This window comes from Nycticebus coucang, chromosome 1, assembly GCF_027406575.1.
Source record: "Nycticebus coucang isolate mNycCou1 chromosome 1, mNycCou1.pri, whole genome shotgun sequence".
In the NCBI taxonomy this organism is placed as follows: Eukaryota; Metazoa; Chordata; class Mammalia; order Primates; family Lorisidae; genus Nycticebus; species Nycticebus coucang.
In genome coordinates, this window is record NC_069780.1 from 116369267 (window position 1) to 116441355 (window position 72089).

The following is a 72089-nucleotide window of genomic DNA, read 5'->3' on the forward strand; positions in this document are numbered from 1 at the left end:
AGTAACAGGATCAAAACTCTTGACCTCTCAGACATTGCCTTTTCCTCCTCTCTGACATCCAGCCTTTGTCAAGTTTAGTTTTATTCTTCCCTTCCTTTTTACTCCCCAAATCTCTACCCTGAATTATTTTCTCTTGTCCATTTTATTTCAGTTCTTCCCAAATTGGTCCCTATCTGTTAGGTTTCTATCTTAGTCATTAACCTTTGCATTTCTGCCCAGTGAATTTGTTTAAAGCATAGCCTTAAACCCTATTTGCCCCTCAAAAAACTTTCAAAGACCAATGTTAACAACTAAATAACCCCTCCCCCACTAAAATATTTATAAGAGGTGAAATAGAAATAAGTTAAGGAAAAAAAAAAACATTGAATGATGGCTCAGTTCCTCAGCCTGAGAATCAAATCTCCCAACTCTGGCCTCGACATCGTTTTGCAATATGATTTTCCTGCCCCCCTGCCTCCTCTGAGGGAAGTGATATGCTATGGTGAGGGAGTACCTTAATTTGCTTTGTGCTGTAGAACAGAATATTACCAACCAGGTAATTTATAATAAACAGAAATTAAAAAAATAAATAAATAAAAATAAATAAACAGAAATTTATTGGCTCACAGTTCTGGAGGCTGAGAAGTCTAAGGTCGAGGAACCAGCAGGTTGGGTGTCTGGTGAGACCATTCTCTTCTTCCAAGATGACACCATGTGGGCGGCGCCTGTGGCTCAGTCGGTAGGGCGCCAGCCCCATATACCGAGGGTGGCGGGTTCCCGGCTTAACTGTAACCATGTAGTCCCAGCTACTCAGAAGGCTGAGGCAATAGAATCGCTTAAGCCCAGGAGTTGGATGTTGCTGTGAGCTGGGTGATGCCATGGCACTCTACCGAGGGCCATAAAGTGAGACTCTGTCTCTACAGAAAGAAAAAAAAAAAAAAACAAGATGACGCCATGCAAGCTGCAGCCTGTGGAGGAGAGTGAGGTTGGATCCTTACATGGTAGAAGGTCGAAGGGACAAACTGGAGAGCCCACACCCCAAACCTACTAGTATAATGGCATTAATCCTTTCAGAAGGGCAGAGCCCTCACAACTTAAGCATCTCCCATTAGGCTCCACTTCCCAATACTGTCACAATAACAATTAAATTTAAACATGACCTTTGGAGGACAGCAGGGAATGTCATCTGGAGGAAAACAGTCATTTTGTCCATTGATCCAATCCTAGGCCTCGAGCTTTTAACAGTGTTCAAAAAATACTTGCTTGGTATTTCAATAAAAACTTTTCAATTAAAAAGATGGATTTGCCTCTCTTCCCTCCTCCCTCTCTGTCTCTCTCCCCATCTCTCCCCCCCTTTCCTCTTTCTCTTTCTCCCCTCTCTCTCTCTTCTTTTCTCTCCTCCTTGGTGCTGCTCTGCAGCATCCCTCCCTCGCCAATAAAAACCTTTCAAACAAACAAACAAACAAAAAAAAGATGGATTTGATTTGAATTCCAAACAATTAGGGGGCTTAAAAAAATCAGTGATGTTATCGTTCTTTTAAGCTTGATCCAATTTTCATTCTTTTTAGATAAGCAATGAGACAGGAATTTAGGGACGAGATGTAAAAAATAGTCAAAAGATTCACTTTTACCTTTATATATTCTGCTTCTAGAATAGAATGTTTTGATCACTTTTTTAATCTCTCAGGAAAAAAAATGAATGGCAACTTTAATGTTCAAGAGTCAGGCTGAAAATCAGGTCCTTCTTCCTCCTTTAATGGTAATACTACACAACAAGCTTGTGTAATACATACCTATTAGAAAGAATTCACACAGGATTGTATAAGCACTTCATGCCCTATATATTACAGTACATCTGAAATGTTCTTATGAGAAAGGTTCATACGGTCAGTGGAATTTATTTTAGCACAATAGACGTAATACACATTGTTAATCCCATTTTTGACTCAAGAAAAAGAAAAATTCAATATTACATTGTGTGTACTATATATATTAACGGCATATGACAAAGCTTATGGGTAAATTAGGACTATACAAGAGAATTTCTTTGACTTACTAGCTGTGTCACTAATTAGCTTTATGATCTCCAGATAAATCTCCAATGCGTGCACACACACACAAAATGAAGTCCTCCTCCTTTTATCCTTTAAATGGAGCTAATGCCACCAAATGTGAAGGGCTATTCTTACCATTAAAGGAAAATGGTATTTGAAAAATGTCTTCTCTAACACACAGTTCATTCCTTCTCTTCCTTCTACGTAGCCTATTCCCCAATTAAATTAAATTTGACTCTCTTCTATTATACATACACTTCATTTAAACAGATGGCGGTGTCCAGCATGACCTTCCCTCTGTTCCAACATGCCCAAATCCGGCCCATTCTTTAAGGATGAATTCAAATACATCTCTTTCATACTTTCTGGTTCCCACCAGAAATGTCAATAGTGACATTTCTAGTGAAATTTTATCTTTTCCACTTTGGGGACTTTATCCCCTCCCCATTGTTGTGGTCTAAGATTGATGGCAAATTCATACTTGACTCATTTTTTTAATGAGTCTCCTTTCCGTAACATCTAAGACTGTGCCCTATGAACAAGCATAGAAGTATTTAGTGAGTACAAATATTATCTGCACATAACTTATTGCCAACAAGAAAAATAAGAATCACATAATTTAATCAAAAAGTCAAAATACTCAAAGGTTTCATAGGGTATCTTCAGACTCAGCCTTACTTTCCTCCAACTTAAAACCTTCAAACCTACATTATGGTAACTCCATTATGAAGGAAACATTTGCCACTTTCTTTAATCTGAAATATATTTCCAGTTCCTAAAGGAGACACTGTATATCAAAGTAGAAAATTATTCTAATTGTCTGGGTAATTAAAGTTCAAATCACTTATAAATGGTTTATTAGAGAATGAAAAAGAGTCAAAGAGGGATTTTTTTTACATTGAATAATCCTCTAATTATCTTAATTATCCACATTCTTTTGTATACTATAGCAACAAAAACTCCACAATAAATTTTATATCTAGGATTATTATTATTATTAATATGCATTAAATATAGTTCCATTTTAAAGAAACCATTATAACTTCTTTGCTGAATTATACTAAATCTAAAGACCCTTGTCCATTCAAAACATTAATAAAGAGACATATTCAAAACATATTATGAAAATGTCAATTCCACATATGTAACTTGTTACTGCTTCTTTTCTGACAGATTCATCGTATGCTTCTCAACATAAGATGTCTTTGGCTCCTTTAAGAATCCAAGATGTCAGACTGGGAAAATGTCTATGCTGAGAAGCAGCCTGGAAATGTTGCTGAGTCTTGTTCAGTAAAGAAATGCAGTACATGGTTAGCTAAAGTATTTTTATTAGAAATAAAAATGCTATCAACCTACAATAGCAAGCGTATCTTAGTTTGGACTACTGTAACAAAATACCACAGATTGGGTGGCTTAAAGAACAGAAGTTTATTTTTTCATAGTCCAGACTGCCAATATGATGGGGTTCTTGTGAGGATGCTCTTCCCGGCTCCTAGATGACATCTATGCTCACACATCTTCTCCTTCTGCATGCCTGAAAAACAGCACTTGCTGATGACTCTTCTGATAAGGTCGATTATCTCACCATGAATGCCTAACCCTCATTGACCTCATCTAAACCTCATTACCTCCCCAAGAGCTCATCTCCAATTACCATCACATGAGGAGTTAGAGCTCCAGCATATGAATTCTGGGGAAGCCATGGCAAAGAAGGTATATTTATTACATAATTATAATTAATTTAGAATATAATCAATAACTGAGACCTAATTAGAAATTTAAGACATGGGGATTTAAAAAGAAATTAAGAGAATCAACACTATTAAAATGTTTATACTACCCAAAGCAATCTATAGATTCAATGCAAGCTCCATTAAAATACCAACATCATACTTTGAAGAACTGGAAAAAATAGTTCTTTTGTAATATGGAACAAAAAACCATACAGCCAAGGCAATTTTTAGTAATAAAAACAAAGCTAGAGGCATCTCTCTACCAGATTTTAGACTATATTACAAGTCCACAGTAATCAAAACTGCATGGTACTGGCACAAAAATAGACACATAAACATTTAGAACCAAAGAGAAAAACAAGAGATGAAACCAGTCTCTTATTAGCCACCCAAACTTTGATAAACCAAACAAAAGCATACACTTGGAAAAAGAATCCCTATTCAATAAATGGTGCTGGGAGAACTGGATAACTACATATAAAAGAGTGAAAATGGACCCATGCCTTTCACCACTTATAAAAATTGACTCGAGATGAATAAATAGTACTGCATTAATGTGAAAGTAGAAATATGAAACCTATCTAAATAAGCCCTACATCAAAAAATAGAATGAACTCTTAGAAATAGTCAGGAGTTCTAAACTAGACACTTACTCGATGTCTATTCTCTTATTTTTCCTTATTAATAAAACCTGAATTTGTTGAGGGTAGCAATGTGTCCAATTTTGGAAAAAATACATTTCCAAGCTTTTCTTGCAAATAAAGGTGTCAATATAACCAATTCTGTCAGGTAACATTTAAGCAGAAACAGAGTTGTGCTTTCAGTAAAAATCTTTAAAATCTAGGTTAAAAGGGGTGAAGTAGTGGGTACTGAGGTGAGGGATGGACCTAATACATCTACATGGGATTTTTATTTCTTGATCTTCTCTGCTTTCTGGAATTTGGGCATGGCTGAGGATATAACAACTGTCTTGTGACTAAAAGCCAATAAATGCATGCTAAGAATGCCTTGTTGGAAGAATGGAAAATACCTGAATCTCTTATGATATGGGCTCATCTATCAGAATGCGACTAAGCTTACAAATATTTGCTTCAAGAAATGCAAATGAAGACAATTTAAAAATAAGTTTAAGTAAGGCTGTATATTGTTTTTTGCCCTGCTGTGTGAATACAAGTCTTTCACTATTATCTTTACATTTCTCATCCTCAGAACAACATAAACCCATGCCTTGCTTCCATCTAGTTGAACTTCCCTGTTATCTGTTATATGCCGTCAAAAATCAGTATCTAGTTGATACATACCTTGATGCTTAGAAGTGGGATGCTACAAGTAAAAGAATCTAAAATGTGGAAATAAAAAACAGACATAAGCAACCAGGTATGGCATATCACCCTTGATATGCAGGAGCAAAAAAATTTCTGTCAGATTACAATCTGCTATACCTTAAAAAAAAATCCAAAAACTCTTTTCAGAGAAAGAGGAAATGGAAGAAATACTTCAGGATGTTGGTGCATGTAAGCACATTTCTGACGCTCTTTGAAAAGTTCTGTAAGGCAGACAAAGCAGTTGAACAGAATTAGTCTACAAGCAGAGGTGCTAAGATACACTTATTTTGCTATGAAGCTTCTTAGTCTGTTTGTGCTTCTATAACAAAATACTATAAACTGAGTATATTTTATAACAACAGAAATTTATTTCTCACAGTTCTGGAAGCTTGGAAGCCCATAAATCAAGGCATTGGCAGATATGGTGTCTGGTGAGGGCCCCTTTTCTGGTTCATAGATGTCATTTTTTTCACTGTATCCTCACATGGTAGAAGAATGAAGGGTTTTTTCTGGCCTCTTTTTTTTATCAATTTTTTAGAATTAATTTTTAATTAAAATAATAACTATATATTTATGGGGTACAATTTTATGATTCAATATACAATGTGTAATTCTTAAATCAAGGTGACTAACACAGCCATCACCTCACTTACATGTTTTTTGCGGTAAGACATTTAACATTTAGTTATTTTGAAATATACCCTTATATTGTGCACATTAGGTGAGATCCCACCAAATGCCCCCCACCTCCCACCAATCACCCTCCATTGTAAAAGCACTGATCCCATCCCTGAGAGCTCCACCTCCATAACCGAATAACCTCCCAAACCCCTCACTTCCTAATACCATCACCCTTGGGGTTAGGGTTTCAACATACAAATTTAAGGGAAACACAAACATTTAGACCATAGCAACTGGTCCTTTAGCATATCTGAATAGACTGAAAGCTTTTGTTGTTGTTGCTGTTTCATATTGGAGATATACAAGGTTAAAAAAGCAGTTGTTCCTATACTCCAAATGGAAGCAATTAAGAATGTCAGGCTCGGACTTCCAGTCAGTGACTTCTTAGACTCTTCAGAGAACTGAAGTTTCAGGAAAAATTGTCACTCCCAAATCTAGAGAAAAAAGAGAACCCAGAAAGTTACACAAGATCTGCCTATCTGCACCAGGGGTCCCTAGAGTACAAACCAGGAGGAACACTTACCTGGTGATTTTGATGAATCACTGGAGCCTGAGCATGAAGAGTCTTAGGAGACCTCCAGAGTTTCATGGGTTTTACCTCCAGAAATCTCATGGGATTTTCATGATGAAAATTCAAGAAAAATACTTTCATGGCTGTGGCAGGGGAAAGGAATGAGTAATTGTTTTGAAATATGCTCAAAAAATTCTGCATAACAAAGGCTACTTTTCTGGGAAAAGACTTTGCCTGAGCCTTATCACAGCTGGAAGAAAGAGCATTTCTTCCCTTCCACCTTCTGCTAGTCATCCTGTCTCCCTAAAGCAGTAACAAAAAAACTATACTTCGTGATTTAAAAATATATAATTTTCAAACTAGGAACAGATGGAAATTTCCTCATCTCCACATCTTGATTAAAGAACATCTGGGAAAAACTTACAGTTCATGTCATAGGGAATATGCAAAACTAGATTCCTTCCCAGTAAGGTCAAACAAAAGACTAGGATGGCACTCTCACTACTCCTATTCAACAGCATACTCAAAGTTCTCACTAATTAAATAAGACAATAAAAAAGAAATAAAAGTCATGCAGATTAAGAAGGAAGAAATAAACCTTCATTGTTCTCAGATGAAATGTTTGTCTCCATAGAAAATCAAAAATAATCAACAGAAAGACTCCTAGAACTAAATAAACGATTATAGTAAGATTGCAAGATATACGTTAAATGCTTTATTTGATACCAGCAATGAAAAATTGAAATATTACATTTAAAACATGATTCTATCACATTTGTACCAAAAAGGTATATTTATGAATAAATTAACAAAATACGTGCAGATCTGTATCAGGAAAACTACAAAAGTCTGACGAAAAGAATCAGAGAAGATATACATTTAAAAATACATAGCTCATAATAAGAAGGCTTATTATTATGATGTCAATTTTTCCAACTTGATCTATAGGTTCAAGGCAATCAAAACAAAAATCCAAGCAAGTTATTTTGTGTATATTAATAAAATGATTCTAAGGTGTCCATGGAAAGGCAAAAGACCTAGATAAGTCACACTACCTAATTTTAAGACTTACCTGAAAGCCACAATGACTAGGACATCATGGCATTAATGAAAAACTAGACAGATTAATACAACAGAATAGAGAGCCCAGAAATGACCAATACAAACATCCTCAACTGATTTTTGACAAAGAAGCAAAGGCAAGTCAGTGGAGAAAAGATAGTATTTTCAACATGATGGTGCTAGAAAAATTATACATCCATCTGCAAAAATAAAGAAGCAATAAACAACACTAGACGTAAATCTTACATGTACCACAAAAATAAATTCAAAATAGATCATAGCTAAAATGGAAATTATGGAACTTCTAGAAGATAACATAGGGGAAAATATATGTGACTTTGGGTTCGAAAATACAAAGATTGATAAATTCAGCTTTATTAAAATTTAAAACTTCCATTCAGCAAAACACAATGTTTAGAGAACTGAAAGAAATCCATAAACTAGGACAGAGTATTCTCAGAACCCTTATCTGATAAAAGATTTGTGTTGAAAATAAAAAATGAGGCCTAGTGCAATGGCTCACGCCTGTAATCCTAGCACTCTGAGAGGCTGAGGCAGATGGATTCTTGAGCTCAGGAGTCTGTGACCATCCAAAGCAGCAGCAAGACTCTGTCTTTATTTAAAAAAAAAAAGAAAGAAAACAGAAAAGAAAAAGAAAAATTAGCTGGTCAATGTGGCAGGCACTTACAGTCGCAGCTACTTGGGAAGCGAGAGGATCGCTTGAGCCCAGGAGTTTAAGGTTGCTATGAGCTATGATGTCATACATGGCACTCTACCGAGGGTGACAGAGTAAGACTCCATCTCAAAAAAAAAAATGTGTGTGTGTGTGTGTGTGTGTGTGTAAAAGGATCTCTTAACAAGGAAACAAACAACTTTATTGAAAAATGGGCAAAATATCTCAGCAGACACACACCTCAGCAAAGGAGATATACAGATGTTAAATAAACATGAAAAGATTCTCACTATTATCATCAGAAAATTGCAAATCAATATGATGAGATACCACTACACACCTATTAAAATTTTTTAAATTCAAACATCGGGCAATTTCAGTAGCTAGTGAAGAGTAAGAGGAACTTTGGTTCATTGCTAGTAAGAAGGCATAACGGTAAAGCCACTTTGGAAGGCAGTTTGGCAGTTTATTATTAATACAAAGCTAATAATAGTCTCACTATGCAATCTAGCAATTATGGTTCTAGGTATTTATCTAAATGATTTGAAAATTGATGTCCACAAAAACCTGCACACAAACATTAATGGCAGCTTTATTTATAATTGCCAAAAACTGGAAAAAACTAAGATGTCTTTCGATAGGTGAATAAACTATAGTACATAAATATAATAGAATATTAATTAGTGAAAAAAACTAATAAAGTATCAATTCACAGTAAGACATAGGTGAAGCTAAAACACATATTACTAAGTGAAAAAAAAAAAAATCCTGAAAATGAGCTAACCTGATTTCAATTATATGGCATTCTGAAATAATAAAACTATAGAGACAGTAAAAATATCAGTGATTGCCAGGGGATCAGAGAGGGTAGAGTTGAAGGGTGAAGCACGGAAGATGTTTTAGGGCAGTTAAACTACTCTGCATGTAATTATGTGGGTGGATACTCAACACTACTCATTTGAGGAAACCCACCTATAGAAGGTCTGACACAAGGCCAGGCACGGAGGCTCACGGCTGTAATTCTAGTACTTTGGGAGGCTGAGGCTGGCGGATCACTTGAGCTCATGAGTTTGAGACCAACCTGAGCAAAAGTGAGACCTTGTCTCTACAAAAAATAGAAAAACTGGGGCAAGAGGATCACTTGAACCCAAGAGTTGGAGGTTGCTATGAGCAATGACGCCAGGCACTCTACCCAGAGCGACAGATTGAGTCTCTATCTCAAAAACAATCAAACAAAAAGAATGTATGACACAGAGTGGCGCAGATGTATTTTTCTTTTAAATCATTTTAAAAGCCAGGGGATCCCAAGGCAGAATACAGAATGCGTGAAACAATCTCACTGTATCACAAAAGTACAAAACAATCTCACTGAAGAGAAAGGGGGAAAATATGCTGATTTCAGTAACTATGTAAAGCAGTGCAGTTAATAAGACTAAAGATAAAAAGAAACAATACTTAAGCACGGTAGTATAGTTGATAAAGTTCTTTCGTAAGGGAATATGTGCTGATACTGCAAAACATGTGTACTGTAAATAAACAAGTAAAAGAATGGCAGATGGAGGATGGTTCCGGGCTTCCCATTGTAGCAGTGGGAGGTTACAGATATGCAAAGGGACAAGGATAAAATGATCTCTATTATAAGGGATCAGAGCCAAAACCATCAGTATGAACTCACATTTAGCTAAATACAGATGGCTACACATAGAAATATTTACAGATATGTGTATATTGTTAAGAAACACACATATATGTCCTTGCTGTGTCTGGTAAGAGGGCCTAGAAGTAAGAAAATATTAGTAAGAATGAGTACACCTAGTGCCAAGATCTTAATTTCTAATCTATCTTCCAATAAAACAAACCAGGGCTCCTTGGAGAAATAGCCATTTCTAGGACTGGTGTAAGAAATATATAAGATGAAGCATCCTGTACTAGAAAATAAGGAAGTGTTGAAAAAATAAAAACTTACACACAATAATAGGGGTATTTCCAAGGGGGACAGACGCCAGCTGAAAGAGCTCCCAGTGGCAAAGCTGGGATAATTCAACTACCATAATCAATAAATTATTGTTGGATTATAACACAAAATAAATATACTTTTGTAAATGATTCAATAATAAGTAAATAGGGGAGAATAGATAAGTCTCCCATGCAAAATAACTCAAAATGATTTATGTAGTCACTTTACTTTTATAAAGGTGAAGCATAACTTCCCACCCCTTAAGTGTGGGTTTTGCATAATAACTCCTTCGACAGTAAAAAAGCAGGGGAGGGAGGAGGGGAAGAAAGGGGATTAGTAACTTTACCATGGAGAAATCAAACAAACACTACCTCAGCCAGGTGACTGAGGCTAACTTCAATAGGGGCAACACATGTCGATAGTGTTAAAAAATTAAACATACACACATTAAAATTATAATGAGTTTATTTGAACATTCAGCAATTCATGGTTTGGGCAGCACCAAACCACTGTGGGAAGGAAACTTTTATAAGATGTTCAAGGAAGCAAGAAAAGAATTTTCATGTGGTAAAGTGGACAGGCTCAGGTTCGAGGTTAATTGGCAGTTTTGGAATAGTGAACTTTAAGTTTCATTTTACTATTTGCATTGGGCTTTGGTTTGATTACGCAGGAACCCAAGGTGTTGGAGCTGTCTTGGCTTAATGGCCTCCCAATTAAAACTTTTTAACAAAATTATGTACTCTTGATGTGGACTGATGAAACTGCCACTTTATCTCTGTGATTTGCATCCATAAAAGCATACCACCAGGCTAATCATGAGAAAAACATCAGGATTCTCAGTTGAGGGATATTCTACAAAATACTTGACCAGTGTTCTTCAAAACTGTCAAGATCATCTAAAACTAGGTAAAGCTGAGGAACTATCACAACCGAGAGGAGCCCAAGAGCCATGGTAACAAAGTGTGTTGTGGCATCCTGAACTATATTCTGGAACAGAAGATAAAATCTCAATAAACTATACACTTTACTTAATAATAATGTGTCAGTATTGGTTCATTAATTGTAACAAATGTGCCATGCAAATGTAAAAATTTAATAATAAAGAAAACTGGGTTTAAGGGCGAGGGGAACCTCTCTATGCTATCTTCACAGTATTTTTATAAATCTAAAACTATTCTAAAATTTAAAAACTATTTTAAAATAAAGGTAGGCTTAGCAGTAGATAAAACTATACCCTAAACATTATCAAGCACATTCTTTAAAAAATGTTCTGACCAGTCCACCAAAGATTAGATGAGGGTCTTGCCATAACATCCTTTTCTTCCAACTGGCTTCCAAGTTGTAACTCTCAAATAAAGGGAAAAAATCAGAGTGCAGTGGCTAGCTCCTAGGAGTCAAAATTATCAGGTTTATAACTACATCCAGACAAGATCTTTAGTTTTGCTTCCCAGTCGGTAAAATCAGGGAACTGAACCACCAAACAAACAAGCTGGCAAAGTATTGCTGTCACTGTGCACTCTGCAGAGGACTCTCCAGGCCTACAGATCTGTGCTAGTAGAAAGTGGAGTGGAGGGTGCACGACACCAAGGGGCACCCTCCCCAAAGCTTAGATGTGGCCTTTAGGACCACCAACTTCTCCACAGAACGCAGGACCAGTAGCTACCAGAACAGGCAGCCCACATGGGCTGGATCACCAATTAGGACCCAGGGACCATTCTGTGCTCTTCTTGCCGCTTTTCAAGTGGAACTTTTGTGTAGTAATTGCCAACTAACCTAAGCCAATGTGGTCATTCACAAGTATTGGATTATTTTCCTAAGTTTCTTTAGCCTCCAATGGTTACAGATGAGTGATCCCTGAAGTTTACCTCCCACAGCTTTTCAATACTGAGACCAAATTCTGTCAAACCTGCATTTTATTGCATGTATTTATTAATACCCTTTTCTATAAGTGCCATAATGTCGTCTTCCTTGATCCTTTTAGGTGTTCTGACCATGCCACATGTAGAAGGATCATGAGAGATAAACAATCATTTTAGCAGCAGGATTCAGCTGTACTGTTCATTAGATTAAGTCAATGGGGTCCTCTGTAGTCATCTAAACACAGAATTATACAAATCCCAGGCCTATGGTGCCATTCCAAAGAATAGAAAGAAACAGATTACTGAAGTCGCTAGAATCTTAAGCCCTGTTCATGCAAGGGCAGAGGTGAGTGTATAACATTTCTAGAGAATTCCCATATCTTACACATCACTTATTTCACGAATGAGTAATCATTTCAAAAGTCGATTATCTTAATTAATAAATCCTTTGTTGGTAGTGAGATAAAGATAATTGAAGGGCTTATCATGACTGCACGGGTGGACGTGAGTTCCAGTGGATACAATGCCAAGTAGAGACCTTCAAATGTTCACCAATTACCATAAGATATGCACTCAAACCAGCACATGTGTGCAGCACCATGCCTTAAATAAAGTATTTTCAATCAAATTTTAGATCTGATTTTTCGTTATTATGTGTTGGGCATGTAGGGGGCAGATAAATTTTAATGTTAGGTAGTTCAGTCATAGCAGAAAACAGCAAAGAAAAATGTTCATCACCTAGAAATTCTAGACTTAAATTTGGATGCAATAAGGAGATGAGATTTAGGACTGTCTCCTTTGGAGAAAAGAGGAGTTCTCTAGTCTCCTAGCACTATACATTTCTTTATTTTTTTTTTTATTAAATCATAGCTGTGTACATTAATGTAATCATGGGGTACAATGTGCTCATTTTATATACAATTTGAACTGTTTTCATCACACTGGTTAACATAGCCTTCACAGCATTTTCTTAGTTATTGTGTTAAGACATTTATATTCTACACCTAGTAAATTTCACACCTACCCTTGTAAGATGCACCGTAGGTGTGGTCCTACCAATTACTCTCCCTCCACCCGTCCTCCCCCCTCCTCTCCTCTCCCTCTCCCTTTTTCCCTTTTTGGAGGGGGCTATAATTGGGTTATAGCTTTCATAAGAAAGCTATAAATTGGTTTCATAGTAATACTAAGTACATTGGATACTTTTTCTTCCATTCTTGAACTACTTTGCTAAGAAGAATATGTTCCTTCTTTAACAGGAAAATAAAACTGTATATCCAAATAGTCTGCAGCCAATAAGTAGACTACTGCTTTTCGACAAGAATACTACTTTTCTAAAAAGACTTAATCATTTGTCTCTAAATTTTTCGGGCATCAGTAAGAGTCTAAAAAACACACACAGTACACTTAAAAAATTATCAAAATTTGGCTAATTTGGCAAGACACTTTAGTACTAACGCATGTATAATAGTTACGGAAGACAAAGTAAACAACGAACTACCTATATTAACTCATGAAATATATTTTATAAGATTAGCAATTAAGAGAACAGGGAAATGGTGATTTGCTACCTCACCTCATTCTGGCCTTTATTCGAATGATAACCCCTTGTTAGGCCCTTCCTGGCCCCCTGTCTAAAACTGACCATCCCCACACCCTCTTGGCCACTTTCTGCCTTACACACCTATTTTCTGTGTCACTGTCATCAGTTTTGCTTATCCATCATAGAGGGTCCTTGAGAGCAGGACTTGCTGTCTGGATTACTGTTCAGGCACAAGACCACACCAGCACTGAGCATGCGGGAGGAACAGCTCAGCTGTGGAGTTAATGAATTATCATCTATGAATGTTAACATTTTTCTCTTGTGGGTAAAATGATAGATCATCATTATTGGATGTTATTTGTTTCAGTGGAATAAATAGGAAAAAATAAGGTTTTTTATATTATAAAAATCAATACCTTGAAAATTTATCTGAAGGGTAAATGATGATAGACAAGAAAATAAAAAAGGCTGGAAAAAGTATACCTAAGTATGAAACTACTGGTGTTCATTATTTTTCATATTTTTCTCTTGAAATATATATTATTACTCAAACCAAATCAGCTCACTGGTATACCTTTCATATTGAGAATTCATTTTTTAAGTTTTTTGAAAGAAACTCAAATTTCAAATTAATCTATATTAGTTTTATATAATGAATTCTCTACCATTAATTTTCTCCATTATCAAAATTTGCTACTGATTATTCATTTAGCTACTCTTTATAATGCCAAAATAGTCTCAGAGCTGAGAATGGTACAGAAAGGACAGTTTTAATAAAACAAGAAAAAACGATAAACTATGATTTGATTTGAGCAAAGACCTAACTAAGCAAACATGTTCCACATTGGGAAATGGGAAAACTTTTCAACCTTCTGTTTCCCAGGAACACTCTGACTACTTTATACAGAATTACAAAACATAAACATAAGCTATAAATATGAACTCTGTTTATGAAGCCCAAATTTATCTTGACCATAAAAAGTGAGAGGAAGGCAGTGTAATGTAATAGAGTGAAATCACAGCCCCAGTCTGTCACTCATTACCTTTGTGGTCTTGGGAACATCTTTGGACTAGAGACTCAGTTTGTTCCTCTGTAAATGGAGTGAGGAGTTGAAATACAATACGTGTCTCTTCAGGTTATGGTAAGGACTAATAATGTACTTTCTGCCAAGTGCTGGGCACAGCATGTATATCCGTTATTTCCTTAACAAACTGTAACTCTATTCAAGCAACTGTATCTAAACCACGAATCCTTGTATTGATGCAAATCCTTTGCTGGGCTGACGGTATTGACTGGTAATGTGGAAGTGCTAGAGTTCCAGTCAGAAGACGTTCATCTTGGTAAATGTTATTGCATGAATGAGATTCTCACAAAAACTTGATTCAAAATACTCATAATAAATCAAAATTTTGCCATTAACATCCAGTGGCTTCTTAGGGGAAGAAAGAAGTTTATTCTAAAGACAAGGAGGTATGAATAAGAACGTATTTAGAATGCAGTCAATTACAAATTGCACAGAAGACAGACAATAAAATGTTGATATTGGTAAAACCTACATAGAGACCCTTAAAACGAACCAAAATGCCAACACTAGGATGAAGTATGAGTAGGAGTTCATTTTCTTGGAGATGGACCCATATACAGAAATTATCCTATAAATTATGGGACCCTTTACATGCAATCTAGGGCCTACATCAAATTCTTTCATAGTTGCTCACTCTGCTTCTTAAAAGGTATCTAACAGGTTTGGTGTCATAATTTAATACTGAAAGACTTAACCCCCAACTAAATAATTCATTTGTGTAAACAGACCCTCAGAAGGCATTTTGGACATGTAAAAGTGGAGTTTTTCTTTGTTTTGTTTTTAATGCTCTCACATACAAAGCCTGTCTGCACTATCCTCCAACTATTAAACCTTTATAATACAGATGTTTCTGCTTTTTTAAATTCAACCTTTACCTACATAGCAAAATTGATTAGATATTTACTTTACTCTTCCTTCAAGTCCTTTAAATTCTCTCTTGCAAGTGAAAAGTGTTCCTTGTGCCAGTTATCACTTGTGAAAAGGAAGATAAAAGATTCTGAGATCAAAGGTTATTGATCACAGTTCCAATGTCAATGTCACATTGCTCATCCCCTACACCAAATAACACTGGTTACTTTGCAAGCAAACAGACCAGACGCCAAGGTCAAGCTATGATCACCATCAAAACTGTTTAGCATCAACAATAATTCACAAAGGATTCTTATTACTAATGAGCAACCAACTCTCTTTTTTCAAACACTGGTAATTCTTTAAGGAATACAATTTAATAGACAATTGTAGCTTATCATAAATTCCATCACAGCCAAATACATTAAATTATGTTTTATTTTTTATTAGTAGTAAACTAAGATGCGTTCTTTACAAAAAGGATTTTACTTCTGTTGAGGCTGAAAATGAAAGAACGCAATTAAAGTACTTAAAAATCATGAGGATATTTACAAAACAAAGAAAGATTCAATGTCACGTCTGCACATTTAAATAGGTGTAAGGTCCAGGGCTGTCTTTTCCCCATTCGTTTGAAGTTTCGGAGCCTCTTAAAAAGATGCTGAGGATATATGCAAACAGCCAACTTCAGAGAATGGGATTTAAAATACTGATCAACCTATTTCTCTGTCTTTTCAGGCTTTCTACTCTTACTGAGTCACAGCCTAGTGGGAGACACAGAACTCAATTATAACAAAGTGCTCTGTGAGCTAAGATGTGGATTACTCATCTGGCATAGGGGCCCTGTCAGTGGATAAAATAACTACGTAAAAGAGATAAGAATGCCATTTGAGAATGAGGTTAAGATTTTCTTACAAATATGGGCTGTCCAAATACATCTTGAATGCTGCCTTACACACAATCCCAAGGCTTTTTTTCTACTTAAAGTTCTTTATAGCATTTCGATAAGCATCAGATACTTCTTTACATTGAATAGATTGTGGTAACTTCTTTGCCAGGAACTGCTTCATTTTCTTTCCTTATCACTTATAACAATAATATGTCCCAGAAGTATCTTCAAGAGTAGATACTATAAATTAGGAAAGACATTACCTTGCATTAATTCTAAATATATAATGTTACTTCCCAGTTTAATAATATCTGGTAACCTAATTTGAGAATCATGACTATTCTGCAAACCATAAAAGGAACCTTTTACCAAACCAGAAAATAAATGGAATCAAATGACATTAAACACAGAACCTTGAACACTGGAGGAATGGAAGGATATCAGTCTCTGTTACAGTCAATCATTGGGGTCTTTTTACAGGGAAGACCTTCAGACGATGGGTTCTTAGAGCTCTTTATCACATTCTGCTCTGGGTACAAGCATCATTCCTCGCACTGTAGGATAAAATGTTTGCCTTAATTAGAGCCACAGTCAATTATGCATAATAGATGAATCTGCTTCTCAAAAATTCCTTTGTACCAATATGTTAGAGCCACTGTTTTGATTCCTACATGATCTTTAACCTATTTATTGAACTCACCTGAGGATGATAATAAAATGACTCAACTGCCTTCATTGACAACTACCTAGACCATTATTGTCACCAGCCAGATAGTATTTCTTTTTACAACAACTTTTACAGCAAGGCTGAAAATTAAAAAAAAAAAAAGTTCGAGAAAAAAATCAGAAAGAAATGAAATTTTTAAAAGTATTTGTTTATTTAACCACGCCATCTGATTATTGCTAATTTATTATGATAATGTGTGGAAGGAAATCATGATTGTAAATGTTACCTCTTAAACAGGGCTACACTCTTGATTTAAGCTGCCATTATGTGTATGTATTTTCACATGAAAGATGTGCAGTTTGGAAAATGGAAAGTACTCTGCAGCATTGCTGGCCAGATGGATGGGTGGATGGTGTGGTTCAGCACACACACACACCGTGCAGCAGCTCTGGGTGCAGGTGATGTTTAGAAACGCTATTTTGAAAGGTGGAGTGCAAGGTCTGCCCTAGCATACACAAAAGTACAGTTCTAAGCAACTACATGGTAATTACCCAGTCCCATTCCCATTCTTCATAATAGAATAAGCTATTAGTTGTCGAAAAATTACCTACATGCAGATAGTGTACAAGGAGAAATGACTAAGCACCATAAATATTAATAAGTACTTATACCACCCTAATGTCATCAAATTACAGACACATACAGTAAAAGCTCAGCATCTGAAATCAGCACTGCCCGCAGGAAAGACTCTCGGCATACTTCTACTAATACCCATTTGTATAAATTGTTACCTGCCTACTGTGTACAAAGTTTAACTTCATAGACACGTATCAGCTCAGTGGGGGGGCAGGGGTGGGGAACAGGAGCTGGTAACAACCACAATACATCTCAGCCCATACCTTCCTACTATTCTTACTCTTTTTTTCTGAGCACTTTTTAGTCCCCTGAGAGCCCCTTATTTTCTGCTCTTTTTCTTCACCTACCCTAGTTCTCTGTCTCAGGCAGAAAGTGGCCTCTGCTCACTGTCTGGGAAATAAGAAGAGTTAAGAGGCTCTCAATATATGTGTCTGTAACACCATTGAAAAATTGTGTCAATGAATTAAAATGAACCCTGTGAAATTCTTCCTTTCAAAAATAAATTTGCAACAAGTAAATTTGAAGAAAAAGACAAAAGTCATTTTAAAACTGTTGAGATGTTCTGAAATGATTCTCCAAAGGTCAACATGGCCAGTTCCGGGCGTGCTCTCATTATTTTTTTTTTATCTTGCTCTGTTGTGGTCAAGGGCACACATTTTCTTTCCTTTTTTTAAAGACATTTAAAAAGCAGTGTTCCAGTTTCAAAGCCAGTTCTTCACACCATTCAGAAGACAGCAGTCAATCATAACCCCAAACAGGAAGGAGAGGGTTCGTTTTCACTTAAGTAAAGTTTACCCAAGCCAACAGATCAGTGTGATTATAGCTGGATCAGTGATGCATAGTTCTGAAAGGTTTTACACAAGCAGCTGCCTTAGGGGGGTAGCTCTAAGGAGCAGGTAGGTCAAGGAAAACATAAATGCAGTGCCCCATATATGTACCTCCCTTTGGGTCCATAAAGAATCTGCCCAGACTGTCTGAAGGAAAGCCAGACTTGCCACAGGGGCAGAGTTGAAGTGTTTCCATTTCTGCTGTCTGCATTTCAGCCTTGAGTATGTCAGCCAAGGTTTTCTGCTGGTCAAAGTCACAAAAATTCTGGTCGATATCTTTTATGAGGAATGACAAATGTAAAAAGATAAACTCTATTATGTCAGATAAACTATAGGGGCTTTTACTAGATCCCAAGCAAAGATTTAACAATGTGTAGTCAATCTGGAAGTCTTCTGCTAATTCAAGGAAACAAAAGACGCTCGTCAAAAAGATTCCTGACGTCTGTTATGTCCAGGGTGTGGAAACCTCTAATATAAAATGTTTAAAAAGAAATGTCTGGTGATTTGTCAGATAAATGGGAACCATCTCAAAGCATTGCTCAAAAAAGATTGATTTTAAATAATCTACCCATGGCAAAATGCTTCTGGAGTTTTTAATCTTGGGTTTCCAAAAAAACCCACTTTTGGGAAAGGGACTTTTATTTTTAGTATAGCAATAATACAGTTTCATGAGTAAACTGTAATGGACCTCTCCTCTAACCAGTAGAAAGATTCACTCTTCACTTTACCTTGGTGTGTTCTAAACTATCTCTGGATGGGAAGATTTAGCCTAGCGGAAATTTGAATGAGAATCTACCTACTTTTTTTTTTCTTTTTTAAGCATTAAAAAATTGCAATCTCCTCACCCGTGTTAGCAATGAAAAACTATTTTTGCGAATGTCTCGCTTTTCTTCTAAAATCTATAGGACAAAGCCAAGTGTTTTTCTCCTTTTCCTCTCGCTTCTTCCTCTCTTCCTTTTCCTTCCTCCAATTCTGGATTTGGAGTTCCAATATTTCTGTTAGAGTAAGTTGTAATTATTTAATCATTGCATTGTATCTCACTGACCTTGTATTTTAGAACTATCCATTTGGAAGCCACACATAGACATCAAAAATATTATGAAAGAGTTTGCCAGATGTGCTGCACGAACTCCAATCAGAGCTATGGTCACTAAGTTATTGTATGACCTTAACGCAGTAACTTCACTCTCCAGTACAAAAATAACTTCTTTATTATCATGAACTGCAGAATAAATAATAACTATAATTCTTCGGCACCTCTGCTTCCCAGATGGCACCTTCTTCAATGTCGTCCCATGGCAGAAAGCTGGCAAGGCAGCTCCTCTCACCCTCCTGAGGAAGGGCACTAACAGAAGAGGCCCCTCCTCTTAATACTATCACAGCCATATTAGGTCCCAACATGTGAATCTAGAGGAACACCAACATTCAGATCATCACACACGTGTTAGTGAAAACACTCTAGTTCAAACATTTTTTCTAATTATGGAAGGAAAAATAATCCCATCCGTTAGCCTTTATCAAAAATGCAACCTTAACATTCCCTATATCAACCTGGGAAACTTTTCATGGTTATCAAAAAAAAAAAAATCAGAGATGTTAGCAAAGTTTTATGATTATGTTTGTTGGTCTTTGTTAAGAGCCACCAAGGTACATCCTCATATATATGGCTGTGTACACACACACACACGCACGCGCACACACACACACATGCAATTAACTTCTTTGACATTTGACAATTTATATAGGGACTAATTTCACTAATTTAAATGTGACTGACACAAGCAAATGAATTCTTCATGTGGCAAATGGACCTCCTCAGCTGTTCAGACTGTTATCCTATTCTTGAAGTAATTTCACACTCAGGTTTCTACTTTTCCTGTTTGTATTAACTAAAAAAGAGAAAGCATTTAATGTTCTCATTTGTGCATGCATAAATAAGAACATAATACTTATTCCTAAGAACATGTTTATTAATCACCTCATTACCGTAAACAACCAGTTCAACAAAACAGCGTGAATCATAGTTAAGCATTTTGAGAAAAAATCATGAGAGTAAGGGTTGTCTCCAACATCCAGCTCTTTGAATGTTTCTTAGATTACCTTAAGACTATGCCCTTCCCAGATTTCTTGGCAAGGCAACTGAAGTCGTATTCTGTATGTTTCATACGGCTCCTTCGAACTCTAAAATTCCATGAGGCTATGCTGACTACTGCAAAGATACGGCTACTTTCTGCTTTAGGCAGTTGTGAGCAAGGATTTCATAAAAAAAGAAAGAATACAATACCTAATCTACTAATAGGAGGGAGAGTAGCTGAACTTTAAGACGTATAAAGATATATATGAAAACTTATTTCTAATATCATGCTAAAAACTCTCAGCTTAAATTCATACACAGGTTTGAACCAGGTTCCAACTCAGTAATGAAGCTATTATCCATTTTGTGGAACATAACCTAGAATCTAAGCAAATACTGAACAAACTATGAGGAGCTCTTAAACTCTGAACGTATGTACCTAGACATCTCAATTTAGCAACCAGACATACATTAAACAGCATTAATAGCCAGGTACTTAATGGATCAATTCCCACTGTTTGGGTAATGTGGAAATAAAAAAGCCTTATTAAATGACAAGCTTTCCCTGGTTTGGGCTAATTAATTATACACTGCATCTGACTGCTAATTTAGTGGAAAAATGCAGCCCCAAACCATGGTTTCAGCTTGAACTTTGCCTCGTCATCACCCAGTTCAGCACAGAGGGCTGCTGTAGCCTGCCTCTGAATGACACCAGTATTAAATTAGAGCACAAGGCCATCAATTTAATAAGCACTGTAGCAGGTAATTTGAATAAGGACATATTAGTATTCTACCAGTGCACAACTAAAAGCAGCTGACCTTTCAGACCAAAGAAGATCCTTGAACACATCCAGCTGAATCTGAGAACACAGTAATAACCTGGCTGTGTTAAGAGTGCCAAGAGGGACGTTTACGATCTGGAGCCATCACTATACATCAGGCCCTCTACAGTAATATGCGGACAGTTTATATACCTCTGACTCTCATTTTGCTCTTGCTGCCTACCAAGAAAGAAAATAGGAATAAAGCTCTTTAAAAAGTGTATTTCCAAAGACATATTTTGAAAGTCTTCTTGTTATTTCAATTCATGGTACAAAGAACACAAAACTAATCCATGCATGAGGAAATTAGATCTGAAAATCCACACAAGAAATCATCCATTTCCTAAAATGATAAGGCAGATTTAACTTTAAAAAAATAAACTTGCACATGTTAGAGCAAAAATTCCCATGACAAAGGAAATCCAGCACATCATTGTGGATAAAAGTGTGGACCCGGGATGGGGCTAGAACTGAGTTTGAATTCAGCCTGTGCCACCTTGCTCACCATGGAGCCTGCAGGCTCAAAATTTACTGAGTTCAGTTCAACAGACATTTATTGAGTTCTATGGTGCTCAATGGGTGCACCCTGAGGTGATAAAGATTCGAAAGGGTTGATCTCCGTTTTCAAGTAGATCAAAATCTAGCCATGGTGACAGAAACATACACTATTAATCACAATAGAGTGAAAAGTGCTTTCAAGCACAGAAAATAGTGATCAATTCTTCCTAGTGGTTTCCAGGAAAAAGTCTCAGACATGGCAATAACTGTGCTGGGTGTTGTGAACATTTCCCCAGCAGAGAAGACAGAATGCCATCTGATGGGAAGCATTAATCAAATGGAAAACCTACTATATTGAGAGGAAGAGACACTGAGTGGGGTAACAAGCATCACTCGCATGTGGTTGAAGGGTCTGGGAAGCTATGATTGGGCAATTCTGTGTGTTTGAAAATGTTTTCTATTGTAATAGAAATAGAATCTATTATTAGATATAAGCACAAGATGTCTTTGGTCAGTCAAATTAGGACCCAGATTTGGAGGAAGAGACTAGAGTGTTTATTTTCCTGGTATCAGAACAAGGTGGGCCAAAAACACACCTGAGTTATGCCACATGGAGGGAAACGCACAGTGGAGTCTAGAGCCTGCAATCACCGAGCTTCCGTTACACAGGTCCCCTCCCCGGGCTGACCCTGGAATATACTTTATACTTTTCAATTTGTAAATTCTGACACATTACTTATTGTTACCTACAGAATCTTTGCTCCATGTCCCGTGGCCCATGCTGACATTCACACACACACACACACACGCTGGTGCTGCACCCCTGCTGCTCACAGCCATGTCTTTTGTTGCTCATGCCTTACAGATTATTGAGTATTTTCAGTATCACTGACATCAGCCACTGTCTCCTCACAATACAGACGACATATTCCAATGAGGGAGTGAGGGAGAGGAACTGTTTAGAAAGTACAGATAGGAGTAAGAGAAACCAATCAGAAGTTGGTGCAAAGCTTAGCACTAGTGATTCCGGGTTGACAGCCAGCACTAAGACAGAAGAGGCGAGGAGAGCCACAGGAGGAGCCCGAGCCAGTGCTGTGGGAAGTGGGTGAGACAACGCCTGGCAAATAAATACCAGGACCTCACGGACTTGTCTCCTGTTGTTCCCTCGCCTGCATCTCTCACTGGCCTGGCCCAACCAGAAGCTAAAGAAAGGGAATCCACTGATGCAGAACTGAAGGTTATTGGTGCCTAGAGGGCACAGGGCAGGAGCCAAAAGGGTGGAGAGCGGCTCTGGAAAGGCAGAGGAAAAACATCCAGCACATTACTTCTGCTCATACTGACTGAGATACGCCAGCAGGTCGCAACTCACAAAGGTGAACTTCCCAAATCCAAATCAGTTTCCTAGGTTTCTAGGGTCCCAAACAGTGTATGATCCAGAAATCCCATTTCTAATCTTGCTTTTGCCTGGAAATAACCCATGGTCAACAGCTTTCTGAAAATCTGAGTTGCCTACTAAAACATACTAACCCTCTAGGCTACTCTATTTTGTAAATGATAGCTAAAGCTAAAAGTGGTTGTGTACCAATAGATGAATATATCTGTGCTATTTTCAGTTAACTTTTAAAAATTGCCTTCTTTGCAAAGCAAAGCTGAATCAAAAGAAATGCCAGCAATGACAGTCTTTTTGAAGGCTACCAAATCACATAGCAGCTTTCTATTGCAGCCAATAAAAGTAAAATGAGTAGCAGGGGAGGTTTGGACTAGGGAAGTTGCCTAGAGAGGTGATGGGAGGACAGAGGACATTCACGAGGTTGAACTGGGAGAATGTGGTAGCAGTCAGCAATAGCTAGTTCCGGGGACTGTCTGGTTGGGCAAAATTTCAATTAACCAACATCAAGATTAAAGGGAAATGTGTAGGCTTCATACACTTTCTGAACCATCAGAGAAAAATTCTCCCTGTCACCAAGTTCATTCTTTTGATTATTGACCAAAAGCCAACACTAAGAAAACTAGGTTTTCAGTGACTTTTCTGTGGTACAATTTAACAGAACTGCAAAAGCTAAGCAAGTGATATTTGGGCATCTCTCAAGAAAACCCTGCATCTTTGGAGTGCTGTAAGACCAGAATGAGTCAACCCCATAGAAAATAATCTAAAGACGTTTCACAACATTCTAAATATGAGGTATGAGTACGAACGTCAGCAAGTCTCAACTGCTATGCTCGTCCTTAGTTATAAGGTGAGGAAGAAATGGAAACTCATCTGAGTATTAATTTTCAGTCAAATGCAAAGAAATGAAGGACAAAACAAAAATACTGTTGAAGTTGCATAGGTTACAAATATATTCAATGTTTTGCTCATTTTTTTTCATGACTACCTTATAGCACTCAATGTATCATCAAGGTACTTAGATATAGGCAGGATAAATAAACTCTGGCTACTTAAAGCACAGAATAAAATCACTAAAACATTCTCAGAGTGTAGGCACAGAACAGACAGCTGTGCAGGAGTTTCCAGGTAACCTGAAGGAATGGGGACTGAGAACAGATGAGTCAGAGCACTGTAGCTGGCAGGGGGAAGCAGCCAAGGGGCAGGAGCCACCAGAGCCACCTCAACCATCCCTGCTCCTTGTCCTCTGTGCCAGCACTAGATCTCCAACGGGAACACTAAAAAAAAAAAAAAAAAAAATGCAAACACTGGAAAGAGACTATCATTTATATCCTAACAGTAAAAACATTTCAGATTACCTACAAGATCAGAGATGCTTTTATGGCCATGAGTATGCTGAGAATGCAAAGCAGACAAATCAGCTGTAATCCAGGAAGCACTGACTCCTCTTTAATTGCTGCATTGCCAGTGAAGAAGTGGGAGTCGGAGGAAACCACCTTAGATGTAGGTAAAGAGAAAATAGTTAAAATTTTAACTAATATTTTTTCAACTTGATAGTCAGCTGGTTTATTTCTTTTTATTTCAGATTAATATGAGGGTATAAATGATTGGGTTACATTATTTTGTTTTCTAAGATAAAGTTCTAGTTGTAGTTAAGCCCTTCATCCTGAGGGCCTGCTGAACACCCTTACATTGTGCACATTAGGAGAACTTGTCAACCACCCTCCCGCTTCCCTTTACCCCTTTCCTTCCTCACCCCTCATTAAAATATACTTGAGTTTTTCTTTCTTATGGACATGTAGTTGTTTATATATTGGCTTCTTATTGGTATTGAGTACATTAGATAATTGCTTTTCCATTTTCATGGCACTTTACTGAGAAGAATGTGCTTCAACTCCATCCAGGTAAGTACAAAAGATGTGAAGTCTCTGCCCTTTTTATGGCTGAATAGTACTCCACAGTATACAGATACCAAAGTTTGTTAATCCACTCACAAGTTGATGGGTTCTTGGGTCTGGTGATTGTGACTTGAGCTGTAATAAAGGGTTGATATCTAGAATCTACAGAGAACTCAAATTAATGAACAAGAAAAGAGCAAACAACCCCATTTATAAGTGGGCAAGAGACTTGAACAGAAACTTCTCTAAAGAAGACAAACAAATGGTCAATAAATACATGAAAAAATGTTCATTGTCCCTAACCATCAGAGAAATAAAAATTGTTAAACATCAGGGTTGGCATGAGACTTTAGAATACCTCGCAAGATGATATAGAGTCCGCACCTCTCTGTTTCCTCTGACCCAGGCCTTCATCTGGGGCTCACCAGGAAGAGAGGGAAGAGATGAGGAGGTTGAGACCTGCCTCATGCTGAGGCTCAGGGGTGCAGGCCCTGCAGAAGGCTGGGGTCCAGGCAGGGAGGAGAAAGGGAGAAATGCTCTCCAGGCCCCACACTCACTAATGCTGGAATTAAAGAAGGAATATTTAGATCCAAGAGACAGTAAAAGGATCAAAATGAAATATCATTAACAATTTTATGCAAATAAATTTGACAGCTTAGACAAAATGAAAATTTTTTTTTAAATAAAGCTTATATAAACTGACACCAGAAAAACTAAATAGCACTATATCTATTAAAGAAAATTTGTCCATCAAATATGTTCTATAGGACATCCACTCCTGACCACCATAGAGTAACAGAGGCCAATCCTCACCCCGTCCCCAGAAGAATGGACGACAGAGGGCAGAATAATTTCTACAGGTTACACCGGCTGGGAATTGTTCATGTTCTCACCAACGTGGAAAGATCCCACGATTCATGGGACATTGGGTAGATTCTCAGCATATTCCCATAAGTGGAATTGAATAAGCACTAATCTAAAGGGTCCTCTGGACCCGCAAGAACAGAAGATAAAAGCAGGCTTCGAAAAGTCAAACTGTTCCCAAAGATCATAACTGCATTCCAGAGGGGGAGGAAACACTTTGAAAGAATTGCAACAAAATTTTGCACCCTACAACAAAAAATTCACAGTGTCTGGCATTCGGTACAAAATTATCAGCTATACATACATAAAGAGGTGTGTAGCTGCCCTCAGCTGCCCGAGCTCATGAACAGTGAGGAAGACGTTGGAACCTGGCTGGGAGGTCCGGCCAGGGACTCCAGGGGCCGCACTGCTCCCCGCTTTCCTGCCCCAGCCCCTCAACCCCCCAGTCCGGCTGCTCCCCGGTGGCTCCCCGGTGTCCCACCGACCCACAACCAAATGTCCGCCAGGTGCAGTGCCCCCAGGGCTGCAGCACGGCCCCAGAGACCTCTGTCCAGAGCGCTGGGCGCCAAGTGGCTGCAGCAGGGCACCGGCCACCACCCCCAAGTGCTCCCAGACTGCTTGCGACATACACGCGGTAGCTGGTGACAGCCCCTGTGGCTCGCGGGTGGCACTGGACGTGCCGAGCTGCATCCGCGTGGCCAGCTGATTCCTCAGGGCCGAGAGTGACCAGGAAAGCTGTATGGCTCGCTTTCTTCAAGGATGGGTTCAGGTTCAGGGAGATACTCCTTCCCAGCAACCACAGCGCCTACTACTAGTGTCCTGGAGTGTCCATCGCTCTGAGCAAGAACGAGAGACTGAGAACTGAGTGTCACCCCCCATGCCAGGCCCCTTTCCTACCCGGCTCTAACCCTCCGGAGGAGCCTGCCTCGGTCTCGGGAAGACCCTGGGCCGGGAGCATCAAGGGCCACTTTGGTTCACTTTCCTCAGATGGAGAACGTAATGCAAGAGAAAAAGGGAAAAGAAAAAAGTGCTCAGGAATACAAGGGCTGAGTCATACGGCATGAGGTCACACTATGTTGTCCTTCCTACAATGAAACTCCTGGACTCAAGGGATCCCCCGTCTCAGCCTCCCAAGTAGCCAGGACCACAGCGGATTAATTGACATTAGAGGCAGCGTGGAAGGAATGTTGCTGGAGTTTGTGAATCTTGCAGCTGTACGAGCCTGGGGTGCCAAGAGAGGGGATGCTCTGCAATTAATGCAGGTATTTAAAACTCTCAAGGGACGCCACGCACAGGAAGCAACTCCGGTAGACTCTAGACCAGAACAGCAACGGCACCGTCGGCTTCACATGCAGGATTCCAGCAAGACTTCTGGGCTGCGCTCAGGCACGAGGGTCTCTGCCCCACAGAAGAAAAAGGTGGACGGTGAGAACATTTCCCAGGATCTGCTCGGAAACTGGGCCACCCACAGAGCCCCTCATGAAAATGGCCTAAGAGAGTCGGGAACCAGAAGTCGGAGCCTAATGGTGCGAGCGTATCTCCTGGGCTTACCGGATTATCTTGCTAGGCTCTCCTCTCAGATCCCTGCTGGAAGTGTAGGAAGAAAGCTGGCAGATTTAAACTTATCTGTTTCAAGCTCATCGTCATGATGAAACTTGGACACACCTGTAAAGCAAAATGGGAAGAAAGCAACCTCCATAGGGCCCTCAGCTCCCCGGTTTATTCACTTCAATGATCACCATAACCGAGAGGCTGAATTAAAGAAGAAGAGGGTTGAGGAGGTGAAGGAGAAGCAGCAAGCTGCCCAGGAACAGGAGAAACAAAGAGCATGGAGAGCTACTGTCAGGATGTCCTGAGACGCCAGGAGTTTGAACACAAGGAAGAAGTTTTGCAGAAGTTAAATATGTTTCCTCAGCTGGATGATGAGGCCACAAGGAAGGCTTATTACAAGGAGTTCCATAAGGTGGTGGCATACTCTGATGTGATTCTGGAAGTCCTAGATGCCAGAGACCCATTGGGCTGCCGCTGCTTCCAAATGGAGGAGGCTGTCCCAGGGGCAGAAGGCAATAAGAAGCTGGTCCTGCTCTTGAATAAGATTGACCTGGTCCCCAAGGAGGTTGTGGAGAAGTGGCTGGATTACCTTAGGAATAAGCTGCCTACTGTGGCTTTCAAAGCCAGCACCCAGCATCAGGTCAAAAACCTGAATGGTTGCAGTGTGCCATTGGAGCAGGCCTCTGAGCTGCTGCTGAAAAGCAAAGTCTGCTTTGGAGCTGAAAATCTTATGAGGGTTCTAGGGAACTATTGCTGTCTTGGTGAAGTGCTGAAGTGTGCACTCACATCTGTGTGGGTGTTGTGGTCCTTTCCAATGTTGGGAAAAGCAGCCTTATCAATAACCTGAATCGCAGCTGTGCATGCAGTGTGGGAGCTGTTCCTGAGGTCACCAAATTCATGCAAGAGGTCTATCTGGACAAGTTCATCAGGCTGCTGGATGCTCCAGGTATCGTCCCAGGTCCCAACTCAGAGGTGGGTACCATCCTGCACAACTGTGTCCACGTACAGAAGCTGACAGACCCTGTGACCCCAGTAGAGACCATCCTGCAAGGCTGTAATCTGGAGGAGATTTCCAAGTATTATGGCATCTCTGGGTTCCAGACCACCAAGTACTTTCTGACTGCAGTGGCCCACCACTTGGGGAAGAAGAAGAAGGGAGGCTTATACAGTCAGGAGCAGGCAGCTAAAGTTGTCCTGGCTGACTGGGTGAGTGGGAAGATCAGCTTCTACACACCACCACCACCTACCCACACTCTGCCCATCCATCTCAGCGCTGAAATTGTTAAGGAAATGACTGAGGTCTTTGACATCGAGGATACTGAGCAGGCCAATTAAGACACCATGGAATGCTTGGCCAGTGGCGAATATGATGAGCTGTTGGGTGACACAGACCCACTCACAATGGAGATCAAGTGGCTCCATTCTCCGATGATGAAAATAGCAGATGCCATTGAAAATAAAACCAGCATGTATAAGATGGAGATCTCACTGGGTACTGCACCAAACCAAACCATCATCAGGTGGGGTGGGCTAAACACAAGGTGGGTTACTGCCCCAAGAACAACAGTACTGTGGATGTCTGAGCAGTGGACTGCCACCCGATGTTGCAGAGGATCATGGAGATAGATCCCCTGCAGCAGGGGCAGGCTCTGGCATCTGCCCTGAAGAATAAGAAGATGCAGAAGCGTACAGATAAAATTGCCAACAAGTTGTCTGATTCCATGATGTCTTTCCTTGATTTCTGTGGCAACACTGATGACAGTACTGATGACTGATGGACTCATCTCATTCCCTCCTAGAAGCACCAGTTCCAGTGGGATGGGAGAATATCGATGAAATAGTTTGGTTCTGCCTGAAGCACCTGCATATTAAAAGAATCCCTTCCCTGTCATGTGCCCCCTCATTTTCTTTCACTTTCTCTGATAAAAAGAATCCTAAGAGGCTGGAGTTGCCATACCCGATACCCTTTATTTAGCTCCTATTGTTTCACAGAAGAAATAAAAAATATATTAGCAAAAAAAAGAAAGAAAATGGCCTAAGAGCAAAGCAAGTGACAAAGACTTTGTGATTGTCCACAGGCCTAAATTAGAGTGCACTCCAGGCATTTCATGGGGCTCCTTTCTGGAGAAGCTGCTTTTGTTCATCTCTTCCTGACTGTGCCTCCCTGAGCTGCTGAAAGTCTCCAGTGTTTACAAGAGGTGGTATCCACTGGTATTTGATGAGCTTCTATGGTACCTTAGACTTCACACATAGAAGTCTTCACCAGATGTGATTTGTCAGTTGCTGTCTCTGGGAGTTGATTCTGCTGTCCATGATTATTCATGGAACCAACCACGTGTGGAACATTTCAGCCTTTTTTGTTCACAGCACATGGAGCTGTTGAGTTCAGTGTCTTCCCTCCAAAGCATTCTGTCTTCTTGCTCCAAGTTGCAGAATCTTAAAATTCTGGAAGGCCTGCAGCTTTGGGATCCTGTTGTGCATCACTTGTGCAGAACACAAATTTAGTGTGACTGAACATTTCCGTGTGTTCTGGATTCTCTGAATCTGCCCTGAGACTTTGCTAAGTTCCAGAAAACATGACCTGAACCTCTTCTGGGGTTTCAACTTCATGGAAAGCCTATGCAAGTTGTCGTTATGCATATGTCAGAGATCATCACCAGTGGCAACTGAAAGAATCTCCAGAAACCACATTCCTCTATTTTAGTTAGAAGATCCTCCAGTCTCTTCCAACTAGACTTCAGTGATAGTGTCATGCTAATGACTATTTTCAGTAATTTTACCAACTTAAATACCTCTAACACCAATATCAGTCAATACTATTGTAGCAAAAGCTTTACTTGAACCTCCTGAACTTCGGTAAATTCCCACACTAAAAACACTGATGGCACCCTTCAGTTCTTAGAGGAAGCCCTTCCTCATCTACAGATTAACAGCTCTTATTCTTATTTCACCACCATTGCCAGGGCAAAAAGAAGACATGGGGGCATTGAATGCCAGCTGACACTACAAAAGCCCTGTTGTTGTCTATTAAGTATTTATTGCAGATTGTGTCTCCCTTTTTTTTTGAACAGGAGAAATGTGCAGGAAAGCCAAATTCTGGAGCACTCATTTAGTTTTATATTTGATTTTCCCTTGGCCTTCATTGGGCGAGAATAAGAGGGAACCATCAGAGAGGAAAAACTATGAAGAGTTGCTTCCTTGAAATGACTGTAAAAGCTTCCGTCTACTTTTAGTTCTTTAAGGTATCCATGCTTCTTTCTGTGGAGCCTGTGCTGGTGTTCAGTCCCACCAATGATGTACGAGTGTTTCTCTCCACATCCAGGCCAGCCGTTGGTGTTTGGGGATTTTTTGATAAAAGCCATTTTCACTGGAGTTAGGCGATGTCTAGTTGCAGTTTTGATTTACCTTTCCCTAATGATTAGAGATGTTGAGCATTTTTACATGCATTTGTTGGTCATTAGACTATCTTTCTTTGAAGAGTTTCTCTTCTTTTCTTTTGCCTACTTTTTAAATGGGGTTGTTTGATTTTTCCTTGCTGATTTCCTTGAGTTCTTTGTGGATTCTGGTTGTAAGCCCTTTTTCAGATGTGTAGTATGAGGGTGTTTTCTCCCATTCTGTGAGTTGTCTGTTTGCTCTGTTGAGTGTGTCCTTGGCTTTGTGGAACTAAAAGTAGACCTACCATTCAGTCAATTCTATAACTAAGTATTTACCAAAAGGAGAAAAGGATACTTTATTATAAAGAGGTTTATACTTGAATGTTTATAGTAGCACAATTCACAACTGCAAGGATGTGGAACCAATGCAAATGCCCATCAATATATAAGTGGAGTACCAATGCAAATGCCCATCAATATATAAGTGATATTTGTATACCATGGAGTACTACTGAGCCATAAAAAGGTGATCTAGTGTCTTTTGTAAACCTGGATGGACCTGGAGACTATTCTAATAAGTGAAGTATTGCAAAAATGGAAAAACAAATGTCACATGTGCTCAATACTAAATTGAAACTAGTTGATCAACACTTACTTGCACATATGGAAATAAAACTCAAGGGAAAATAAAAACAGGTGGGAGTGAGGAGAAGAGATTAGGTTAATTCAACCTAACAGGTATAATGCATATGGTCTAGGTGACAAGCACACTTATAACTTTGACCTGAAATATACAAAGCAAAAATATGAAAAATGTGTATACCCCTATAATATTTTGAAATTTAAAAAAAAAGTTTCTTTCACTGCTATGTTTAAGAGCCAAAGTTTTAGACCTTATAAAATTTTAGGAGAGTGAGCCTAAAATTTCAAAATAGTGTAAAGAACAAAATTTGAGCCACCACTTCCAAGTGCCCTTCTTATTAAGTATATTCAGAATCAAGCTTCAAAATTACAGCTGGCAAACAAAAAATTTTAAATAAATAAATATTTAAAAATTAATTGGGCACTGTGGTGTGGACCTGCAGCCCCAGGTACTTGGGAGACTGAGGAGGGAGGATCACTTGAGGCCAGGCATCTGAGTTTGCAGTGAGTTATGCCACTGCAATCCAGCCTAGGCAACAGCACAAAATTGGGTCTCTAAAAAATGAACAAATAAAAATTATAATTTTTTTGAAAAACATGTTAAGTAAAAGAACAAAGAAATAAAGAGAGATCAGTGACTTATGCAACAAAATCAGCTGACCTAATAACCTTATAACTGAAGTCTTACAAAACGAGATGAAAAAAATATTTTTAAATGAATAGCTGCACATTCTCCAAATAAGTTGAAAACTATAAACAGATCTAAGACCTTCAATGAACCCCAAAATAATAGACATAAAGAAATACATAACTAGACACATGATAATTAAATTGCTGAAAACCAGTGCTAAAGGGATGATTTTAAAAGCACTGGTTGGGAGAGGGGAGAAATATTATATAGAGAGAAACAAAGATAATTAAAAACATGTTTCTCGGTAGAAACCATTCAATCTATAAGAAAACAGCACAACATCATTAAAACACTGAAAGAAAACTGTCAAGCTAGAATTCTATACCTATTAACACTATCTTACAAAAATGAAGCTGAACAGCAGAGGGCAAGATGGCCAACTGAAGCCAGCTTTCTGCAGAGGCTCCTGTCCAGAAGGAGAAATAATGGCCAGAAATAACCCAATAAAGCGGAAGATCAGGAGCTGAGCTGATAGGTTTGCATCACCCCTGTTGCGACAAGCTGGAACTCCAAGGAAACAAATTTCAGGTACAAAATCCATCCCAAAGAGGATGGGAATCCTTCCCCTTCCCCCCCCCCACAGAGCAGTTTGAGGCGAATAGAGAACAGAGGACCTTTCCTTTCACTAAGGAGGAGAGAACACTGAGGGCCCAGGCTCCCTCCAGACAGAGATACCACTGCAAGCCCAGGCAGTCTCTTGCATGGGCCAAAAGTTGATCGAATACTCTCCCTACCTTCCTGAACTCCCAATCCACCCTTCCCCCCTCTCATGGCAGTCTGGAAGACTACCGCCTGCAAAATCCAGAGCGTTTGGCAGATTTTTGCTAGGGCAGGGCACCTCATGAGCTGTGGGGCAGTTGCACTGAAACTATAACTTTAATAGAGGCAGGGAATCACAAGGAGAGAGACTTGCCCCATGTTGGAAAGAGCATAGCTCCAGATCGGGCACCACGACCTACTGGCTCCCCCCCAGCAGCTCACACTGGGTGGCTGGGCTCCCCACCGGGCTCCTGAGACTGGTGGACAGCTCCTGTGACCCATGGGCCTGACTCCTGCCTGGTTCCTGCAACCCATGTGGCCCATGGCCAGTGACTCCACCCTTTAGCTCCCTGCCTGGCTCCTGGGACCCTGTGGCCTGGGGCTGGCAACTCCTGCCTGGCTCCTGCCACCCAGGACAGCAACTCAACCCTTCGGCTCCCCACACAGCTCCTGAGACCCGTGGCCTGCAGCTGGCAACTCCTGACTGATTCCTGCTACCACTAAGGCCTCCGAGGCCAGTGGCTATGTCCTTTGGTTCCCCCCACCTCCTGCAGCACTAAGGCAGGGGTCAGGGGCTCTGCCTTCACCCAGTTCCTGTGACCCTTGCCACCGGTGGCAAAGCCCTCCAGCTCCCTGCTGACTCCTGCAACCTGCACACAGCAGTACCCCAGACCAGCAGCACCACCTCCAACAGTGGCAGTGCCACCAGCTCCATGGTCCATCCCCCTAGGGTCAAATTGAGTTGCCAGTGATGCCCTACTGCCTAGATCAGGGGTCCTCAAACTATAGCCCAAGGGCCACATGAGGCGGCATGATTGCATTTGTTCCCATTTTGTTTTTTTACTTCAAAATAACATATGTGCAGTGTGCATAGGAATTTGTTCATAGTTTTTTTGTTTTGTTTTTTTTTTAACTACAGTCCGGCCCTCCAATGGTCTGAGGGAAAGTGAATTGGCCCCTTATTTAAAAAGTTTGAGGATGCTTGGCTAGATGCTGACAACCTTTTGAACTCTCCCACTTCATCAGTGTTTGTACTGACCAGTACTATTGGTTTGGAACTCTTGACATGGCCAATCACCCTGGGAACCACCAAGGATGGACCCTGGTTGTGTTGTTGTGGGAGTGTGGGATTCCCCACTTCCAGTTGTTGCCTGGGGATAGGGCGGGGGAGAGTTGTCTTAGTTGCTTATATAGCTCCACAGCTGAGATTTCAGCCCAAAGCCACTGATTCACTAGTATTGGACACAGACTAGCTGAATACGGTCAGCACCATCTACCCTACCACACCAAGCAGGTACCCAGAGTTTCAGGCTTTAGTTCTGAATGGAACCTCTGTAAGCCCTAGGGGGAAAGCTGCAATCATCAGTCCCAGTTCTCTAGTAAAGGGCTAGTTAATTACAACTCCAGGAGCCCTCAATTCAATTTCACCTTACCAGCTTCTCTAGACAAATAATGAAAAATAATCATGGGATAGAATCAGCAGAAAAACTCTGGCAACATGAATAATCAGAGTAGATCAATTCCCCCAAAGAATAACTAAGTAGACACAACAGAAGATCCCATTCATAAACAAATGGCTGGAGGGGGAAGGACAAGATGGCGGACTGAAGCCAGCTTTCAACAGAGGCTCCTGTCCAGAAGGAAAGTTAAGGGACAGGAATTTAGTAAGTATCCTGGTGGATTTGAGCCTCACCAAGAGAGAAGGTAGAAGAACGCACATCAACAACGCTGAGGCAAGCTGTGATCACAAGGACGCAAACAAAAGGTAGAAAATCCACCACCAAGCGGACGGGAGTCCCCCTCCCCCATGAGACCGGCTCAAGAGCCCCACAATTAAACAAACGGGCAGAAATTAAAGGCCCTCCCACTACACTCCACGGGAGAGACCCTCTAAAAACTGGACCTACCTCCCCTACTAGGGTGCCATGGCATTCTCCTGCCAGGCATAAAACTGTATAAAACTTTAAAAATCCTTTGCCAGCAACCCTGAATCCCCAACACTCCCCTCCCGCTCACTGAGGTCTGGAGGCCTGTCCCCCAGGAGTTCGGATTCTTGGGTGATTTCTCAAGGGGAGTGGACAGTCCCCAAGCTGCAACTGGTCAGCGCTGACTCTGAGGCACGTGAGTGTGGAGAGCGCACCCGGCTAAGGGGCAGTCATGCCTCAGCAATACTTCCCTGCAGTGTAGTGCAGCAGCCCTCCCCGTGCATCAATACGGCCAGGCATAAAACTGAATGAAACTCTAGCTTCCCCCCACTCTCACTCAGGGTCTGGGGGCCTGTCCCTCAGGAGTTCGGATCCTTGGGTGATTTCTCGAGGGGAGTGCACAGTACCCGAGCAGCGACTGGTCAGCGCCAACTCTGAGACACGCGAGTGAGGAGAGGGCACTCGGCTGAGGGAGAGTCACTCCTTGGCGGCACTTCCCTGCAGTGCGGTGCAGCAGCCCTCCCCAGGCAACAGTACGGCCAGGCATAAAAATGAATGAAACTCTAGCTTCCCCCCACTCTCACGCGGGGGTCTGGGGGCCTGCCCCCCAGGAGTCCAGATTCTTGCGAGATCTCTCAAAGGGTGTGGACAGAGCATAAACTGCAGCTGCTCAGTGCTGACTCTGGGGTGCGAGACAGAGGAGAAAAGGGTTGGCTGGGTGCCCACACCAGAGTGGCAGTTCCTGGAGGCAAATCAACAGCCGTTTTTTCTTTAACAGAAAAACGGCTCACTTCTGGATATTCTGAAGCCACACCCCCTGTCTCCCTGGGCAAACAGAGGAGGCCACCAGTGACCAAAAGATTTACCTGATACTGCTCAGAAACCCTGGAAGCTTCCAGGGCAGGGCCAACACAGAGAGGTAATCAGACACAAACCTCCAGCAGCAAAGACATTTGAACTCAGAACAGCCCGTCTTCTGTAGGCGATTTTAGCAGAAACAGAGACAGAACCCCGCAAAGTTGTCTGTTCTGTTCTGTTCTGTTAGCAACATCAATCAGGGACGGGGCTAAGCCTGAGTGAACACCTGCCTCCCACCACCTACATCAAGCACTCAAAGATGTCAGGCCTCATCTCCTCCTGCTAGATAGCAGCAAACTGCTGGGGCCTGGCAGACTTCCTTGCAATTCAGGCAGGTGAAAACCCCTGCAGTATCTGTTCACTACAGGCAACTGGGTTAGCCATCTGCAGAGATACCAGTCATTGGGTCTGACGGAGGGGCAAAGTGGGGAAGGAGACATCAACCATCCCAGACTGATCTATTTGCTAGGTGGCTCCTCCTGACTCCACGCAGCACTGGAGTAAGCCATATCAGAGGAGTCACCAGACCCCTGTGATCCAGTTCCCAGAGACCTCTTGAACTCTCCCACCTGAGACAGGTGCCGAATGAGACAATCGATTTGGACCTTTTGATCTGAATTAATAGACTGAGGACTTTTCAGGCGGTGCCCTGGGTATGCGGTTGTAGGAAGGTTTGATTTTCCTTTTCCAACTGGTGACACAGGTGGGCGGGTGGGGTGACTTAATTGCTGGTTTTTCCACACAACTGAGACTTCAAGCCAGAGTAAACATTACAATAGGATCGAACAGAAACCAGCTAAAAACAAGACAGAACCACTTAGCCCCACCACACAAGACAGGGCCACAGTTTCTCAGGCCACAACACTGTACGGGCCCTCGATAAAGCCCCAGGGGAAAAATCAAAGGGAGTAAAATAACCATGGGGTGGAATCAGTGGAAAAACTCTGGTAACATGAATAACCAATAGATCAACCCCCCCAAGAAAAGATACGGCAGATGTGATTGAAGATCCCATTCATAAACAACTGGCTGAGATGTCAGAAATCGAATTCAGAATTTGGATTAAGACAAGATTAATAAAATGGAATTAGGAATTCAAGAAGAAAGTCAAAAGTTGTCTCAAGAATTTAACGAATTTAAAGACAAAACCACCAAAGACTTAGACACACTGAAGCAAGAATTTACAGCCCTCAAAGATATAAAAAATACAGTAGAATCCCTCAGCAACAGAATGGAGAAAACAGAAGAAAGGATTTCTGACATTGAAGATAAAGTCTTCGAATGCTCCCAATGCTCCCAAAGAGGAAGAGAAATGGAGAGCAAAAACGGATCACTCACTCAGAGAACTCTCGGATAATTCGAAGAAAAGCAATATACGAATAATTGGGATTTCAGAGAATGATGAAGTGCCCTCGAAGGGCACAGAGGCCTTTCTGCATGAAATTATGAGAGAAAATTCTCTAAACATGCCTAGAGAATCTGAAATTCAGATAGCAGACAGCTTCAGAACCCCAGCATGATTCAACACCAATAAGTCATCCCCCAGGCATATCATAATTAGCTTCACTAAAGTTAACATGAAAGAAAAGATTCTCAAAGCAGCCCAGTAAAAGAAAACCATTATGTACAAAGGAAAGAATACTAGAATAACTGCAGATCTCTCTGCTGAAACTTTTCAAGCCAGAAGAGGGAGGTCATCGAATTTTAATCTCCTAAAGCAAAATAAAATTCAACCCCGGATCTTGTATCCAGCTAAACTGAGTTTTATTTATGATGGAGAAATTAAATACTTCAATGACATTCATATGTTGAAAAAATTTGCCATAAGTAAACCAGCTCTTAAGGATATTCTCAGACCTATCCTCCGCAATAACCAACCCAATCCTATACCACAAAAGTAAACTCACTCAGAAACTTCGGATCAAACTCCAATTTCCACACTGGTGAAAGGATTAAAAATGTCCACTGGACCTTTGAAAAACTCGATACCCAAAAATCCACCAGACTTATCAATATCTCCATTAATGTGAATGGCTTAAACTGTCCTCAAAAGAGGCATAGGTGAGCTGACTGGATACAAAAATTCAAGCCAGATATTTGTTGCATAAAAGAGTCACATCTAAACTTAAAAGACAAATACAGACTCAGGATGAAAGTATGGTCATCCATATTTCAGGCAAATGGTAATCAGAAAAAAGCAGGTGGTGCAATTTTATTTGCAGATACAGTAGGCTTTAAACCATCAAAAGTAAGGAAGGACAAGAATGGTCACTTCATATTTGTTAAGGGTAATACTCAATATGATGAGATATCAATTATTAATATCTATGCACCCAACCAGAATGCACCTCAATTTATAAGAGAAACTCTAACAGACATGAGTAACTTGATTTCCTCCAGCTCCATAATAGTCGGAGATTTCAACACTCCTTTGGCAGTGTTGGATCGATCCTCCAGCAAGAAGCTGAGCAAAGAAATCTTAGATTTAAACCTAACCATCCAATATTTAGATTTAGCAGACATCTACAGAACATTTCATCCCAACAAAACTGAATACACATACTTCTCATCAGCCCACGGAACTTACTCCAAAATTGACCACATTTTAGGTCACAAGTCTAACCTCAGTAAATTTAAAGGAATAGAAATTATTCCATGCATCTTCTCGGACCATCATGGAATAAAACTTGAATTGAGTAACAACAGGAATCTGCATACTCATACAAAAACATGGAAGTTAAATAACCTTATGCTGAATGATAGCTGGGTCAGAGATGAGATTAAGAAAGAAATCGCCAATTTTTTGGAACAAAACGACAATACAGACACAAACTATCAGACCCTATGGGACACTGCAAAGGCAGTTGTAAGAGGGAAATTTATAGCACTGCAAGCCTTCCTCAAGAGAACAGAAAGATAGGAAGTTAACAACTTAATGGGACATCTCAAGTCACTGGAAAAGGAAGAACAGTCCAACCCCAAACCCAGTAGAAGAAAAGAAATAATCAAAATTAGAGCAGAATTAAATGAAATTGAAAGCAACAGAATAATACAACAGATCAGTAAATCAAAAAGCTGGTTTTTTGAAAAGGTCAATAAAATAGATAAACCTCTGGCCAGCCTAATCAGAAAAAAAAGAATAAAATCTCTAATATCACCAAACAGAAACAACAAAGACAAAATAACAACAGACTTTTCAGAAATCCAAAAAATCCTTAATGAATATTACAAGACTTTATTCTCAGAAATATGCAAATCTGAAGGAAATTGACCGATACTTGGAGCACGCCACCTTCCAAGACTTAGCCAGAATCAAGTGGAAATGTTCAAAAGACCCATATCAAGTTCAGAAATAGCATCAACTATACAAAACCTCCCTAAAAAGAAAAGCCCAGGACCAGATGGGTTCACGTCAGAGTTCTACCCAACCTTTAAAGAGGAATTAGTACCTATATTACTCAACCTGTTCCAAAAGGTAGAAAAAGAAGGAAGACTAAACAACACGTTCTATGAAGCAAACATCACCCTGATCCCCAAACCAGGGAAAGACCCAACAAGAAAAGAAAATTATAGACCAATATCACTAATGAATATAGATGCAAAAATATTCAACAAGATCCTAACAAACAGAATCCAGCAACACATCAAACAAATTATACAACATGACCAAGTTGGTTTTATCCCAGGGTCTCAAGCCTGGTTCAATATACGTAAATCTATAAATGTAATCCAGCACATAAACAAATTAAAAAACAAAGACCATATAATTCTCTCAATCGATGCAGAAAAAGCTTTTGATAATATCCAGCATCCCTTCATGATCAGAACACTCAAGAAAATTGGTCTAGAAGGGAATTTTCTTAAACTGATAGAGGCCATCTACAGCAAACCCACAGCCAATATCATATTGAATGGTGTTAAATTGGAATCATTTCCACTCAGATCAGGTACCAGACAAGGCTGCCCATTGTCTCCATTGCTTTTCAACATTGTAATGGAAGTTTTAGCCACCACAATTAGGGAAGAAAAGGCGATCAAGGGTATCCATATAGGGTCATAAGAGATCAAACTTTTGCTCTTCGCAGATGATATGATTGTGTATCTGGAAAACACTAGGGACTCTACTACAAAACTCCTTGAAGTGATCAAGGAATACAGCACCATCTCAGGTTACAAAATCAACATCCATAAATCCGTAGCCTTTATATACACCAACAGCAGTCAAGTGAAAAAGCAGTTAAGGACTCTATCCCATTCACAGTAGTGCCAAAGAAGATGAAATATTTGGGAATTTACCTAACAAAAGACGTGAAAGATCTCTATAAAGAGAACTATGAAACTCTAAGAAAAGAAATAGCTGAAAATGTTAACAAATGGAAAAACATACCATGCTCATGGCTGGGAAGAATCAACATTATCAAAATGTCCATACTACCCAAAGCAATATATAATTTCAACGCACTCCCTATTAAAGTTCCGCTGTCATACTTTAAAGATCTTGAAAAAACAATACTTCGTTTTATATGGAATCAGAAAAAAACCTGAAATAGCCAAGACATTACTCAGAAATAAAAACAAAGCAGGAGGAATCACACTACCAGATCTCAGACTTTACTACAAATCGATAGTGATCAAAACAGCATGGTATTGGCACAAAAACAGAGAAGTAGATATCTGGAACAGAATAGAGAACCAAGAGATGAATCCAGCTACTTACCGTTATTTGATCTTTGAGAAGCCAATTAAAAACATTCAGTGGGGAAAAGATTCCCTATTTAACAAATGGTGCTGGGTGAACTGGCTGGCAACCTGCAGAAGACTGAAATTGGACCCACACCTTTCACCATTAACTAAGATAGACTCTCATTGGATTAAAGATTTAAACTTAAGACATGAAACTATAAAAATACTAGAGGAGAGTGCAAGGAAAACCCTTGAAGAAATTGGTCTGGGCGAGTATTTTATGAGGAGAACCCCCTGGGTAATTGAAGCAGCTTCAAAAATACACTACTGGGACTTGACCAAACGAAAAAGCTTCTGCACAGCCAAGAACACAGTAAGTAAAGCAAGCAAACAGCCCTCAGAATGGGAGAAGATATTTGCAAGGTATATCTCTGACAAAGGTTTAATAACCAGAATCCACAAAGAACTCAAACGCATCAGCAAGAAAAAAACAAGGGATCCCATCTCAGGCTGGGCAAGGGATTTGAAGAGAAACTTCTCTGAAGAAGACAGGAGCACGGCCTTCAGACAGATGAAAAAATGCTCATAATCTTTAATCATCAGAGAAATGCAAATCAAAACTACTTGGAGATATCATCTAACTCCAGTGAGACTAGCCTATATCACAAAATCTCAAGACCAGAGATATTGGCGTGGATGTGGAGAAAAGGGAACACTTTTGCACTGCTGGTGGGAATGCAAATTAATACATTCCTTTTGGAAAGAGATATGGAGAACACTTAGAGATCTAAAAATAGATCTTGCATTCAATCCTGTAATCCCTCTACTGGGCATATACCCAGAAGACCAAAAAGCACATCATAACAAAGATATTTGTACCAGAATGTTTATTGCAGCTCAATTCATAATTGCTAAGTCATGGAAGAAGCCCAAGTGCCCCTCGATCCATGAATGGATTAATAAATTGTGGTACATGTACACCATGGAATGTCATGCAGCCTTAAAGAAAGATGGAGACTTTATCTCTTTCATGTTTACATGGATGGAGCTGGAACACATTCTTCTTAGTAAAGTATCTCAAGAATAGAAGAAAAAGTACCCAATGTACTCAGTCTACTATGAAACTAATTTGGGGCTCTCACATGAAAGCTATAACCCAGTTACAACCTAAGAATAGGGGAAGTGGGAAAGGGAGGGGAGGGAGGGGGGTGGTGAGTAGAGGGAGGGGGATTGGTGGGATCATACCTGTGGTGCATCTTACAAGGGTATATGTGAAACTTGGTAAATGTGGAATGTAAGTGTCTTGGCACAGTAACTGAGATAATGCCAGGAAGGCTATGTTGACCATTGTGATGAAAATGTGTCAAATGGTCTATGAAGCGAGTATATGATGCCCCATGATCATATCAATGTATACAGTTATGATTTAATAAGAAAAACATAAACAAATGGCTGAGATGTCAGAAATCAAATTCAGAATTTGGATTTCAAATAAGATTAACAAACTAGAGGTAAGGATGAAATTAGAATTTCAAGGAACAATCCGTATGTTGCCTCAAGAGTTAAATGAATTCAAAGATAAAATCACCAAAGATTTTGACACATTGAGGCAAGAACTTGCATCCCTCAAAGATCTGAGAAATACAGTAGAATCCCTCAGTAACAGAATGGATCAGGCAAAAGAAAGGATCTGTGACATTGAAGACAAAGCTTTTGTACATTCCAAAATGCTCAACGAGGAAGAGAAGTGGAAAGCAAAAACAGATCATTCCCTAAGAGAATTGTGAGACCACTCCAAAAGAGCAAACATTCACCTTATAGGAATCCCTGAAGGAGAAAATAATGGTCCAAAAGGCACAGATACTGTACTCCAATAGGTAATTGATGTGAACTTCCCAAGCCTGCCAAGAGATACTGAAATTCAAATAGCAGACAGTTTCAGAACCACAGCACGACTCAACCCAAATAAAGAATCTTCTAGACACATTGTAATTAACTTCACCAAAGTTAATATGAAGGAGAAAATCCTGCAAGCAGCCAGCCATAAGAAAATCATAACATACTAGGGGAAGAATATTAGAATGACTACAGATCTCTCTGCTGAAACTTTTCAAGCCAGAAGAGGATGGTTGTCAGCCTTCAATCTCCTAAAACAAAACAACTTTCAACCCAGGATTCAGTATCCAGCTAAACTGATCTTCATTTTTGATGGAGAAGTTAAATACTTTAATGACATACACACATTGAAGAAATTTGCCATAACAAAACCAGCTTCCCAGGATATTCTCAGACCCATCCTTCATAATGACCAGCACAATGCTCTACCACCAAAGAAAACTCACTCTGAAATTCTTGACCAAAACCTTATTTCCACAGTGGTAAAAAGATTTGAAATGTCCATTGGACTTTTGAAAAACTTGACATCTAAAATACTACCAGGCTTATCAACACTCTCAATTAATGGGAATGGCTTAAACTCTCCTCTTAAGAGGCACAGGCTGGCTGACTGGATACAACAACTCAGGCCAGATATCTGCTGCATACAAGAATTCTCATTTTACCTTAAAGGATAAATATAGACTCAGGGTGAAGGGATGGACATCTGTAATCCAGGCAAACAGAAATCAGAAAAAAAACAGGGGTGGCAATTTTATTTGCAGATACACTAGGCTTTAAACCAACAAAAATAAGGAAAGATAAGGATGGTCATTTCATATTTGTTAAAGGAAACACTCAACATGATGAGATGCCAATTATTAACATTTATGCACCCAACCAGAATGCTCCTCAATTTATAAGTGCAATCCTAACAGACATGAGCAATTTAATATCTTCTAGCACCATGGTAGTTGGAGATTTTAACACCCCTTTGGCAGTGTTGGATAGATCCTCCAATAAGAAACTGAGCAAAGAAATTTTGGACTTAAACTTCACCAAACAACAATTGAATTTAATAAACATCTACAGAACATTTCATCCTAACAAAAGTGAATACACATTCTTCTCATCAGGCCATGGAACATCCTCAAAAATTGATCACATCTTAAGTCACAAGTCTAACCTCAGCAAATTTAAAAGTATAGAAATTATTCCTGTATTTTCTCGAATCATCATGCAATAAAAGTTGAACTCACCAATAACAGGTATGTGCATATTCATACAAAGACACAGAAACTAAATAACCTTATGCTGAATGATAGCTGGGTCATAGATGACATTAAGAAGGAAATTGCCAAATTTTTGGAAAAAAACAATAATGAAGACACGAATTATCAGAACCTGTGGGATACTACAAAGGCAGTTCTAAGAGGGAAATTTATAGTGTTGCAAGCCTTCCTCAAGAGGACAGCAAGAGAGGAAGTCAATAACTTAATGGGACATCTTAAGCAACTGGAAAAGGAAGAACATTCCAATCCCAAACCCAGCAGAAGAAAAGAAATAACTAAAATTAGAGCACAATTAAATGAAATCAAAAACAAAATAATTATTCAAAAGATTGATGAATCAAAAAGTTATTTTTTTGAAAAATTCAACAAAATTGAAAAACCTTTGGCCAACCTAACCAAAAATAGAAAATTAAAGTTCATGATATCATCAATCAGAAATGACAAAAGTGAAGTAAGAACAGACACCTCAGAAATTCAAAAACTCCTTAATGAATTCTACAAAAACTTTATTCTCAGAAATATGAAAATCTGAAAGAAATTGACCAATACTTGGAAGCACACCAATTTCCTAGACTTAATCAGAAAGAATTGGAAATGTTGAACAGACCTATATCAAGTAGTGAAATAGAATCAACTATAAGAAATCTCCCCAAAAAGAAGAGACCAGGACCAGATGGCTTCACTCAGAATTCTACCAAACTTTAAAGAGGAACTAGTACCTATATCACTTAACCTTTTCCAAAACACTTTAAAAGAAGGAATACTTCCCAACACATTCTATGAAGCAAATATCACCCTGATCCTCAAACCAGGAAAAGACGCAACAAGAAAAGAAAACTATAGACCAATATCTTTAATGATCACAGATGCAAAATATTCAATAATATCCTAGCAAACAGAATCCAGCGACACATCAAACGCATTATGCACCATGACCAAGTAGGTTTTATCCCAGGGTCTCAAGGTCGGTGCAGTACACGTAAATCTATAAAAATAATACATCACATAAACAGACTAAAAAGCAAAGACCATATGATTCTCTCAATTGATGCATAAAAGCCTTTGACAATATCCAGCATCCTTTCATCATCAGAACACTTAAGAAAATAGGTATAGAAGGGTCTTTTCTTAAACTGATAGAGGGCATCTACAGCAAACCCACAGCCAATATCATATTGAAAGTGTAAAATTGGAAACATTTCCACTCAGATCAGGAACCAGGAAAGGTTGCATTGTCTCCACTCCTTTTTAACATTGTAATGGAAGTCTTAGCCATCACAATCAGGCAAGAGAAGGCAATCAAGGGTAGATAAATAGGGTCAAAGGAGATCAAACTATCATTCTTCACATATGATACAATTTTATATTTGAAAAACCCCAGGGAATTAACCACGAAACTCTTAGAAGTGATCAAGGAATACAGTAGCATCTCAGGATACAAAATCAATACTCACAGATCAGTAGCTTTTATATATACCAACAATAATCAAACCAAAAAAACAGTCAAGGACTCTATTCCCTTTACAGTTGTGCCAAAGAAGATGAAATATTTGGGAATTTACCTAACAAAGGACATGAAATATCTCTATAAAAGGAATTATGAAACCCTAAGAAAAGAAATAGCTGAAGATGTTAACAAATGGAAAAACATACTATGCTCATGACTGGGAAGAATGAACATTGTTAAAATGTCCATATTACCTAAAGCAATTTACAAATTTAAAGCAATCCCGATCAAAGCACCACTGTCATACTTTAAAGATATGGGGAAAATAGTACTTCATTTTATATGGAAACAGAAGAAACCTCTAGTAGCCAGAACATTACTCAGAAATAAAAACAAATCAGGAAGAATCATGCTACCAGACTTCAAAATACTATAAATCTCTAGAGATCAAAAGAGCATAGTATTGGCACAAAAATAGAGAGGTAGATGTACAGAACAGAATTGAGAACCAAGAGATGAAACCAGACACTTACTGTCATTTGATCTTCGATAAGCCCATCAAAAATATAAATTGGGGGAAAGATTCCCTGTTTAACAAAAGGTGCTGGTAGAATTGGCTGGCAACTTGTAGAAGACTAAAACTGGACCCACACCTTTCACCATTAACAAAAATTGACTCTCACTGGATAAAAAATTTAAGCTTAAGACATGAAACTATATAGATTCTTGGAGAAATTGCAGAAGAAACACTTGAAGAAATTGGCCTGGCCTGGGAGAATACTTTATGAGGAGGACCCGCCCCCCCGGCAATTGAAGCAACACCAAAAATACATTAATGGGATCTGATCTAACTAAAAGACTTCTGCACAGCCAAGAGCACAGTAAGTAAAGCAAGCAGACAGCCCTCAAAATGGGATAGCATATTGGCAGGTTATGCTTCTGACAAAGGGTTGATAATAAGAATCCACAGAGAACTCAAACTTAATAATAAGAAAAGAACAAGTAATCCCATTTCATTGTGGGCAAGAGACTTGAACAGAAGCTTCTCTGAAAAAGATAGGCACATGGCCTACAGACACAAGAAAAAATGCTGATCATCTTTAATCATCAGAGAAATGGAAATCAAAACCACTTTGAGATATCATCTAACTCCTGTAAGAGTGGCTCACATAACAAAATCCCAAAACTACAGATGTTGGTGTGGATGTGAAGAAAAGGGAACGCTTCTTCACTGCTAGTGGGAGTGCAAGCTAATATGTCCCTTTTGGAAAGAAGTATAGAGAATACTCAGGGATCTAAAAGTAGACCTGCAATTTGATCCTGCAATTCCTCTACTAGGTGTATATGCAAAGGACCAAAAAATCACTTTATAACAAAGATAGCTGCACCAGATTATTCATTGCAGCTCAATTCATAATACCCAAGTCATGGAAGAAGCCCAAGTGCCCATCAACCCATGAATGGATTAAAAATTATGGTATATGTACACCATAAAATATTATGCAGCCTTAAAAAAAGATGTAGACTTTACCTCTTTTATGTTTACATAGAGATAGCCAGAACACATCCTACTTAGTAAAGTATCTCAAGACTAGAAGAAAAAATATCCCATGTTCTCAGTACTATTATGAAATGAATTTACAATCACTCACACTTTCTTATGAAAAATAGATTACAACTATGGCCCACAATGAGGAAGAGAGGAAGGAGGAATGGGAGGGAAGTGGGGAGGTCAGATCGAGGGAGGGCCAATGGTGGGATCACACTTATGGTGCATAACGCAAGGGTAAATGTCAGATCTATTAGTATAGAGTATCAATGTCTTAACATAATAACTAAGTAAACAAGATGAGTTATATATTTTTTAAAAATGAAGATGAAATAAGGATTTTTTAAAATAAAATTTGAGATAATTAATTGCCACTAGGACTGTACTATAAGAATTCTTGAAAGAAGTTCTTCAAACAGAAAAGAAATAGTACCAGATGGAAATTTGGAACACAAAGGAACAAAGAGCACTATAATGGTAAATATATGGGCAAATATAAAAGCTATTTTTCTACTTCACCTAATCTTGTTTATGACTTATCTGTAGAAATAATTTACAGAAAGAGGCCAAGACAGCAGACTAAAAGCAGTTGTCACACACCTCTGGAGAATGGAAAGTTGCAAATAGATGCCCATCTATGAATAGACCTTCTTGGAGAGAGCACTGTAAACCATCAGAAAGGCAATGGGAGACACTTGAGTGAAGAAGACAGTAATGCACTCACTAATATCAGAAGGTACCAGGAGAGAAGTCCACTGGGAAAGGACAAGAGGAGAAAGCTCGACATTCCAACCTGCAACCTGAGCTACTTGAGAGCTCCACAGTGACATTGCACAGGATAATGAGCACAGCAGGGACCTGGTTTCCATTCCTAGTCCACAGCACCTGGACTACAAAAAACAGGCTTTGCTATAGCTGCCTACAAATTGCTCCTGCTTGGCCAAGGAGGGAGCATGAGAGCAGACACTCTCACTCTCATACTCCATGACTTGGAACCAAGCACCCACTCCATGAGAGATTCAAACAGAGCAGCCCCCTATCAATGCAACCTACGAAACTCTCAGACCACTACCTCCAAAAGACCAATGCAAGAAGAGAATCTGAACCACCCAGTGGCCCAGCTCCATGGCTTTGCCCATGAGACTGTGGCCCCATGGCTCCCACATACCACCTGGTTCCATAACCTGGATCCCACCCACTACCTGGAGAGCCCTGCCATCATGATCCATCATTCTGTCAGAGACCTGCTAACCACGTGTGCCACTGCACCTGGAACTGGGTGAAGCAATCACCTACATCCCCGACACCCACGGTCATTGCCTAGTTAGCCTTTTCTAGCAGCTTCTGGTGAAATCAGGAGACCCAGGAAGAACAATTTTCAGCAATATCTGTTTCTGTGTAAAGGGACACACCCACAGAACCCACTCACCACTAACACCCCATTAAACTTCCCACAGCAACCTTAGGACTATTCTACCATTCTGTCTGAAGATCCTCTAGCAACAGCTTGGACTATGACAATCACAGGGAAACTAAACAAAGCAGAAAAGTGCATTACAGGCTCTCAGTGAAATAAAACTCACATGTTGGGTCAATCTTCCAGAGTAGGAGACAAAAGCACCATCTGGGAACCTCTCATTCTGTTCACTAAGCAGAAGAGTTCTGAGCAAAGAAGAAGAGGTGCATCACAAATTTATCTACTCTGATCTGAGAGAAGAGGTTTCAGAGAAGAAACCAGCAAAAGAATTCTGATAAACATTAGAAAACAAGCCAGCAAAAGAATTCTGGTAAGCATTAGAAAACACTCACAAAAGGATTATTAGAGGAACATTAGAAAAGGAACATTAGAAAAAAAACTAGCAAAAGAATTCTGGTAAACATTAGAAAACACTCCCAAAAGGATCACAATAGATCTACAGCAATGACCCCAACCAAAAAAAAATAAATAAAAATAAATAAATGGACAAAATATCAGAAATGGAATTCAGTAGCAAGTAAGATGATGGGGTTGATGATAAAGTTGAAACCCAACACAAATAAATCAAAAACATCTTTCAGAATATGAATGAAAAAAATTAAAAAGTTGCCAAAGAGATAGAAAACAAAACAAAAGATATAACAACCTTAAAGAAATGAAAGAGTCATTTAAGGAAGTTTTCAAAATAACCAACTCAGTAAAAATGAATGAGCAATCACTCACAGAAATATGGCACTATGCAAAACAAGCCAATGGGAGGCAGAGCAAGATGGCGGTCGAGTAACAGCTTCCTTGCATCTGGGCACCGTGAGTCTGGGGTGATAGGACTCCAGGCATCTCTGGCTGGTGGGATCTGCCTATCATCACCCCTGTGAAGATACAAGGGGTCAGCGACAGACTTCTGGACCCCAACAGGAGGACTAAAACAGTGCAAGACCGGCAAGTGGTCGCGTGTCTTCAATTCGTATAAACCCACCCGCAACTGTAAGTTAAGTAGCAGCGAGACTGCAAACCACAAAGGCCTTACCTGTGAACTGTTTTGGTGTCTTTGGACTTGGCACTCAGTTGAACTGCCTTGGGGAGATCCTGAGTGGGAGTGCGGAGAACTTTGGCCGTTGTCTAGGGCCCCAATCTGAGCCGCTGAGCCAGACAGAGCTAACAGTGTTTGGCTGTGGGTCACAGGGAGCCATTGTGAGTGATCTGCCCCAGCAAGCTCCACCCTCAGGGTCACAGAGCTAGAATGGGGTGGGAGCTGTAACCCAGGGACCAAGTAGCCTAAGGATGGGGTCTGAGCCACCTTGCAGCCCTAACCCTCAGGGGCAGAGTAAGACCAGTTTTGGCACACTGGGTAAGTGGATAGCCACTTCAGCAGTGATTCCAGCAACAAGCACTTTCCTGGGAAGGCTTCTGCTCAGCAAGTTTACAAGTTCAAAGTGCCTTTTAAGTGGGCTGAAGAGAGATTTAGGGTGTCTACCTGCTGGGGTTTGAGAAATCATCAGCCTCCAGTCGTATCAGAACTGTGATTAACATCTCAAACCCCAGAAGACCACGTGTTGCCCAGACAATATTCAATAACATATACATACTGCTTTGTTTTTGGTTGTGGTTTTTTTGGTTTGGTTGTTTTTTTGCATATTTTGATGTTGTTGATGTTTTGTTTTTTAATTTCAACCTTTTCCATACAGATCCTTTTTCTTTCTCAATTTTTCTAGTTTAATTATAATTTACCATTGCTGCCTTTTTCAATAACTAGAACTTTATTTTTACTAGTGTTTCTACTGCTATTATTTGGTTTTTCACCCAATTTTATCCCGTAAAGTTTTCTGTTTGCTTGTTTTGATTTGATTTATAGCATTTTTGTCTTTCCTCTCTACTTGGTGGAGGTGGGGTACTGTGTCTGATCAGGTTAGCAAAGAGCTGCTGACCTCAAGGGAACCACCCAACTGGGCACCCCCAGAAGGTGGGGTTTTTTTTAAGGTTGTATCAAAGTAACCTACTGTACGCCTATATTGCTCTGTCTCCCTCTCTGTGCCTCTCTTCTTTTTGTCAATATTCCATTTACCCACCCCCTCTCCTTTCTCTAATTTTCTTTTTTTTTTTCTTATCACTCAGTCCTCCTTTCTTTCATGCCTTTTTTGCTCTTCAACCTTCTCACCCTTCTGGTCCCGTAACCCTTAGTCCACAGGCACAAGAACTTAAAGAGCAAGAGGAAGTGAAAGGACAATTAGGGCAAGGAAACAGATAAAAGAAATCACTCATGAGGAAGAATCAGCAGAAAACTCCAGGCAACATGAAGAACCAGTCCAGAACAACCCTGCCAAGGGACCATGAGGTAGCTACTGCAGAGGATTCCACCTATAAAGAAATGTTAGGAATGACAGAAAGGGAATTTAGAATACACATATTGAAAACAATGAAAGAAATGATGGAAACAAGGAAGGAAACTGCTAATAAAGTGGAAAATAACCAAAAGGAAAACCAAAAACAGAATCAAATAAGAGATGAACGATATGAAGAATATAAAAAGGATATAGCAGAGCTGAAGGAACTGAAACAGTCAATTAAGGAACTTAAAGATGCAATGGAAAGTATCAGCAACAGGTTAGACCATGCAGAAGAAAGAATTTCAGAGGTAGAAGACAAAGTTCTTGAGATAACTCAGATAGTAAAAGAGGCAAAAAAAGAAGACAGAGAAAGCAGAACGTTCACTGTCAGAATTATGGGACTTTATGAAGCGTTCCAACATACAAGTTATAGGAATCCCAGAAGGGGAAGAAGAATGCCCCAGAGGAATGGAAGCCCTACTAGAGAATATTATAGAAGAAAATTTCCCAAATATACCCAAAGATTCTGACACACTGCTTTCAGAGGGATATCGGACCCCAGGTCGATATACATTCTTCCCATCACCCCATGGAACATTCTCCAAAATTGATCCTATCCTGGGACACAAAACAAATATCAACAGAATCAAAAGAATTGAAATTTTACCTTGTATCTTCTCAGACCATAAGGCACTAAAGGTGGAAATCAACTCTAACAAAAATGCTCGACCACACCCAAAGGCATGAAAATTAAACAATCTTCTGTTGAATAACAGATGGGTGCAGGAAGAAATAAAACAGGAAATCATTAACTTCCTTGAGCATAACAACAATGAAGACACAAGCTACCAAAACCTGTGGGATACTGCAAAAGCAGTTTTTGAGAGGAAAATTTATCGCTTTAGATGCCTACATTCGAAAAACAGAAAGAGAGCGCATCAACAATCTCACAAGAGATCTTATGTATTTGGAAAAAGAAGAACAATCTAAGCCTAAACTCAGTAGAAGAAAAGAAATACCCAAAATCAAATCAGAGATCAATGAAACTGAAAACAAAAGAATCATTCAGACAATTAATGAAACAAGGAGTTGGTTTTTTGAAAAAATAAATAAAATAGATAAACCATTGGCCAGACTAACGAGGAATAGAAAAGTAAAATTTCTAGTAACCTCAATGAGAAATGATAAAGGGGAAATAACAACTGATCCCACAGAGATATAGATATAAGACATCATCTCTGAATACTACCAGAAACTCTATGCCCAGAAATTTGACAATGTGAAGGAAATTGATAAATATTTGGAATCACACCCTCTCCCTAGACTCAGCCAGGAAGAAATAGAGCTCCTGAACAGACCAATTTCAAGCACTGAGATCAAAGAAACAATAAAAAATCTTCCAACCAAAAAATGCCCTGGTTCAGATGGCTTCACTCCAGAATTCTATCAAAACTTCAAGGAAGAGCTTATTCCTGTACTGCAGAAATTATTCCAAAAAATTGAGGAAGAAGGAATCTTCCCCAACACATTCTATGAAGCAAATATCACCCTGATACCAAAACCAGGAAAAGACCCAAACAAAAAGGAGAATTTCAGACCAATCTCACTCATGAATATAGATGGAAAAATTCTCAACAAAATCCTGGCCAATAGATTACAGCTTATCATCAAAAAAGTCATTCATCATGATCAAGTAGGCTTCATCCCAGGGATGCAAGGCTGGTTTAACATATGCAAGTCCATAAACGTTATCCACCATATTAACAGAGGCAAAAATAAAGATCACATGATCCTCTCAATAGATGCAGAAAAAGCACTTGATAAAATCCAGCATCCTTTTCTAATTAGAACACTGAAGAGTATAGGCATTTCTAAAACTGATTGAAGCTATCTATGACAAACCCACAGCCAATATTTTACTGAATGGAGTAAAACTGAAAGCTTTTCCTCTTAGAACTGGAACCAGACAAGGTTGTCCTCTGTCACCTTTACTATTCAACGTAGTGCTGGAAGTTCTAGCCAATACAATTAGGCAAGACAAGGAAATAAAGGGAATCCAGATGGGAGCAGAGGAGGTCAAACTCTCCCTCTTTGCTGACGACATGATCTTATACTTAGAGAACCCCAAAGACTCAACCACAAGACTCCTAGAAGTCATCAAAAAATACAGTAAAGTTTCAGGATACAAAATCAATGTCCACAAGTCAGTAGCCTTGTATACACCAATAACAGTCAAGATGAGAAGCTAATTAAGGACACAACTCCCTTCACCATAGTTTCAAAGAAAATTAAATACCTAGGAATATACCTAACGAAGCAGGTGAAGGACCTCTATAAACAAAACTATGAAATCCTCAGAAAGGAAATAGCAGAGGATATTAACAAATGGAAGAACATACCATGCTCATGGATGGGAAGAATCAACATTGTTAAAATGTCTATACTTCCCAAAGCAATCTACCGATTCAATGCCATTCCTATCAAAATACCAACATCGTACTTTCAAGATTTGGAAAAAATGATTCTGCGTTTTGTATGGAACCGGAAAAAACCCCGTATAGCTAAGGCAGTTCTTAGTAACAAAATTAAAGCTGGGGGCATCAGCATACCAGATTTTAGTCTGTACTACAAAGCCATAGTGGTCAAGACAGCATGGTACTGGCACAAAAACAGAGACATAGACACTTGGAATCGAATTGAAAACCAAGAAATGAAACTAACATCTTACAACCACCTAATCTTCGATAAACCAAACAAGAACATACCTTGGGGGAAAGACTCCCTATTCAATAAATGGTGTTGGGAGAATTGGATGTCTACATGTAAAAGACTGAAACTGGACCCACACCTTTCCCCACTCACAAAAATTGATTCAAGATGGATAAAGGACTTAAATTTAAGGCATGAAACAATAAAAATCCTCCAAGAAAGCATAGGAAAAACACTGGAAGATATTGGCCTGGGGAAAGACTTCATGAAGAAGACTGCCATGGCAATTGTAACAACAACAAAAATAAACAAATGGGACTTCATTAAACTGAAAAGCTTCTGTACAGCTAAGGAGACAATAACCAAAGCAAACAGACAACCTATACAATGGGAAAGGATATTTGCATATTTCTAATCAGACAAAAGCTTGATAACTAGGATCTATAGAGAACTCAAATTAATCCACATGGAAAAAGCCAACAATCCCATATATCAATGGGCAAGAGACATGAATAGAACTTTCTCTAAAGATGACAGACGAATGGCTAACAAACACATAAAAAAATGTTCATCATCTCTATATATTAGAGAAATGCAAATCAAAATAACCCTGAGATATCATCTAACCCCAGTGAGTGTGGCCCACATCACAAAATCTCAAAACTGCAGATGCTGGCATGGATGTGGAGAGAAGGGAATACTTTTACACTGCTGGTGGGACTGCAAAGTAGTACAACCTTTCTGGAAGGAAGTATGGAGAAACCTCAAAGCACTCAAGATAGACCTCCCATTCGATCCTGCAATCCCATTACTGGGCATCTACCCAGAAGGAAAAAAATCCTTTTATCATAAGGACACTTGTACTAGACTGTTTATTGCAGCTCAATTTACAATCGCCAAAATGTGGAAACAGCCTCAATGCCCACCAACCCAGGAATGGATTAACAAGCTGTGGTATATGTATACCATGGAATACTATTCAGCCATTAAAAGAAATGGAGACTTTACATCCTTCGTATTAATCTGGATGGAAGTGGAAGACATTATTCTTAGTAAAGCATCACAAGTATGGAGAAGCATGAATCCTATGTACTCAATTTTGATATGAGGACAATTAATGACAATTAAGGTTATGGGGGGGCGAAGCAGATAGAGGGACGGAGGGAGGGGGGTGGGGCCTTGGTGTGTGTCACACTTTATGGGGGCAAGACATGATTGCAAGAGGGACTTTACCTAACAATTGCAATCAGTGTAACCTGGCTTATTGTACCCTCAATGAATCCCCAACAGTAAAAAAAAAAATTAAAATTAAAATTAAAAAAGCAAGCCAATGTAAGATTTATAAGCATCCCTGATAGAAAAGAAAAAAAATTAAAAAGCATGTAAAACCTGTTTGAGTTGATTATTGAAGAAAATTTCCCTAGTATCACCAGACATTCAAATATCCACATCTGAGATGGTCCTCAAACACTGGGGACACAGTCATCAACCTGGCCAAACTCAAAGTGGAAGAGAAAATTCTACAAGCTGCAAGATGAAAGCAACAACAAACCCACAAAAGTAAATTCATTAGACCATCAGTGGATTTCTCAGCAGGGACCTTAAAAGCCAGAAGGTATTGAGGGCTCACGTTTAGTCTTCTTAAAAAGAAAACTACCAGCCAAGAATTTTGTATCATACAAAACTAAGTTTCACAAGTAATGGAGAAATAAAGATGTTCCCAGACAAGCAAACACGAAGGTATTTATTTTGTTATTAGACTTGCCTTATAGGAAATGCTCAGAAGTGTACTATGCATGAAACAGAACAATAGATACTCACCAGTGTAAAAATATCTGAAAGTTAAAGCAATGGCTCTTATAAAACAGTAGCAAAAGAAGGAAAACAAAAGGGTAGTGAATCATTCAATATGATGAACATAACAGTATCCATATATCAGTGCCAACACTGAATGTGAACATGAAGTCTTAATCCCCCACTTAAAATGCATAGACTGACTATATGGATGAAAGAATGCAACCAATTACATGTTGTCTCCAAGAAACCCACCTAACTCACAAAGCATCTAACACCCATCAGTCCTGCTCTCTTCTCCTCCCTTTCCCCTTTCCCCATATTCTTAGGTTATAATTGGGCTATACCTTTCATAAAAAAGCCATAAATTAGTTTCATAGTAGGGCTGAGTACGTTGGATACTTTTTCTTCCATTCTTGAGATACTTTACTAAGAAGAATATGTTGCAGCTCCATCCATGTAAAACATGAAAGAGGTAAAGTCTCCATCGTTCTTTAAGGCTGCATTATATTCCATGGTGTACATATACCACAATTTATTGATCCATTCGTGGGTCGATGGGCACTTGGGCTTCTTCCATGACTTAGCAATTATGAATTGGGCTGCAATAAACATTCTGGTACAAATATCTTTGTTATAAAGTGATTTTTGGTCTTCTAGATATATACCTACTACAGGAATTGAAGGATCAAATGGCAGGACTATTTTTAGATCCCTAAGTGTTCTCTAAACATCTTTCCGGAAGGAACATATTAGTATGCATTTCCACCTGCAGTGTAGAAGTGTTCCCTTTTCTCCACATCCACACCAACATCTCTAGTCTTGGGATTTTGTGATATGGGCTAATCTTACTGGAGTTAGATGATATCTCAAAGTAGTTTTGATTTGCATTTCTCTGATGATTAAGGATGATGAGCATTTTTTCAGATGTCTGTAGGCTGTGCCCCAGTTTTCTTCAGAGAAATTTCTCTTCGGGTGCCTTGCCCAGCCTGAGATGGGATCACTTGTTCTTTACTTGCTAATACAATTGAGTTCTTGGGGGATTCTGATTATTAAACCTTTGTCAGAAACATAAACTGCAAATATCTTCTCCCATTCTGAGGGCTGTCTGCTTGCTTTACTTACTGTGTTCTCGGCTGTGCAGAAGCTTTTTAGTTTGATCAGGTCCCAGTAGTGTATTTTTGATGTTGCTTCAATTGCCCAGGGGGTCCACCTCATAAAATTTTCAATCAGGCCAATTTCTTCAAGAGTTTTCCCTGCACTTTCTTCTAGTATTTTTATAGTTTTATATCTTGTTTAAATCTTTAATCCAGTGTGAGTCTATCTTAGTTAAAGGTGAAAGGTGTGGTTCCAGTTTCAGTCTTCTACAGTTTGCCAGCTAGTTCTCTCAGCAACATTTGTTTTTGGTTTTTTTTATTAAATCATAGCTGTGTACATTAATGCAATCATGGGGCAACATACACTGGTTTTATATACCATTTGACATATTTTCATCACACTGGTTAACATAGCCTTCCTGGCATTTTCTTATTTATTGTGCTAAGACATTTATATTCTACATTTAGTAAGTTTTACATGTACCCTTGTAAGATGCACCATAGGTGTGATCCCACCAATCACCCTTCCTCTGCCCATCCTCCCCCTACTCACCCTATCCCCATCCCCCATATTCTTAGGTTATAACTGGGTTATAGCTTTCATATGAAAGCCATAAATTAGTTTCATAGTAGGGCTGAGTACATTGGATACTTTTTCTCCCATTCTTGAGATACTTTACTAAGAAGAATATGTTCCAGCTCCATCCATGTAAACATGAAAGAGGTAAAGTCTCCATCTTTCTTTAAGGCTGCACAATATTCCATGGTGTACATATGCAACAATTTATTAATCCATTCGTGGATCGATGGGCACTTGGGCTTTTTCCATGACTTAGTAATTATGAATGGGACTGCAATGAACATTCTGGTATAAATATCTTTGTAATAATGTGATTTTCAGTCTTCTGTGTATATACCCAGCAGAGGAATTATAGGATTGAATGGCAGGTCTATTTTTAGATCTCTAAGTGTTCTGCAAACATCTTTCTAAAAGGATGTATTAATTTGCATTCCCACTAGCAGTGTAGAAGTGTTCCCTTTTCTCCACATCCACGCCAACATCTCTGGTCTTGGAATTTTGTGATATGGGCTAATCTTACATCTGGCTGCTTTCAGAATTTTCTCCTTCATATTAACTTCAATGAAGTTAATTATGATGTGCCTGCGGGATGTCTTATTCAGGTTGAGTCATGCTGGGGTTCTGAAACTGTCTGCTATCTGGATTTCAGAATCTCTTGGCATGTCTGGAAAATTCTCTTTCATAATTTCATGAAGAAGAGCCTTGGTGCCTTGCAAAGCCACTCCATCACCTTCAGAGATTCCTATGAGGTGAATATTTGTTTTCTTTCAATTATCCCAGAGCTCCCTGAGAGAATGATCCATTTTTGCTCTCCATTTCTCTTCCTCTTTGAGAGTTTGGGAGCATTCAAATGCTTTTTCTTCAACATCAAAAATCCTTTCTTCTGCTTGGTCCATTCTGTTACTGAGGGATTCTACTGTATTTTTCTGATCTTTGAGGGCTGCAAATTCTTGTCTCAGTGTGTCAAAATCTTTGGTGATTTTGTCTTTAAATTTGTTGAATTCTTGAGACAACTTTGAATTGCTCCTCGAATTTCTAATTTCAACTTTTCCTCTATTCTACTAATGTTGTTTGCGATCCAAATTCTGAATTCAATTTCTGACATTGCGGCCATCTGTTTATGAATGAGATCTTTGGTTGTGTCTGCCATATCTTTCCTTGGGGGTAAGGGGGGTTGATCTACACTGGTTATTCATCTTACCAGAGTTTTTCCACTGATTCTACCCCATGATTATTTTACACCATTTGACTAGATGAGCAGACAAAGAGAAGTTGGGTTGGGGGCTCCAGGAGTAGTGCTTAACCAGCCCTTTGCTCAAAAGCTGGGACTGGTGTCTGTACCTTTTCCCCTGGAGCTTTGCCAAGGACCCATACAGTGCTATGACCTGAGAAACTGGGGACCTGTTTGGTGTGGTGGGGCTAAGTGGCTCTGTCTTGTTTTCAGCTTCTCTCTGTCCTACCCTAGTGAATCAGTTACTCTGGGTTGAAGTCTCAGCTGTGGAGAAATACCAGCAATTTACTCACCCCACCAGGTAACAATTGGAAAAGGAAAATCAAGCCTTCCTACAAACATACACCCAGGGTACCACTTGGATAGTCCTCAGGTGATTGGCCCAGATCAAGAGTTCCAAATCAATTACTCAGTCAGCACCTGTCTCAGGTGGGAGCGTTCAAATGGTCTCTGGCAACTAGATCACAGGGGTCTGGTAGCAACTGAAATCTGACATGCTCTGGTGCTCTGTGAGGTCAGGAGGACCCACCCAGCAAATAGATTAGTCTGGGAAGGCTGATGCCTCCTTCCGATGTGGGCTAATCTTATTGGAGTTAGATGATATCTCAAAGTGGTTTTGATTTGCATTTCTCTGATGATTAAGGATCATGATCAATTTTTCGTGTGTCTATAGGCCATGCACCTATCTTCTTCAGAGAAGCTTCTGTTCAAGTCTCTTACCACAATAAAATGGGATTACTTGTTCTTTTTTTATTAATAAATTTGAGTTCTCTGTGGATTCTGGTTATCAAACCTTTGTCAGAAGCATAACCTGCCGATATGCTATCCCATTTTGAGGGTTGTTTGCTTGATTTATGTACTGTATTCTTGGCTGTGCAGAAGCTTTTTAGTTTGATCAGATCCCAGTGATGTATTTTTGGTGTTGCTTCAATTGCCCAGGGGTTCCTCCTCATAAAGTATTCTCCCAGGCCAATTTCTTCAAGTGTTTCTCCTGCAATCTCTCTAGGAATCTTTATAGTTTCATGTGTTAAGTTTAAATCTTTTATCCAGTGAGAGTCAATTTTTGTTAATGATGAAAGCAGCGGGTCCAGGTTTTAAGTCTTCTACAAGTTGCCGGCCAGTTCTCCCAACACCATTTGTTAAATAAGGAATCTTTCCCAAATTTATATTTTTGATGGGCTTAACAAAGATCAAATGACAATAAGTGTCTGGGTTCTCAATCTCAATCTCTTGGTTCTTAATTCTGTTCCAAACATCTACCTCTCTATTTTTGTACCAGTACCATGCTATTTTGATCACTATGAATTTACAGTATAGTCTGAAGTCTGATAGCATGATTCTCCCTGATTTGTTTTTATTTCTGAGTAATGTCTTGGCTATTCGAGGTTTTTTCTGGTTCCATATAAAATGAAGTACTATTTTTATCTTACTATTACCATCTTTAAAGCATGACAATGTGCTTTGATAGGGATTGCATTAAATTTGTAAATTGTTTTGGGTAATACAGACATTTTAACAATGTTGACTCTTGCTATCCATGAGCATAGTATGTTTTTCCATTTGTTAACATCTTTAGCTATTTCTTCTCTCAGAGTTTCATAATTCCCTTTATAGATATCTTTCACATTCTTTGTTAGGTAAATTCCCAAATATTTCATCTTCTTTGACACAACTGTAAAGGGAATAGAGTCCTTGAATGTTTTTTTTGGTTTGACTATTATTGGTACATATAAAAGCTACTGATTTTTTGAGTATTGATTTTGTATCCTGAGATGCTACTGTATTCCTTGATCACTTCTAAGAGTTTTGTAGTTGATTTCCTGGGGTTTTCTAGGTATAGAATCATATCATCTGTGAAGAGCGAAAGTTTAATCTCTCCTGACCCTATTTGTATATCCTTGATTGCCTTCTCTTGCCTGATTGTGATGGCTAAGACTTCCATTATAATGTTAAAAAGCAGTGGAGACAATGGGCAACCTTACCTGAACTGAGTGGAAATGTTTTCAATTTTACTCTATTCAATATGATATTGACTGTGGGTTTGCTGTAGATGGCCTCTATCAGTTTAAGAAAGTCCCTTCTATACCTATTTTCTTAAGTGTTCTGATCATGAAAGAATGCTGGATATTGTTAAAAGCTTTTTCTGCATCAATTGAGAAAATAATATGGTATTTGTTTTTTAATTTGTTTATGTGCTGAAGTATATTTATAGATTTACGTATATTGAACCAGCCTTGAGACCCTGGGATAAAACCCACTTGGTCATGGTGTATAAGTTGGTTGATGTCTTGCTGGATTCTGTTTGCTAGGATCTTATTGAATATTTCAATATTCATTAGAGATATTGGTCTATAAGTTTCTTTTCTTATTAGGTCTTTTCTTGGTTTGGGGATCAAGGTGATGTTTGCTTCATAGAATGTGTTGGGTAGTATTCCTTCTTTTTCTATATTTTGGAAAAGGTTAAGTAATGTAGGTACTAGTTCCTCTTTAAAGGTTTGTTAGAATTCTGACGTGAAGCCATCTGGTAGTGGGCTTTTCTTTGGGGGGAGATTTTGTATAGTTAATGCTATTTCAGAACTTGATATAGGCCTGTCCAACATTTCCACTTCATTCTGGCTAAGTCTTGGAAGACGGCATGCTTCCAAGTATTGGTCAATTTCTTTCAGTTTTCATATTTCTGAGAATAGAGTTTCTTGTAATATTCATTAAGAATTTTTTTAATTTCTGAGGAGTCTGTTGTTATTTTGTCTTTGTCATTTCTGATTGATGAAATTAGAGATTTTACTCTTTTATTCCTGGTTAGGTTAGCCAAAGGTTTATCTATTTTATTGACCTTTTCAAAAAACCAACTTTTTGATTTATTGATGTGTTGTATAATCCTTTTGTTTTCAATTTCATTTAATTTTGCTGTAATTTTGGTTATTTCTTTTCTTCTACTGGGTTTGGGATTGGAATGTTCTTCCTTTTCTAGTTGCTTGAGATGTCCCATTAAGTTGTTAACTTCCTCCCTTTCCATTCTCTTGAGGAAGGCTTACTTAAATTTTCCTCTTAGGACTACCTTTGCAGTATCCCAGTGGTTCCAATGCTTTGTGTCTTCATTGTTTTGTTCCAATAATTTGGTAATTTCTTTTTTAATCTCATCAATATAAAATTTCTTAAAGACTCAATAGTAAATAACTACTATTAATGAAAATTTCTCCACCCTGGCTCCTGCCTGTTGCATATTTTGAGCTTATCAAGAGATGAGGATATGACTAAAGTATCTTTTCTTTAATCACTTTCATTTTACCTCACTCAAATGTACTTCAGGCTATAAAACCACCCCAGTTCAGAGATAGCTAAAAAATTCCTTATTAGATCTTTTTTTTTCATTCTCATCATTCACAGGTCACACCTGGAATTTACTCAGTCCTGTTTAAACTCAACAACCTGTCTTGACCTGAGATGCAGATATAAAATTTTACCATACCACTGTACCCTCAGTGTGCCATGCTCTCTGCTAGTGACTGTTCTGACCTCATATCCCATTCTTAATGAAACTAAGAGCTCTCTAGCTCATACATGACATGGTTTTGGTAATTGTTTCCCACTATCCCTAGGCTAACTTTTCTAGGCACTGGAGTTTTTGCTTTGGGTTTAGGACTATCTGTGAAAACTCCTCTGCTTTTGAGCACAACCATGTAATACCTATAGCTGCCAGCAATATCTCAAGGATACCAAGTAATTTTTATAAAAGTAATTGAGCCTTTAAAATATAAGGCTATTTCTACCTTTTGGTTTCTTCCACGTCACTTCTCCAACTAAGGTAGCCCTACACAAACCTAGTCAGATTTGCTCCTGATGATGATAAAACTAATCCTGCCATGGCTTTGTGTTTTAACTTTTTGTTTTAATATTAAGCTATGGTTTTAATGCATCCCTCAAAAAGAATGTGTTGACAACTTAATCCCCAATGTAACAGTGTTGGGAAATGGGGCCTAATGGGAGACTCCACCTTCGTGAATGGATTAAATTCAACCTCTTATTCTCTCTCATTCTCTCTTGCTCTTCTGCTTCCTGCCACTGGATGATGCAGCAAGAAGGCCCTATTCAGATGTGGACCTCTCAACCTTGAACTGCCCAGCCTCCAGGACCATAAGAAACAAATCACTTTTTGTTATGCTATATAATAAGTTACCCAGTCTCAGGAATTCTGTTATAGCTACACAAAACAAACCAAGTCCACTCAATGATTTTTATTATTTGACCCTAGCAATGATTTTCTTCCAAGGCTATACTGGGACCCCACCTCCTCCAAGGGCTACTTGAAAATATGTGGAGGCATTTATTAGTAACACATTGGTGAGAAATGCTCCTATCATTTAGAAATTGCAATCAGAGATCCTAACTGTCCTTCAGTGTTCAACAAAGAGATATACAAGGCAGAATTGTCCTATCCAAGATGCCAATAATCACTAGAGAAACTAAGTATATGGGCTTTTTACACAGAAAAATCCCAAATCAAGTTTTGGTCCATTAAAATGAATCTTGGCAAGAATATAAAATCTTTCTCTGTGTCCTAGTAGGGTTTTCTTTTAAGCACTGCTTAAGAATAAAATAATAGTATTCACCTCATAATTTTCTGGAGGAAATTGAGCAATTCTATTTAAGTTGCTTAACATAATTTTCACCATATAGAAAATAGTAAATATTGGTCAGCAGAGATAGTGCTAGTAGGAATATTGGCAGAAGACAGAGTATTACATTTAGAGAGCAGATATGAAAAATAGCAAAAGAATATTGCATCTACAATTCCGTTTGGAAAGAAAGAAGTAATTCTGGATATCAAATCATATCTATGCTATTCTAATTTGAGAAAAACATGATATATAGTTTTTTCTTTATCCAAAGTAAATGATAATGTAATCTGAATATTTTCCTTTTGGTTCAAAGAAATATTCTTCTTTTTTATACTACTGCTTATATTTATAAAAGAGAATTATTTCAGTGTTTCACAAAATGTTCCAAATAAATTAGAGTATTTCTGGACAAAAAGAGCTACAATTTCCATTGTACTCACCACCTTGCCTATCCAGATGAAAAATGCAGTCCCAATGTTTCAAAACCTGTGCACATCAAATTACTGTCTTGTGCACATAGAGGTCCAAGAAAATGCTATACATATTGATTATTTTAAGTTGACAGTAAATGGGGAATATTGATAATGGCGGTGCTATACATGTGTAAGAGCAAAAGGTATATAAGAAAACTCTGTACCTTCCTCTCAATTTTGCTCTCACCTAAAATTTCTCTAAATAATGAAATATATTTAAACAAATAAAGCTGATATGTCAAAAAATAAAGCTCAATAAAGTTGCTTCATTTAAAAAATGGAATGCTGCCTTTATGACATGGGAAAGAAGTAGGGAAAGGCTATCATTCTACTGATATAGACAGCAACTAATGTTGGAGCATACACATTCCACGTCCTGTGGAATCAAGGCACACTATACCACATGAACAAGAAGCATGAACTGAGCACGACAGACTCATGAATGGCACTCTTAGCATGACTTGGGGCTAAGCATGCTATCATAGGCATAATTTATTGCTAGAAATACATAAAATTTCCTTTGCTGTGATTACAAAATTTCTTCTCTATTTTCCAAAAAAAACTTGGCTACAAGCACCAAGAATCTTCCCAAATTTCACAATCAAATATCTAAAATATTAAATACATTTGCTAAAATAGGACAAGTGATAGTATAATCCATTTTATTGTTAAAATGCATTTTAAAATAAGTGCACTGTTCACCAGAGCCAGTCACAGAGCAGGACCCTAAACACCTTGCCATACCATGCACTAGTATTGGTCTACTAGCACGAGACTAGGCAACTTAAGTGAAAAAACTTTATTACTCACAGACAAGCAGCAAGGAACAATACAAGCCTAAATAAAGTTCATGGTCATTTGGTCCCCTAAGGCTCAGGAAAGCCCTCCAGGGCTGAAGCAGTCTCATGCCCCAGGTTGCACTAGGGCTGTGATAACTCCCCCAAAGGCCTTCCACTCTGGGTTTATGCTGGGCAGAACATTGCATGACAGCCTATTTTAGGAGGGACAAGAACAGAGCCCTGCCTATTTCAGCTGTTTCCTCTTTATCTCAGGATGTTCATTCCTAGCACATCCTACAGTTTTTCCTGAAAACTAAAGTTAGAAAACAGTTGGGTCACCAAAGCCATCTGGGGTCTTGTCCTGCAAGCATACAATTTCAGAAAGGACTATTATTAATAATATAAATACCTAGTTTAAAATGTAATACTGTAATAATGCTATAGCTGCCAATCTGGACAAATAGAGACAGAGACAGCTAGAACAGAAGGCATGGTATCATTTAGGCAGTGGTTCTCAACCTGTAGGTTGCAACACACAGGAACTGTATTAAAGGCTCGCGGCATTAGGAAGGTTGAGAACCACTGATAAGCAAAAAATACACGTACAGTGTATCTAACTTGAACATGTGAAATATCAACCTGCATTGATAGAATAAAAATAGGTTAATATTCTTCATGTCAAAAATGATGCCCATTTGAAATGGAATAAACTCAGTATATAGAATATTCAAAAATTATTATATTATAGGACACATTTTAATTATCTGCTTTTTTCCAGTTTCAGTAAGTTTTTCATTATAAACAAGGGCTTCCTGATACACACTGATGTTCATCAATTAGTAATTTTCTAGGATCTTCTCGCCTTACTATGAACTTTCTCCTTGACACTTAAATCTTTCAACACCATTGCTTTTAATGAGTTTACAAAAAATAATTATCATCGAAAATAAGCTGATTTATCATTACGTAGCAGAAAATGTATATATAAAATATTCACATTCATGTGTATTTTCCATCATAAGCTTTATTGAAAGATACAGATTTGAAATTTCCTTTATAAAAATGTCATCTCACTCTGGGAATTTAACACTAATATTGTACCCTAGAAAGTACAACACAGCCTGACAAGATTTAATGGTATCTAAAGGAATTAAAGCTGAGAATATCCAAAACTCCACAAATCCAGTAATGAACCAGAATTCTGGTATCTGGTAGATTTCATGGAAAAATACAACTATAGAATTTTTTCCTGCGTAACATTTGAATGAACAATATCAGGCTCAAAAAAAAAGTTTCTTCTCCACAACTTCTTTTTATGATGGATCTGTTAAATTACTATTTGTTAACAATTATTATGCATCACCCTGCACAAACTGCTATGATGGCCACAAAGGTTTCTCCAGAGAAAAACGGATACAAAACCATGTACAACAAAATGAGGAAACTGATGCTCAGAGATTAAATCAATCTAGTAGATAGTCCTCGGAATTGAGTATATTTTGGTATAACTACAAAATGAACCACATTGTGTATTTATCTTAGTATTGCTAAAAGATACATAGACTGCTATGGAGAACCATTTTTATTTCAATAAATCTTTGTTACTTGTGTGGAAATTCAACAAGAAATATAGTCAAATTTAAAACATAGCATTTGGAAGGAAGGTGAAAAAGAAACTGAAGAGACAGGGGAAGGAGACAAGATGGCTGACTGAAGCCAGCTTTCCACAGAGGCTCCCATTCAGAAGGAGAGTTAAAGGACAAAAATTCAGCAAGTAACCTGGTGGATTTGAGCTGCACTAAGAGAGAAGGTTGTAGAAGGCACGTCAACCCCGCTGAGGAGAGCTGCGACCACAAGGATACAAACAAAAGGTAAAAATCCATCACCAAGTGGACGGGAGTCCCCCTCCCCCATGAGAACGGCTCAGAGTGCCCCACAAACAACCGGGCAGAGTTCAAAGGTCCTCCCACTACACTCCACGGGAGATACCCTCTAAAAACTGGACCTACCTCCCCTACTAGGGTGCCACGGTGTCCTCCTGCCAGGCATAAAACTGTATAAACTGTATATAGTCTCTACCTGGAATTCTGAGCTCCCAGTGCTCCCGTTCACTCACACCGGGGTTTGGAGGCCAGTCCCGGTTGGTCGGCGGAGAGGGGACTGCACTGGAGTGGCGGTTCCCTGAGGCACACTGCGACAGCCGTCTTTTGGTGACAATACGGCCAGGCATAAAACTGTGTAGGGCTGTCTGTGTTCTCTGCCGCAACCCCAGGCTTCCAGTGCTCCCCGTGCTCCCCTCTGCTCTTGCTCCAAAGTCTGGATGCCTGTCCCCCAGGGGTCCAGAATCTTGGACAATTGCTCAAGGGGTGTAGACAGTGCTGGGCTGTAGCCAGTCAGTGCAGACTCTGGGATACGGGAGCAGAGAGAGGATGGTTGGCCGGAGGGGAGCTACACCGGAGCAACGGTTGCCTGAGCCATAAGGCAGCAGCCCTCTTTTGCTGGCAATGCAGCTCACTATAGAATATTCTGAAGCCACACACCCTGTCTCCCTGGGCAACCAGAGACTCTGAGTTTGCCTGAGGCAACTCCAACTTGCAAACCAGGGAAACTCCCAGGGCGGGGCTGAACCAGAGGACAGCTTTACTAAACCTAAGACGCACCTGGCCCTCAGGGGATCATCAGCCTATAGACAATACAAGAGCAAAGACAAGCTGATTTGGAACTCAATTCAGCTTCTCTTCTGCAGGGGAAACGCAGAGTTGTTCTGTTCTGTTCTGTCAGTAACATTAATCAGGGGCAAGAATGGACCTGAGTGAAAACCCCTGAACCTTCATCTAGCACCCGAGGTTGTCAGGCCTCACCTCCTCCTGCTGGAAAGAGGCAGAGCGCAGCGGCCTGGCAGACTTCCTTGTGATTCAGGCAGGTACAAACTCCCGGAGTACCGATTCACCACAGGCAACTGGGTCAGCCACCTGCAGGGCTATCAGTGACTGGGTGTGAAGTGGTGCAAGGTGGGGAAGGAGGCAGCAAACTTCCCAGACTGATTTATAGGCTGGGTGGCTTCTCCTGACTCCACGCAGCACTGGAGCAAGCCACACCAGAGTAGTCACCAGACCCCTGTGATCCAGTTGCCAGAGACCTCTTAAACTCTCTCACCCGAGACATGTACAGACTGAGACAATTGATTTGGACATTTTTGAACTGAACCAATCACCTGAGGACAAATCAGGTGGTGCCCTAGGTGCACGGTGGTAGGAAGGTTTGATTTTTCTTTTACAATTGTTTGCCGGTGGGGGACGGGGTGACTTAATTGCTGATATTTCTCCACAGCTGAGACTTCAATCCAAAGTATCTGTTTCACTAGGGTGGAACAGAAACCAGCTCAAAACAAGGCAGAACCATTTAGCCCCACCACACCAGACAGGGCCCCAGTTTCTCAGGCCACAACACTGTACGGGCCCTCGACAAAGCCCCAGGGGAAAAAAATCAGAGGGAGTAAAACAACCATGGGGCGGAATCAGTGGAAAAACTCTGGTAACATGAATAACCAGAATAGATCAACCCCCCCAAGAAAAGATATGGCAGATGCAATTGAAGATCCCATTCATAAACAACTGGCTGAGATGTCAGAAATCGAATTCAGAATTTGGATTGCAGACAAGATTAACAAAGTGGAATTAGGAATTCGAGGAGAAATTCAAAAGTTGTCTCAAGAATTTAACGAATTTAAAGACAAAACCACCAAAGACTTAGACACACTGAAGCAAGAATTTGCAGCCCTCAAAGATATGAAAAATACAGTAGAATCCCTCAGTAACAGAACAGAGCAAGCAGAAGAAAGGATTTCTGACATTAAAGATAAAGCCTTTGAATGCTCCCAAACTCTCAAAGAGGAAGAGAACTGGAGAGCAAAAGCGGATCACTCTCTCAGAGAGCTCTGGGATAATTCGAAGAAGGTAAATATCTGAATCATAGGAGTTCCGGAAACAGATGAAGTGGCCTCACTGGTCACAGAGGCCCTTCTGCATGAAATTATGAAAGAGAATTTTCCAGACATACCTAGAGATTCTGAAATTCAGATAGCAGACAGCTTCAGAACCCCAGCACGACTCAACCCCAATAAGACATCCCCAAGGCATATCATAAATAACTTCACTAAAGTTAATATGAAGGAGAAAATCCTCAAAGCTGCCAGGAGAAAGAAAACCATTACCTTCAAAGGGAAGAATATTAGAATGACTGCAGATCTCTCTGCTGAAACTTTTCAAGCCAGAAGAGGGTAGTCACCGACTTTTAATCTCCTAAAGCAAAATAACATTCAACCCCGGATCTTGTATCCAGCTAAACTGAGTTTCATTTATGATGGAGAAATTAAATACTTCAATGACATTCATATGTTGAAGAAATTTGCCATAACCAAACCAGCTCTTCAGGATATTCTCAGACCTATCCTCCATAATGACCAACCCAATCCTATACCACAAAAGTAAACTCACTCAGAAACTTCGGATCAAACTCCAATTTCCACACTGGCGAAAGGATTAAAAATGGCCACTGGATTTTTGAAAAACTCGATACCCAAAACTTCACCAGACTTACCAATATTCTCCATTAATGTGAACGGCTTAAACTGTCCTCTAAAGAGGCATAGGTTAGCTGACTGGATACAAAAACTCAGGCCAGATATCTGTTGCATACAAGAGTCACATCTTAACCTAAAAGACAGACTCAGGGTGAAAGGATGGTCGTCCATATTTCAGGCAAATGGTAATCAGAAAAAAGCAGGTGTTGCAATTTTCTTTGCAGATACAATAGGCTTTAAACCAACAAAAGTAAGGAAGGACAACAATTGTCACTTCATATTTGTTAAGGGTAATACTCAGTATGATGAGATCTCAATTATTAATATCTATGCACCCAACCAGAATGCACCTCAATTTATAAGAGAAACTCTAACAGACATGAACAACTTGATTTCCTCCAGCTCCATAATAGTCGGAGATTTCAACACTCCTTTGGCAGTGTTGGATCGATCCTCCAACAAGAAGCCGAGCAAAGAAATCTTAGATTTAAACCTAACCATGCAACATTTGGATTTAGCAGACATCTACAGAACATTTCATCCCAACAAAACTGATTACACATACTTCTCATCAGCCCATGGAACTTACTCCAAAATTGATCACATCTTAGGTCACAAGTCTAACCTCAGTAAATTTAAAGGAATAGAAATTATTCCATGCATCTTCTCGGAGCCCCATGGAATAAAACTTGAGCTGAGTATCAACAGGAATCTGCATACTCATACAAAAACATGGAAGTTAAATAACCTTATGCTGAATGATAGCTGGGTCAGAGATGAGATTAAGAAAGAAATCACCAATTTTTTAGAACAAAACAACAATGAAGACATGAACTATCAGAACCTCTGGGACACCGCAAAGGCAGTTCTAAGAGGGAAATTTATAGCACTGCAAGCCTTCCTCAAGAGAACGGAAAGAGAGGAAGTTAACAACTTAATGGGACATCTCAAGCAACTGGAAAAGGAAGAATATTCCAACCTCAAACCCAGTAGAAGAAAAGAAATAACCAAAATTAGAGCAGAATTAAATGAAATTGAAAACAAAAGAATAATACAACAGATCAGTACATCAAAAAGCTGGTTTTTCAAAAAGGTCAATAAAATAGATAAACCTTTGGCCAACCTAATCAGGAAAAAAAGAGTAAAATCTCTAATCTCATCAATCAGAAACAACAAAGACGAAATAACAACAGACTCCTCAGAAATCCAAAAAATCCTCAATGAATATTACAAGAAACTTTATTCTCAGAAATATGAAAATCTGAATGAAATTGACCGATACTTAGAAGCACCTTCCAAGACTTAGCCAAAATCAAGTGGAAATGTTGAACAGGCCCATATCAAGTTCAGAAATAGCATCAACCATACAAAACCTCCCTAAAAAGAAAAGCCCGGGACCAGATGCTTTCACTTCTGAATTCTACCAAACCTTTAAAGAGGAATTAGTACATATATTACTCAACCTGTTCCAAAAGGTAGAAAAAGAAGGAAGACTAAACAACACGTTCTATGAAGCAAACATCACCCTGATCCCCAAACCAGGGAAAGACCCAACAAGAAAAGAAAATTATAGACCAATATCACTAATGAATATAGATGCAAAAATATTCAACAAGATCCTAACAAACAGAATCCAGCAACACATCAAACAAATCATACATCATGACCAAGTTGGTTTTATCCCAGGGTCTCAAGGCTGGTTCAATATACATAAATCTATAAATGTAATCCAGCACATAAACAAATTAAAAAACAAAGACCATATGATCCTCTCAATCGATGCAGAAAAAGCTTTTGATAATATCCAGCATCCCTTCATGATCAGAACACTTAAGAAAATCGGTATAGAAGGGACATATCTTAAATTGATAGAGACCATCTACAGCAAACTCACAGCCAATATCATATTGAATGGAGTTAAATTGAAATCATTTCCACTCAGGTCAGGAACCAGACAAGGCTGCCCATTGTCTCCATTGCTTTTTAACATTGTAATGGAAGTTTTAGCCACCGCAAATAGGGAAGAAAAGGCGATCAAGAGTATCCATATAGGGTCAGAAGAGATCAAACTTTCACTCTTCACAGATGATATGATAGTATATCTGGAAAACACTAGGGACTCTACTACAAAACTCCTAGAAGTGATCAAGGAATACAGCAGCGTCTCAGGTTACAAAATCAACATTCATAAATCGGTAGCTTTTATATATACCAACAACAGTCAAGTTGAAAAAAAGTTAAGGACTCTATCCCTTTCACAGTAGTGCCAAAGAAGATGAAATATTTGGGAATTTATCTAACAAAGGACGTGAAAGATCTCTATAAAGAGAACTATGAAACTCTAAGAAAAGAAATAGCTAAAAATATTAACAAATGGAAAAACATACCATGCTCATGGCTGCGAAGAATCAACATAGTTAAAATGTCTATACTACCCAAAGCAATATATAATTTCAATGCAATCCCTATTAAAGCTCCACTGTCATACTTTAAAGATCTGGAAAAAAACAATACTTCGTTTTATATGGAATCAGAAAAAACCTCGAATAGCCAAGACATTACTCAGAAATAAAAACAAAGCAGGAGGAATTATGCTACCAGACCTCAGACTATACTACAAATCAATAGTGATCAAAACAGCATGGTATTGGCACAAAAACAGAGAGGTAGGTGTCTGGAATAGAGTAGAGAATCAAGAGATGAATCCAGCTACTTACCGTTATTTAATCTTTGACAAGCCAATTAAAAACATTCAGTGGGTAGCCGGGCATTGTGGCGGGCACCTGTAGTCCCAGCTGCTTGGGAGGCTGAGGCAAGAGAATTGCTTAAGCCCAGGAGTTGGAGGTTGCTGTGAGCTGTGTGAGGCCACGGCACTCTACCGAGGGCCAGAAAGTGAGACTCTGTCTCTACGAAAAAAATAAAAAAATAAAAAAATAAAAAAAAAAAAAACATTCAGTGGGGAAAAGATTCCCTATTTAACAAATGGTGCTGGGTGAACTGGCTGGCAACCTGTAAAAGACTGAAAGTGGACCCACACCTTTCACCATTAACTAAGATAGACTCTCACTGGATCAAAGATTTAAACTTAAGACATGAAACTATAAAAATACTAGAGGAGAGTGCAGGGAAAACCCTTGAAGAAATCGGGATGGGTGAGTATTTTATGAGGAGGAACCCCCGGGCAATTGAAGCAGCTTCAAAAATATACTACTGGGACCTGATCAAACTAAAAAGCTTCTGCACAGCCAAGAACACAGTAAGTAAAGCAAGCAAACAGCCCTCAGAATGGGAGAAGATATTTGCAGGTTATGTCTCCAACAAAGGTTTAATAACCAGAATCCACAGAGAACTCAAACGCATTAGCAAGAATAGAACAAGGAATCCCATCGCAGGCTGGGCAAGGGATTTGAAGAGAAACTTCTCTGAAGAAGACAGGTGCGTGGCCTTCAGACATATGAAAAAATGCTCATCATCTTTAATCATCAGAGAAATGCAAATCAAAACTACTTGAGATACCATCTAACTCCAGTGAGACTAGCCTATATCACAAAATCCCAAGACCAGAGATGTTGGCGCAGATGTGGAGAAAAGGGAACACTTTTGCACTGCTGGTGGGAATGCAAATTAATACATTCCTTTTGGAAAGAGATATGGAGAACACTTAGAGATCTAAAAATAGATCTGCCATTCAATCCTGTAATTCCTCTACTGGGCATATACCCAGAAGACCAAAAATCACATAATAACAAACATATTTGTACCAGAATGTTTATTGCAGCCCAATTCATAATTGCTAAGTCATGGAAGAAGCCCAGGTGCCCATCGATCCACGAATGGATTAATAAATTGTGGTATATGTACACCATGGAATATTATGCAGCCTTAAAGAAAGATGGAGACTTTACCTCTTTC

At 39.2% G+C, this 72089-nt stretch overlaps 1 pseudogene; it reads left to right on the plus strand.

The window, feature by feature from the left end:
* The first annotated feature begins 27518 nt into the window (after window positions 1-27518).
* Window positions 27519-29192, plus strand: LOC128590992 (guanine nucleotide-binding protein-like 3-like protein; annotated as a pseudogene).
* The last annotated feature ends 42897 nt before the right edge of the window (window positions 29193-72089 follow it).